The sequence below is a fragment of the Acomys minous genome (genome assembly GCF_964271855.1).
Source record: "Acomys minous genome assembly, chromosome: 18".
Taxonomy (NCBI): Eukaryota; Metazoa; Chordata; class Mammalia; order Rodentia; family Muridae; genus Acomys; species Acomys minous.
In genome coordinates this window covers 53,783,207-53,853,775 of record NC_140501.1, presented here as the reverse complement: position 1 = coordinate 53,853,775, position 70,569 = coordinate 53,783,207, and the positions used below count along the sequence as shown (strand labels likewise).

Sequence of the window (70,569 nt, the reverse complement as noted above, 5' to 3'; positions counted from 1 at the left end):
ATGCGCACATGAAAGAACTTGAATAACTGAGAAAGGCTTTGGATTAGGGTCTTGGATGCCCTCGCTGGGATGTAGTCTCTCTGTTTTTGTTTTAGATTTATTTTTTTATTATTTCTATTCATGCATATGTGTGGCGTGGTATGTGTATGTGAGTACAGTTGTCCAAAGAGGCCAGAAAATGCCCTCAGATCCCTTGGAACTGGAGTCCCAGGTGGCTTGTGGGTCACCTGACATGTGTGTTGGGTTCATACAGTGAACTGCTAAGCACCGCCCTCCAGCCCCCTCACCAGGGTTTCCAACCCAAGCCAGGTCAAGTTCTTTCCTATCTCTGAGGAGAAAAGGCCCAACTAGGATACGTTTTGGATTGTTTTTATCCCCCAAAGCTTGAGACCCACCAGGAAGTGGTGATGGGATGTGACAAAATGCAAATGGTGGCTTGTGAGCCAGAATGATCATGGATGTATATACATGACCCCTGTAGCACACAGGTGCACACGGCACCTAACAGCTGAGATGCTGGCCAGTCATTGTTGGAAACAACTCTGTAGAGGTCCCCTGAAAACAAGAGACAGTTTCCCGGTAGCTTTTTGTCCTCTGGTTGAATTTAGAACATATCATTGAAAAACAGTTCAAATTAAAACGCTAAAGATTGGCCAGGCGGTGGTGGCACACGCCTTTAATCCCAGCACTTGGGAGGCAGAGGCAGGTGCGATCTCTGTGAGTTCGATGCCAACCTGGTCTACAGAGTGAGTTCCAGGACACCCAGAGCTGTTACGCAGAGAAAACCCTGTCTCAAAAAAAACCAAAAAACCAAAAACCAAACCAAACCAAAACAAAAACATTAAAGATTTAAAGGGGAAAAAAAAAAACCCTGGTAATTATCTAGTATGAGGACAGCACACAGGAGATTAAGTACAAAAGCAGGCTGCTGTGTACGCACTTGCTGTGATATCTTTGTGTCTTCACTTTGACTCTTCTAGGTGACCTAGTGAACGCCAGAGCTTTTGCAGTTAGAGGCCTCGCTCCAAACTTCACCCTCCTTAACTCTGACAAAAATCCCACGAGTTGTGTAATAAACCACTGGCTTGTGACCTGTGTCCTGGAAGTGCTGGTAGATGATGTCACGGCATGCCGCAATGCCCCTGGGTAGTGAGAGGCTGCAGCCCTGCGCACTTGCAGACGTGAGCTGAGCCATCGTGCGCTTCGCGACTCTGAGCCCTAGAGTTTGTTTTACTGTTCTGTCAGGTACCTGTGGAGGTAACTGATAACAGATGTCTGCATTAAAGGCCATTAGCACATCAGGATGTGTTTGCTGAGACAGAATGGGAGCTGACCGTCTCTGGACACTGACCAAAGCACAGAAGCTATCCCTTTCCTATTGGTGACAGCATTTGGGGCTCCAGAGCCCCTTACTTATGACATTCTGAGACCTCTTTCTGAGTTTATACCCCAGCGAGGAATCCTGTGAGTGGAGAAGGGAAAGGCGGCATTTGCCTGCACGTTCAAGTCCAGTCCCTGTTACTCTACAATACGGGTTTCTTAACTTTTCTCTGCTGCTACAGAGTCACAAGGTAAACTGAGCGGTGTCTGGTGCAGGAACCATTATTAGCTCTCAGGGCAGCATCCAGGGGAAGTGGATCAAGGCAAAGGTAGGGGAAGGAGGCAGTGGGAGGCATGTGCGCACACTAGGAGGAAGGGTGGGGTCCTCCACGCCAAGTGGCCAGCTTTCACCACGGGAGTATGTGTGACCTGGCCCCTCTACCCACCTTCCTGGCCAGCTTCTGTTATTAGTGCCTCATTACTTCTGAATCCTGGAAGCATATAATGTGTGTTTTTGAGTGGATTTTGGGAGAAAGTAGTCAGCCTGTGGAAGCAGACCAGAAGCAGGCGATTTGCCTGTTTGTGTGGCTCTTGCTGGCTTCTGGAAGGTACAGGCTTACCAACCAACAGAAGACCATTCTTTAAAAAGAAGACAGGCTTCCAAAAACATCGGCAGAGTTTGTTGCCCAAACATCTCAGCTTCTTCCTGAAGACTGGGAACCAAGGAGGGTTGGAAACACCTCGGTCTTCTTTTTCAGTACTAGAAACCCCAAACTTCCGCCTCAGGGAAGTGGGGGTGGCTCCTGGGCTTTTTTTTTTTTTTTTATTTTGGCCAAAGGCTGGTGGTTTTTCTCTGTGTTAGTGCTGCCACCTGTTGTCAGTAAGTGGTATTGTACTCTAGCTTCGCTTGGCTCTGTGCTCCTTTCTTTCCTGTGCCTGGGATTGAACCCAGAGCCTCTCCTACACCAGGCACACACTCTACACTGAGCCACAGATCCAGTCCAGTGGCTGCAGCTTAAAAGCCATTTATCTGGGGCACATTTTTTTTTAAATGGTAGTCATAAAGCTCGATGAGAGTATGAAGGCCCCAGCCACCTAACTTGGGGACTCTGCATGCCACATCTTTGCTTTGTTTCTTGGGGCTCCTGGCCAAGCGATAGCCAGTATATGAGATTACAGCTTTTGAGCAAAGGCTGTGGAGAACCAGCCATTCCACTTTGCTCAGCGTTTGCCTCTTTTGTGTTTGTTGTGTTTTTGCTTTGTTTAGTTTTTGTTTTGAGACAGGGTTTCTCTCTGCAGCCCTCGCTGTCCTTGGTTCACTCTGTAGACCAGGCTGGCGGCCACCTGCCTCTGCCTCTGGAACTAAAGGCGTGTGCCACCACCCACTGGCTGCCACTTTTTAAAAAATTATCCTTTTGTTGTTATTGTTTTGCTTTTTCTCTTATTATATTTTTTACTATTTGAGACAATTTTAAATTTTAGATAGGTTTTAGCCGTGCTCTTCTTTCCTCCAGGTCCTTCCAGGTCTCCTTCTCTACCCACCCAATTTTAAGTTCTTTCTCCAAAACAAAACATAAAAACCCAATACAACAACAACCCCCCTGTCAAACCTAGAAAACAACACCCCAGAAGATAAAGAAAACACAAAACTGCAACCAAATAAAAGCACACAAACAACCCTGTGGAGTCTACTGTATGTTGGTCAACTACTCCTGAGCCACGAGGCCTGCCCTGGGGCTGGTCGGTATACCTGATGTCACTCCTTTGGGGAGAACAGGTTTCCCCCCTCCCAACAGTTATAAGTGACAGTTCAGTTGTAAACCTTTGCCCTATAGTAGCTAGGTTTTTATTCATTCCTTTGTTCACTCATTAAAACAAAATATAACAAAGGCAGGTGTGGTAGGGCACCCAGAAGGCAAAGAGCCCAAGCGAAGACACAAGAATCAAAGACTCCCTAGTTTGTATACTCAGGAATCCCATAAGAACACTAAATTGGAATACACACACACACCACACACACACACACACACACACACACACACACCACACACACACACACACACACACACACACACACACACACACACACCACACACACACACACACACACACACACACACACACACACACACACACTGAGGACCTGGCACAGACCAGTGCAGCCTGTGCATGCTGCCTCAGTCTCTGAGTTTCTGTGAGCTTTGATCCTGTTGATTTGGAGGGTCTTGCTCTCCTGGTGTCCTCCATCCCCCTGGCTCTTGCACTGTCTCCGCCCCCTCTTTTATAGTTTTTCCCCCCCTGTCTTGTTGGTTGTTGTAGACATGGTTGCTGGTAGAACTTGTCTGACTAGTTGGGAAAAGAAGCCAGGATTGGGGGTGGGGATGACGTGGGACCCAGACAAACCAGCCCTGAGGTGCTTTTGGACCAGGGCAAAAAGTAGAAGCTTATAGAACAGCTCAAAGGCATTTGGTGCTAACAAGTATTTAGGGCTAGGAGATGCGACTTACTACACTTACTGATTTGCGTGTAGAGGTCAGAGGGCAACTTGAAGGTTCTACCATGTGGGGCCTCAGGGTCAAACTCCGGCTGGCCATCAGGCTTGATGGACAGTGACTTTATCCGCTGAGTTCTCTGATGGCCCTGACAGGCTTCTGGTTATGGATTAGGGAAGGAAGGAAAGGGGCGCGAGAGGAGGAGGTGTGTGTGTTTGTGTGTGTGTGTGTGTGTGTGTGTGTGTGTGTGTGTGTGTAATTAACCCTTTGGTGTTCTGGGCCAGGGAAGCAGCAATTGGAATGAAGGTCCTGAAAGCCCTGGTGTTTTAATGGCCACCCCGGCCCCGCCACACCCGGAATGTGCTTCTTGCATGTCTGCTGTCCAGCTAGACACTAGCTGAATAGAAAAATAGACTTGGAGCAGCAGAGACCAGAACTGTGCTCAGAGACCCAGTGCAGTTGAGAGGCACAGGATGGCTATGGGGAGGAGGGCAGTCTGGGCTGGCAGAGGCTCTTCTTCTGTTTAATGATTTATTGTTTTTACTTCATGCATACAAGTGCATCCCTAGTTTTTATGTCTGTGCACTGGTGCCATCGGAGGGCAGAACTAGGGCATTGGGTCCCCAGGAACTGGAGTTACAGATGGTTGTGAGCTAACCGTGCAGGTACTGGAACCATTAGGAGGAGGAGCTTAGCTTCTAGGAGGAAAGCAGCACGGTGTGTTTCCAAGGTTGTCTGCGGCCCTGAAGAGACCCCAGCTTGGGAATCTGTGTGTCTAACAGAAGCCGTCAGTACTGATCCGGCATTACCACATGACAGACCTTCACCGAGGAAGTGATGGTGACTGTGTGTGCTGGGGCTTGGCCCAGAGGAGGGCTCACACAGGCAGAGTAGTCAAGACAGCAAAACACAGGCCTTGGCCTTCCGGGCAGTACTGGGGGAGTAAACGGCAGTGTTACACCTGCCCAAGAAAGTACTGGTGGCTGTTTTTGTAGAATAATACTTAATGATGGGAAAGAGTTAGTTGGTATATTAAGTGAACACTAGCTTACCAAAAATGATTTCACTTTGATAGAAATAAAGTGTGGCCGGGCTGGGTGACGTGGCTCCCACTTGCGGTCTCAGCACTTAGGAGGCTTAGGCAGGAAGATTGCCACAAGTAAGGCCAAAGTGACCTGCATAGTGAGTTCCAGGCCATCCATGGCTACCTAACAAGACCCAGTCTCAAAAGCAAACAAACAAAATCCCAAACAGCAACAAAGTATGTGAATACAGTGATAGAAGAAGGAGCCGGATGTTTTTAGAATTAAAAAAAAAAGGGAGTGGGGTGGGGGCAGTCAGGCCTGCTGCTGCGGCAGCTCACTTGGTAAAGTGCTCGCCTAGCATGCATGGAGCCCCCAGTTTGGCCTGCAGCGCCACATACATTGGGGAGGGTTGTGAATACTTGGAAGATGGAGAAGGGGGACCAGAGATTCAAGCTCATCCTCAGGTGCCTAGGAAATTTCAGCCTGAGCTGCCTGAAACGGAAGTCTTAACAAACTCAAGGAAACTGCAGTGGAGAGGGGTGCGCATCTCTGGGAGGCAGGGTCACAAGGGATTTTATTTTCTTTGAGTTTATCAATATTTTTTTTTTTACATGTCCTCCTAGGAATAGTTTGGTGTTTTTCGTTGTTGTTGTTTATTTGTTTTTGGTATGAGGACAAGGTAGAGCCAGCAGGACGCCTCCTTATCGCCTTTGGGTAAAGCAGCTTGCCACCAAGCCTGATGTCCTGAGTTTGACCCTTGCAACTTATGCGTTGAAAGAGAGAAGGGACTCCTGCAAGTTGTTCTCTGACTTTGACATATGAGTGGGTGGTACGCACAAAAATGTGTGTGTGTTTGAGAGGGAGGGAGGGAGGGAGGGAGGAAGAGAGAGAGAGAGAGAGAGAGAGAGAGAGAGAGAGAGAGAGAGAGAGAGAGAAAGAGAGAGAGAGAGAGAGCGCGTATGAGCAAGCACCCATTCACTTACTGCCACTTTTGTCCCCTCAGCAGACAGAGCTGATATCCAGCATGCTGTCCCGACGCCTTGGTAAGCGCTCCCTCTTGGGAGCCCGGGTGTTGGGACCTAGCGCCTCTGAGGTGCCATCAGGGGGCAGCGTGCCCTTGGAACCACAGATAGAAGTGCCCGAAGGAGCCACGCCCCAGTCCTCACTCACCTCTAAGGACCCTGTGTGCCAGGATCAGCCCAAGGAAGTCATCAAGGCTCTGGGTACCTCAGGCCACCCACAGGTGGCCTTTCAGCCTGGACAGAAGGTAGGTTGATCCTGACAAACACACACACACATACACACACACATACACACACAATCACACACACACACACACACACACACACACACACGTACCCTATCTCTTGAGCATTGGGACTGGCTGTCTGAGTGACAGGCTGAAGTCCTGTGACCTGGGGCTGTAGGCCGAGAATATACTGTCTTTTCCGACCAGGCCATCTCTACGATTGTTGTATGGAGGAGAAAGTAGCCAGGCATTCTGGGATGCTCAGAACCTCAGGTCAAAACATGGCTTTAGTTCAGTGGCGTTTCGTCTGCCTCACTTCACACATGTAGGCAGCAAGGACAAGAACCTTAGACTCTAGGAGCCAGAGAAGTAGTTTTCAGAAGCTGCATGTGTAGGTGTAGTCCAGATCTGAGGAGAAGTTGTTTTTTTTTTTTTTTTTCTTCCCTTGTATCCCTTTGTCATGGCTGGGCCCGTGGTCACCTAGGCCTGATTTATCACTAGATCCTGATTTTTGGGCCCCTGCCATTGCCTTCTCTGGGTTCCACCCACAGAAGCTTGGCCTTTGTCTTCCCAGAGGCTTGGTGCCCCCTAAACCTGTGTCCTCAGGAGATAGGATGGCCTTCCTTCTCCGGGGCACTCCGATGCTTTCTAGATGCCTGCCTTTCTCCCTGTTCAGTGCATGCTGGGGCTTAGAACTCTCCAGAAGAAAAGCCTTGAGTAAGGCATGTTTAAGAATTCAGAGGCAAGGAGTGGCGGTGGGGGCGGGGCGGAACTGAAGGATGAGCATAAGTTTGAGATTCAGAGAAACCCCATTTGTTGTCCGGCTCTCTAGCCTCTAGGGCGCAAAGCATGTAGGGAGCTGTAGGAGAAGATTTGATCCCTTGTGGCCAGCCTGAGTGCTTGGGTGCGACCACCTGCTTTCTCCAGGCCCCTTTAGGTTGCTATAATGGAGTGCCTAAGGTGGCTTAATAGGTAGACAATAGTTAATTTGGCTCAACCTTCTGGAAACTGGGAAGTCAAAGAGGAGACTAAAGACAGGAAATGCAGGGAGGGTCTGCATTCCCTTTAATAACAGTTCACACTGTCCCTACCTCCCCACTCTCTGGATAGCTCTCCTGTTGTGACAGGCCACTTGAGAGAGTGGCAGTTCTCATGATCTATCTGCTCAGCCTTAGACCCCACTTCCCAACATGGATCTTAGGCATCAAGTGTCAAACATGTGACACTTGGGGGCTGCCTGCCAGGTCTTAGGAACACAAAGGTTAAAGGTGAGTGTATTAAAGCACAAACTGCAGGCAGCACACAGATCTCTGGGGGCTTTGGTGCGGGAACTCCTGAGTGCTGACCGCTGGCCATCATTTCCTCTGCAGGTTTGTGTATGGTATGGAGGTCAGGAGTGCAAGGGCCTGGTGGAGCAGCACAGCTGGCCTGAGGACAAGGTGACAGTCCGGCTGCTGGATCAGAAGTTGCAAATTTGCTGTAAAGTGGAAGAGGTGTGGCTGGCGGAGCTGCAGGGTACCACGTCCCAGGTGCCAGCTTTGGAGCCCAGAGCCCAGGTGCCAGCCTACAGACCTGTGTCCAGGAACATCGATGTCCCGAAGAGGTCTGTAGGCGTGGTGAGGGATATAGACATGGTCTGGGACATGGTGGGGAGAGGTGGGGTCTTGGGTACCTATTTGCTGGGAAAGAAGCATCCTCTTAGGAAGCTTAGGTAATACCCTTTCTTCTCCATAACTCTTTTGGGGTGGCATGTATTTGGTTTGGTGAAAGTTTAAACTCTGCTCATAATTTTTCAGAAGAGACAGGAGCAGATGGCTTAAATCAGTGCCCGCACTGGTTCCATACAAGGTGGAGAAAAATGATTTCAGCCTTGTGGGCTGAGCCGACTGTGCCATAAGCACTTGCTGCAGCAGCCATAGACCCAGAAGCGTTTAGGCACAGATGTGCTTCCTCCAGTGAAAACTAATCAAGGCCCCCAAACTTTATTGTGGCTCAGTGTCATTTGTATATATTGTTTGTCAAGAAGTAAAAATGCTTTTGATTCTTAAATAGCGTTTAAAAAGGCAAAGCCATCCTTTCTTAGCTCAAAACTGGACAGGCAGACAGCGGGCCGTGTCTGGAGCATGGCTAAAATCTATTGTGTGAAGAATGGATTTTCTGTTTAGAGCTTAATAATATGATGTCACCCTGGGACCCTAAATCCCTACATACACCCTATAGTCTATCTATACTGGCCTTTTAAGATTTAAAAGGAGGAATCTGGGGCTGGGAGATGCCTCAGTGACTCTAAAGTACTTGCTGTGCAAGCCCAACCACTTGAGTTCAACGCCTGGAGCCATGGACTGGCTGAAGAAGCAGGAGCCTCCTCCACAGAGCTGCTCTCTGACCTCCACACGTGCTGTGGCGCAAGCGCGCGCACTCGCATAATCATAATAAATAGAAATGAAAAGCAAGAAACATTGGCAGCTGAACTGTTTTGCGTGCAGGATGTGCAAACAGCTAAACTCTGTCCCACCCCCGTCTCTGGGTATGGGGGCTGTTGGCAGATCAGCGGGCTTAAGAATGTTTCTTCTTCTCTTTATTACGTATGGGAGTGTGTGCGGTGCACACATGGAGGCCAGAGGAATAACTTTCAGGAGTCCGTGCTCTTCTACTGTGGGTAGCGTGCACTGCACTCAGCCAGGCAGGCTTGGCAGCAAGCGCTTTGTGTCACCCGCCCAGCAGACCCACGGTTTTAAGGCCAGAGGAGCAGCACTTCTGACTGTATCCTGTGGAAGGCCAGCAAAGAACTTGTTTTTCTATTCTGAGGAGGCGAGAACACGAAGATCGTGTAAAAGTAATGTTTACTATGTGGATGGCTCTGGTCCATCCGCTGCAGCCCAGTTGCACAGTTTAGTAGACCCGGGGCATAAAGAATGAGCGACTGCAGTCCTTTGAAACAGGCAAGCCGCTGGCGGCTTCTTACATTCCGATTTCCCCCAAATACTTTAGATTTCAGATAGTGCCTGTTTTACTTCTGAATCGTATAACTGTATGGATTCAGAGGGAAAAAAGAAAAGCACACATAAAATCCTAAGCAGCCTGTTTAAAGCATGGAGCTTAGCAGCGGGAGCCGGTTTCATCTGGTTATTTATTTTATCCTGGTTTGTTTGCCCATTGGCTTATGTAATAGGTTCCGTTGACACTCAGAAGCTAGCAGAATGCCTTGTTTATTTTGGCAGAGGAGAGAGAGAGAAAAATCCATTAGTGTAATTGTTTCCTCTTAAATTTGAATATAAGGCAGGGAAGGAGGTAATTTCGGGGTTTAGATAGATTCCAGGGGGGCCTCATGTATTCCCCAGCGTCACCTTACCATCTTGATTCTTCTCTCTGCCTCCCCCCTAGCTCCCCGAAATAAAGCGCTCCCTTTTAAGTTGCGGGGGAGAAAGGAGAGTTTCAGGAGAGTTGGTGCTGTCTCAGGTGTCAGCGCAGTTTAAGCAGGGGACGCACCTGCTCATCCCGGGCTCACCTGGAGCGGGGCACCTTCCCGTGGGGCTCGTGGTGGCTGATTGGGTGGGGGCTCTGAGGGGGCAGCGCGAGAAGGCGGTCCTGAGAGGTAAGCGGATGTGGTAGCTTAGTCTGCGGGCTTTGCGGACCAGTCAGGCAGAGGAAGTAAAGCACACTCTCTGCCCCTTTGAATCCAGGAAGTCGGATGCGGTGGAGATGGATGAGATGATGGCGGCCATGGTGCTGACGTCTCTGTCCTGCAGCCCCGTGGTGCAGAGTCCTCCGGGGGCTGAGCCCATCTTCTCTGGTGAGCAAGCGGGGTTGGAGTGGTCCCAGGCATGGCAGAGGCCCGCAGCTGATGCTCTCTCTTTCCAGCTTCTGTTTGGCAGTGTGAGCTTGGCAGTAGGGTTCTGTAGGCTCTTAAGACTTGACCCAGAAGCACAGTTTCCTCATCCGAGCAGAAACTTCTTGGTGCTTTGTGACAGTGACTGAACTCAGCACCAAGCCAAGCTGCCCGGCCACTCCAGGAAGCTCTATGGGAGCCCGGGCAAGGCCTCCAGGAACATTTATTTAGTTCACAAAAGCGGAGCTTTGCTTGGTGGTTCTCTGGTGGCTTCTGATGGTCAGTACTCAGTTCTCAGTGCCCAAGTCAGCCTCACAAATTAGAGTGGGCTTACAGGCTAAGTGCCTGAGCTGGAGTCTCAAATTTGATTGCTTTGAGCTGGGCATAGTAGCACACGCCTTTGATTCCAGCTCTCGGGAGGCAGAGGCAGAGGCAGAGGCAGGCCAATCGCTGTGAGTTCGAGGCCAGCCTGGTCTACAAAGCGAGTGCAGGACAGTCAAGGCTACACAGAGAAACTCTTGTCTTGAAAAACCAAAAACAAACAAACAAAAAAAATCCAAAAAAAAAAAAAAATTTGATTGCCTTGTACAAACCAGTAGATAGTGTGGGCCAGTGAAGTGTCTCTGAGTAAAGGTACTCGCAGCCAAACCTGATGACCTGTATTTGGTGCTGAGACCCACATGGAGGAAGAAAAGAGCTAAGTTGCCTTCTGATCCCCACTTATGCTCCTCCCCAGCCCCCACGGCTCTGTCTCTCTCTCTCTGTCTCTGTTTCTTAACCCACCCCCCTCCCCACAGTAATTTTTAAAAAAGTCTCAGGGCCTGGAGAGATGGCTCAGAGATTAAGAGCACTGGCTGCCTTTCTACAGGTCCTGAGTTCAATTCCCAGCAGCCACTTGGTGGCTCACAACCATCTATAATGAGATCTGGTGTCCTCTTCTGGTGTACAGGCACATGTGTAGATGGAACATTGTATACATAATGAATAAATAAATCTTTTTTAAAAGCCCCCAATAGTATGACTTCTGATTTATAGATAAAAGCAGAATTCTCTGGTTATAACCCTCACATACTTTACCAGTCCCTGGGGTGAGGAGCAGCCTAAACAAGGATTACAAAGTAAGGCTTGTGACAAGACTGCTAGTGACTTAAGTTATTTTAATGTAAATTCCTCATTTGCCAGTCTTAAAGCCTGTTTAAACACTTTTAGGAGAACATGGAGTTAGTTCTAGCTCATACTGAGAGGATACTGACCTTTACAAGTGTCCCTCACAAGTAAACATGTAATTATTCTACCCAGAGGCTGTCACTGCACCTGGGGACATCTAGTGGCGAATCCGAGCAGTGCAGCCTGCTTTAATGAACACAAGAAGACACAGAGGAGGGGGTGCCAAATTCTCAAGAAGTTTAAGAAGTCCAAGAAGCTGAGTCAGCAGATTCAGGAAAGGCGCTGAAGGGAAAAAATATGGCTGGAGTTCCCTCTCCACGGGGCCATGATCAGTTGCCTTGGCTGTTTCTTGACTTCTGCCCTAAACGTCTACTGTTCTAAATTCTGTTTGTAGCCATGGTGCGCTCTCAGTTTTTAGGAAGAGCGAGGGATGAGCGCTTTGAGACTGGGCAGGGGTGTCTGGGGAGGGAGGGGTTCTTTACCCAGCGTCCTGTGTGGGCAAGTGTCCCGTAGGAGTAAAGAGAGTCTGGCTTGGAAATATGGGGCCTCGGCGTCGGCCCCCGCCTTCAGGTCTGTCCTGCTCACCTAGCGGGTGGCGGTGTCTCTTTAAGCCCAGGATCAGGAGACGCTGTTTACAGTTTGGGTAGGAGCTGGGACTGCTAGGAGATAAGTTTTCCCCATTTTTCTTGCTATTGCCACGTATTAGACTTCCAGGTTGTCTTATGCTACAAAGAACAAAGTAAAACACACACACACAAACACACACACACCCCCCACACCATCCCCCCCCCCCACAATTTAAAAAAAACTAAGCAGGAGAATCCCACTTGTTATATTTTTCCTTCTTAGGCCTCTGAGTTTGAGGGGGCAGTGACAGGTGTGACAGGGCCTCCTGTCACCTGGGAGGTCACCTGGTTGTATTCTCTGAGAGTCCTGGGAAGTTTCTTTTCCCTCACAGGTGTTCACACTGAAAGGCAGTTTTCAGGCCGTTCATCAAGAAGGCATCCCAGGGTTGCTTCCACCATGTGGATGTTCTCAGCCAGGCTGGAACCAGAACAAGTCCTTCCTTTTAGCATGTACATCATGAACTAGGTTTTAATTGCATTCTTTTTATTAATCCCCAATGAACTGTAGTTACTGTGTGCATGTGGTGGTCGGTGAGGACCCATGTGGCCGTGGCAGAAAATACCCAGCAGGCAGAGTGGTTGTAGCACCAAAAATTGCCGTAGAATTTGCACCTGCCCTCACCTTATAGCTCAGGAAGAAATTTCAATAGTAATTAAAATTTTAATAATATTTTAGTTTTTATCATTTACTTTTTTTTTTTTTTCCTTTGACCCTGGGGATAAGCCTGAGTATTCTTCCCTCCTCTCTCTGTCTGGCCAGTTTCCCGCGCAGCTTGCGGTGACCCGTGGAAGGAGAGCGGTGACGTGTCAGACAGTGGGAGCAGCACTACCAGTGGGCACTGGAGTGGGGGCAGTGGAATCTCCACCCCCTCGCCCCCCCACCCTCAGGCCAGCCCCAAGTACCTGGGGGATGCCTTTGGGTCTCCTCAAACTGATCATGGCTTTGAGACTGACCCCGACCCTTTCCTGTTGGATGAACCAGCCCCACGCAAGAGGAAGGTATGTGTCTGGTGGGCATGTGAGTGGGGGTGAGCGCGTGGGTGGGTGGGGGCAGCCGTCCCTAGCCAAGCAGAGTTGCCATAGGTCCCAGCAAGTGCTAGTTTCCCTTTGTTGCACTTGTGAAACTCCAGACGGAGGCGGCTGGTTCCTCTTCTCTTTCAATTTTTTTTGGGTGTGTGTGTGTGTGTGTTTGTGGGTATGCATGCACGTGGAGGCCAGAGGTCAACCTCAGTCAGGTATTATCTTGAGGTGCTGTTCATCTCTCCCACCTCACCCCATCTTAGTTGTTGAGACAGGTTCCCCCAGTGAGCCATGCCTTTTGTTATTCTAAGCATGGGCCTTTCTTTTTAATGTGACCACTAGGTCGCTTCTCAAGTTCTCTTGTGCATGTTTCCATGCCCTCTGGGAGTCTCTTTCCTGGAGTTGGTTTTTTTTTTCTCTTTTGGGTCTGGTTGAGGATAGCCGGCAGCTGAATCCCTCATCGGGCGATGAGCGAGGCTGGGAAGAGGATTGCCATACAGCAGTTACTAAGACTTCTTTTCCCCCTAGAACTCTGTGAAGGTGATGTATAAGTGCCTGTGGCCCAGCTGCGGCAAGGTCCTGCGCTCAATTGTGGGCATCAAACGGCACGTCAAAGCCCTCCACCTGGGGTAGGTATTGTCGTGTCGGCGCGCTTCTACCCCGCCAATTCCCAGAATGCTTCAGGTGGCTTGCTACCGGCACTACCCAGTGCCTCCCCTGACCACTGTTAAGGCAATGCCTTTGCGGCCAGGGAGACTCTGCGCCATGGTCAGTGTGGATGCTATTGCCAGAGTCTTTCTGTGTGTCTTGTGGTTGTATCTCCATACCTGGTATAGGAAGCAAAGTGTTTCAGTTTGGTTTAATTGCTGGTGAGATCCCGAGGCTTAGACATAGCGGCCAAGCTACACCTCTGCTGCTGTGTTGCGGGAGTTTGGTCTGTATCAGCTGTGGTGCTCGTGTGAGGGTCTCATCTCTGTACAGTGGCTCTGGCATGAACTGCCACCCAGGCCTTGAGAGCATGCTGTCATTGGGCTCGTGCCAGGGCTGGGTCTGTGTTCACACATTTGCTGTTGTGTGAGCGCTCGTGCTGGGAGGACTGTCTCCTATGGTCGGCCATGTTCTAGTCCCTCATGACCTCCTCTGAGAGCAGGGGCTCCTGGATGCTCTCATGGATGTCTCCCCTGACTTCCTGGGTGGGCACACTCAGTTCCTCCTTGTAACTTTCTTTCCTCTGGCTTCGAAGCAAGGCAGCATATCCTTAGTGACGCCCGGATGTCTGTTCCACACAGGGACACTGTGGACCCTGATCAATTCAAGCGGGAGGAAGACTTTTACTACACGGAGATGCAGATGAAGGAAGAGTCTGCTCTGGCTGTGGCTGCCCCCCCTGCCCCTGGGACACCCACCGGCGAGCCAGCGCCCACCTCCCGTGTGACCAGCCCGTCCCTTGCTGCTCTTTCATTGCCTCCACCTAAAGTCCAGTCCTCTGGTCCAGAACACCCTGGCCTGGAATCTTCCCTGCCCTCAGTTGCACTCAGCAAGTCAGCTCCTGGCTCTTTCTGGCACATTCAGGCTGACCATGCATACCAGGTATGGAGCAGGCATGTGTGGAGGCTTAGCCTGGGACCGCGGTGGTGACTGGCTTGATTGATGTCTTGAGTCTTTTGGCCAAGTTGCTAATGTTACTTCCACAGAGAAGGAAAAGGGAAGACTGGGGGGTGTAGGCCAGCTGGTAGAGTGCTTGCTTAACATGCACAGGGCCCTGGGTCGACCCTCAGCACATCATAAACCAGGTGTGGAGGCCTCACCTGCCGTCCTGGCACTTAGGGGTGGAGACAGGAGGAACAGAAGTCCAGGGTCACCCCAGGCACGTCGGGAGTATAAAGCCAGCTTGGGCTGCATATAAACACTGTCTCAACGACAGTGAACAAAACAGGAAGGAAGAGAGAGGATCCCCCTGTAACGCTGTAGAGGTGAGAAGTCCAACCACAGGTCAGTGTGTGGATGTGAACTGAGAGCTGTCTTGTTGCTGTGGAGACGGTTAGAAGCCCCGGGGACTGTGTTACAATAGCCCATCCGCTTTGAGTACTTACTAGGTGTCAATATCCAGTTAGGAGAGCCTTTCAGTTAGACTAGGACATGGTCCCTGCTCTCACGAGGTACACGGTGGAGCTAATATTAGCAATGAGGATTTGTCAAAGTGTTATTTCCTCAGGTCATGGGAAGATGTGCCATTAGGCCCAAGGAAGATGCTCCATTATGTTTATGGGCCTGGGAAAGTTGTCACAGTGAGGAGAGGAGGGCAGTGTCACTTAGAGTGAACTCCAGCCTGCAGGCTAACTAAGCTCACATGTCCATATGCTGGTATGCTGACTTGAAACCCTTTCTGTGGTTATAGCTTGGCTTTAGCAGTTTGCAAGTTAGTAAATAAAAAGCTTTGCTTCCAGCTAGGTGTGCTTGTACATGCTCCTAATACTGGTACCCAGGTGGTCAAGGTCATTGTGGGCTACGCAGTAAGGCCCAGTCTCCACCCCCAAACCAGTGGTGCTTTCAATGAAAAAAAAAACTTTACTAAATTAGTGGGCTGTCCTCCTTAGAATTAGTAGCTACTTAGTTTGTATGTGGCTAAGGCTCAGCCTTCACTGACCCTGAGGCATCTGGGTCATGTGCCCAGCACTGTCACAGATAGATCTAAGCCAGACATCCCTGCCTGCCTGGTGTCCCCCCCCTCCGGAGTAGTTGCCTGTCAGGTTGCTGTCCTTTTCCAGGAATACAGCTCAGACTCAGAAGGCTTTGGACTTTTTTTTTACCCAAAGCATGTTCTCAATAGGCCTCTGGGGGGTAACACCTGTAAGGACTGAGTCAGGAGGCTGGCCTATCTAAACAGCACGAAGGGGAGGGTTACAAAGTAGGATTGGAGCGTTCCAGGAACGAGGCGGCGGCTGAGTTGAAGGGTTAGAAGCTTTGAGGCCACTCAGGGGAAAACTTACCTAGCTGCCTCAGTGTTTTCCAGGCTCCCGACCAGGCAGAGATGCACCTTCTGTTGCCAATGGGAAATGGCTGGGCCCTGAGGCAGATAGATGTTTACGCAGTTGAGCCCAGGCTGATGCCCTCTTGTCTCTGCAGGCTCTCCCATCCTTCCAGATCCCTGTCTCCCCCCACATCTACACCAGCATCAGCTGGGCTGCTGCCCCTACCACCACCACCCCCCTCTCTCCGGTGAGTGTGCACCCCAAAGCTCTTACACACATGCCCGGGGGCTGGCTCGGGGACTGTGCCGTTGGTACATAGCACATGGCTGGTGTTGCCTGCCTCTGCCCCCATACTTTGTGAAGATCACTGTGTGCCCCTCTGACTACAGCTCCTCTCAGCAGCCAGCAGGACACTTCCAGGGGGGTCAGGAGGGAGCAGTTTCTTGCTCAGAAAAGTGCTGGACAAGGCTAGATTCGGTCCCTCGTTACTGTGAATGTCTATGAGTGCTTGTCAGAGTTCTAACGCCTGGACGAAAAGGAAGGGAGAGCATATGAGGCTGTCAGAAGGGAGGACACCAAGGAAGATCATAAGGGCACTCCCAGGAGTCAGGCCGCCATGGCCCTGTAGCCTTGGCTCTGAACGGAATTAAACTGGAAATCCTTAGACCCACACATGGGTGACTCTAGATTCAGGTGTCTGTTACGGAGAGGTATCACACACTGCAGAACCTAGTTGATAGAAGGTGTCACTAAGGCAATACGGTGCCTCTGTTTGTCCCTTGTATGGTAACTCCATCTAAGTCCCCTTAACCCCTCAGGGTGGCTCTTGTCTCTGTCCCTGACCCAACTCTATCTGCTGAGAATGTCCTTCTAGGGGAGGCTGCATGGTCCCCTGCACTAGCACCTGCTCTGGGGCTCAGGGAGGCATGGCAGGGCCCAGGGAGTTGCCTCTCTGTCCTAAGGGGGGGTCTTAGGGTCACAGCCCGTGCTTATAATTCTCATACCCAGGTCCGGAGCCGCTCACTCAGCTTCAGCGAGCCCCAGCAGCCGCCACCCACAGTGAAGTCTCACCTGATCGTCACCTCCCCACCCCGGGCTCAGAGCAGCACCAGGTGAGCCATCTCATCCGCAGCCTTCTGGGTTCTGTCCTCCGTTGGCACTGGTGATGTAGACTTTGAGTCTACCCAGCCATGGTCCCCCAGGGTCAGTCCCCAGACGCAGGCCACACTGGTGGAGCTGCCTTCTCTTCCCTGCATCTCTGACTACCCCTTCCAGCTCCTGCTCATGCTCTGCTGTGATCTGGGTCTAACCTCCACTGAATGACGCCACCCTCATTTCATTCCCCGTCAGGAAAGCCCGAGGAGAGGCCAAGAAGTGCCGTAAGGTGTACGGCATCGAACACCGGGACCAGTGGTGCACGGCCTGCCGGTGGAAGAAGGCCTGCCAGCGCTTCCTGGACTGAGCCTGCTCCCACCACTCCTCACCCCGCCAGGCAGCCAGGAGGCCTCCTCCAGGCCTGCAACCATCAGCAGAACACAGAGAGATGTGGAGTGGATGCGGGCAGCTGGGGCTCCGTTGGCTAAGATATATAACACTTAAAAACACTTTCTCCCCCCTTGTGGGAGTGTTTTATTTTTTAAGAAAACTAAATGAAACTATTTTCCCCCCCATAAAATAGGAGAGAGCCAAAATTGACCAAGGGTATTCTGCAGCGAACCAGAGACCAAAGAGTCACCCCACATCCCACCCCCACCCCATCCTGCCCTCCCTGGGACTAGTTTGTACGCATCAGAAGTAGGACAGGAAGCCTTGTCCACTTGTACGCTGAGCTGCCGAGGCCTTTACTCTTTCAGCTATTCCAGAATGGACTGTGAGCAAAACAATTTTTTTTTTTTTTTTTTTTTTTTTTTTTTTTTTTTTTTTTAGTGAGCTCTTTCTGGCAGGTGGATGGCCTGGGAAGCAGTGGCGGGGCCCTGGGAAGAGCAGGCAGCCATGCTTGAGAGGCAGCCTCGCTTCTGTTGGAGCACCTCCTGCAGATGGAAAAGGGACACCTTCTTATGTGGCAACTTTTGGATCTGGGTGCCCTCAGATGTTGGGTTGCATGCCAACAAACATTATGTGGCGTCTTCTCCAAGCCTGTCCCCCCTGCACACCTCCCCCCAAAAAAGCTGAGCTGAAAAGGCTAGTATGAATTCAGTTTGACAATGTGGCCTTGAAACACTACCCCGAGCACCCTTCCAGCTCTGAGAGGACGCGAGGAGGGTCTCCACAGAAAGTCTGTTCCCGCTGAGTCAAGTCCTTCCCAGGCCCCTTCCCTCCAGAGTGTCACAGAGGTGCTAGGATGCCGGGTCTTCTAGTCTGACGTGGAAGTCCTGGATGAGGAAGCCCTTCTTTCCCTAGGAGTCTCGGGGAGATCTTAGCAGACTCTGCCTCTGGGCCTGCTCAACATGACTTCCAGGACCCAGCTGTCTTGGACTGACACATCCCAGGTGTCCTCCCAGGCCTAGGGACTGAGCACCATTGGGTCATTTTAGTGGTCATGGAGACCATCCTCCTCACCACTGTGGCTCCATTGGTGGCAATCCCATGGGAAACGCACATCTACTTTACAGTCTAAGACACTGTGACCCCGAGGAACTGTGTGTGTTAGTCTGGGCTGCTGGTGGAGTCGGGGCACTAGTGTTTGTGTGTCTTTGGCGGGGTTGTATTTTTATAACAAGCCAGGCCAGCCAGAGGTGGCCCTGGACTCTTCTGCCCCTTCAACTTCATGGATAATTAAGAGCTGGCAGCCGAAGTTTCTTTTCTCTCCTTAATTCCCATGATGCTTAGCTTCCGATCTTACTGGATTCAGGAGGGTAATGTAGAGAGAGTTTCTGAACATGGAGGGACCCCACCAAGAGGCTCTCCTCTCCCCTTATCAATCCCAGCGTGGACCGAATGTCCACTTCAGCAGAGGGATTTTAACCCCAGCCTTGGTTTAGAGCATGTAGACATGCCTGACTGGAATGATTTTCTCCAGCCGAAGCAGGCTTCCTACGCCATTGGCATGCCAGGCAGAGACAGAAAAGGGAACCGCTGGGATGGTTAAAAACTGAAGGAGTCTCGATTTTGTTTGGTTCTTTATTTCATTTCTGTGCAGCCTGCCACGCCTGCATTTGTTCCCTCTCTTTTCTGGTGGCGATGGCCTCCTACCCACTGTCCCCACTCAGCCCGGCCCCTGCGCTCCCCCACCCCCACCCTCCATCTTGACGCTTTCATGTTGGTTCCTGAAACATGGTCTGGCTTTGAGTTTGAAGGGCAAGGGTGGCTTGTGAACACAGCCAGCCATCCAGGCCCACTTTTTTCATGTCTGTTTCTCCCTGCTTCCCGGCCCCACGGTTTGGAACCTGACTGGGTGAAGGTGCCACAGGTGTGTTTTTGAAAGCATCAGGACCTAGCTTGCAAGCAGTTATCTCGGGGAACTGTCCAGCCATGTTGCCGCTCGCTACTCAGAGCTCTCAGAGTTACCTTCAGAGGTGGTGCCATGTTGGGAGCAGCCCCAGTGCGCCGGCACTGTACTCACTCTGTGCCACCAGTCCAGGGATACTGTCTGTGGCCAGCTGAAGTCTCAGCTACAAAGCCAAAGGGCTGTCTGGTAGCATAGGCTTGGATGGATGATAAGGCTTTTAACCTGGCCCTGAAACAATGTTGCCTCTCAGACAGTGCTGAGAGCAATGGCTGCCTTGTCAGAGTGAGCACCCAGCTTGATGCCTTAGACAGGACCCTATGAAACTGAGTATGGAATCTGATCTCGTGAAAAAATAATCTGTTACTTTCTGGTCACCCCAGGTTCTGACTTTACCAGGGGCAAAAAAAAAAAAAAAAAAAGAAAAAGAAAAAGAAAAACAAAAACAAAAAACACACACAAAAAAACCAAACAAACAGGGAGAAGAATCCCATCTGTGAATTTGTCTTATTGATGCTTTCCCCCTCCTCCACCCCATCCCCGCTGTCTTCCAAGTATTATTTTTACTGTTAAGATTTTTTTTAAATGTGAAATGAAATGTAATGTTTTTACAGCAATGATATGAAATATATTTTATAAGGAATAAAATGGTACATTGTCTGACTTAGTGTGTGCCTGATTACTTTCCTGTTCCTACAGTAAGTGACAAATGATAGCATGTGACACTGTAGGTAGGGGGACTCATTTGCTTTGGTTGATTGGGGATGTGGCTCAGTTGGAGGAGCGTATGTCTGGCTCTGGGTTCAGTGTCCTAAAACAAATTCAAGTAGGCTGAGTGCTTATAGTAACTATCTTATAGGAAGTTGTTTTTTTATTTTTTCTTTTCCTTCCTTCCTTCCTTCCTTCCTTCCTTCCTTCCTTCCTTTCTCTCCTCTTCATCCTCGTCTTTTCTTTTTGAGACAAGGTTTTTCTGTGTAGTCCTGGCTGTCCTGAACTCACTTTGTAGACCAGGCTGGCCTCAAACTCACAGTGATCCGCCTGCCCCTGCCTCCCGAGTGCTGGGGTTAAAGGCGTGCGCCACCGCCTGGCTGGGGAAGCTACCTTAACAGACTGAGGCTGGTGAATCACAAAGGCTGAATGTCTTGCCAAGGCTGTGACCTGGGGGTGATGATACTGTAATCTGGGAAGTAACTTTTCTGTGGCTTACATTTGTTTTCAAAGGAAGGCATATTTCTGGGCCTGGTGGGGAGTAAATAGGTTGGGAACTTAGGAGAAAATAAATCATATTCTATATACTCACCAGCTTCTCATAGCTATAATAAATTACTCGAAGCAGGCTAACTTTAAAAGAAACAAGTTTAGAGGCTGAAAGACCAAAGGACATGGTACAAGGCTCTTGCAAGGTATTTCCTGAACACGTCACCTCCCAGCAGGTGGCAGTGTTGGGAACTAATGCCAAGAGAGATTACAGTATGAAATAGGTAGCCAGAGAGGCTAGGGTCCCTAGGTCCCTTACTCAGGCATCACCTCTCACTGCCACCCTGAACATCATGCCTCCAGCACATGAAAGTTGGGGACTTCCCAAACATCTGAGTATAGTCTGCCCCTGAGGATATTGATGTCACAAGTTGTGGACAGAAAGCATCTCCTGCCCCCACTGACTTGACTCATTCCAAGAAAAGCCTGCCACATTAACCAGGCTGAAGGAAGTGTGTGTGTGTGTGTGTGTGTGTGTGTGTGTGTGTGTGTAGGGGGTGGTTGTTGCCCTATCTTAGAATTAGTGCACTCCTCCCAGTTTCTCTACACAGTCCGGGATAGCCTCCGCCTTCCTCTGAGTGCTGAGATGACAGGCGTGCACCACCCTGTTTGGTCCTGAGAGGACTTTAAAGGGGTGGCTGGGGCGCCGGAAGGAGACGTGCTGGCACCCTGTGCAGGAAAGGCAGGAGCTGGAATGCATGGCTGCTGAAAGGGAGTGGTGAGCCGCTTCTGGGGCTAGAAGCCATCTCGGGGGCTGGGCTCTAAGGCTCCCCAACACTGCTGGACAGTGAAGGCCCCTTGATCTTGGACTTTTTTTGACCTCAGGAAGTGTAAGCAGAATAAATTAACCTTTGCTCAGAATTTACCTGCTAACGTGGTAAATTCTGTTTGTTCCACACAGGCAGATTCAACCAGTTGCAGAGATTCTTAAAAAAACAAATTGGGTTTGCCCCAACCAAATACAGATCTTTCTTAGCACTCCCTAAGCAGCACAACTAAACAACTGTGTGCATTGTATTTATGTTGTATTAGGTAGTAGAGAAAGAAACAGTTTCAACACACAGAAGCTTTTGTATAGGCTATATACAAACTCGCTTTCTGTGCGGGTGGATGATTTTGCTACCCACAGGGGGTTCTGGAACCATTTCCTCTAGGAGATAGAAAAACAGTTGTGTGCTGCTGTTTCAGCAGCAGCTAACGGGCTGTGGCAGCCATCTACCGTGTAAACATTGAGCTGGTCACTTACTCCAATTGTGTTCTCCCTATGTTTCCTGGCTGGACTTTTGGCGGTCACACACCTTCCCACGTTTAGTGTTACATGGAGAAAAAAAAGTAGGTGGGCAGGCTTGCCGTTCCTTTACTGTCACAACCCACCAGCCCCAACCCAACAGGCTCTTTGCATCACTTGGAAACTGTTAACCATCTAAGTTTCTGCTGGGTCTGAGGCGTCCAGTGGGAATCTAACAGCAGCTGGATGTACTCAAAGGTTGAGAACCGCTGTGTGCCCTCCAGCCCCTGCTCATACATTTTTACAGCCACTTGCATCTGGCTTCACAGGGCCTGTTGCCCTCAGTGTGTTTGTGTCCCAGCATCTTCCTATAGTACGCATAGCCCTCTGAGTTTTCAAGCCCCGTGCCTCCGGGAGAGGTGGCTCTCTCTCTCTCGCGCGGTGTGTGTTTGCAGAGCCCTTGCTTCTTCCTCGCGTCGCTTAGAGGACCGCCAACAAGTTTATGAACCATTTGCTCAGTAGAAGTTTAATGGAGAAAGTTGTTTCAAACGATCGGTCAAAAAAGAACAGCTCTTTTACAAACAAGTTATGGCAGTGATGAGGCAAAACCCCAGGTTTGATTTTTTTAATACTCCTCTCACCAGGCCCTAGAAGAGGGCAGGAAGTGAGTGAGAAGATTGGGGCCATTAAAATGTTAGCTGGAGGAATTACAAAAATACACTCTGATGTAGCAACAGGGTTGTGGTGAAACATGCCATGGGGGGGGGGGGAGAAGAACTGGGCAGGGAGGTGCTGTGGGTGCTCAGTGCCTCAGGGAAGAAGGAATCCTGACTCTAGGCCGGCAGGTCTGGGTGTGGACACATGCTGTTCGGGGGATCACCTGGATGCCTGCAGAGACACAAAAGATTAAAATGTCAAACCCTGTCGGTCTTCTGAGCTGTCCATCCTGGTAGCCCAGCTGACTAAAGCAACCCAAAGCAGGCCACCATGGCAAACGGTTCCCAGGTGACCAGAAGGGGTCCTTACTCGCTGCCCTAGCTTACCCGCCGCTTTTGTGTACCACTGGCAGGAGTGCTGCATTGGATAAAAGGGAGGGTGTTGACCTAGAAGAAGGCAGGGCGACAAACCTCTTCCCAGTTCTCAGTGTCTATGTTAAACACTGTCCTGAAAGCTCTCTTATATGGCCCAGGCGCCCTCAGCTAAATGTGGAGAATGTGGGATTGTGAGTGTGCCGCCGATGTCCAGAAGGTCAAGGCCAGATGTGGCAGAAAGTATTAGCGGTATAGGTCAGAGGAGAGGCTGCCCCCTAAGACCTGCTGTTTCCTCCTCACAGCCTGTCCGGGGCAGTTCTGCATTGCAGGTTCTTCCACTCCAGTGTTGGCTGGACCCCTCCCCGGATTCCAGTCTTCTGAGTATAGGATTGGCATTGGCACCTTCCACGCCAAGAACAACTTTGGCAATGGGGAGGGGGCCAGAGTGGAAGGATTTCTATCACGCACACGGCACGTCGGGCTGTGTGTATGCAGATAAGCAGGAGAGTATCCTCTGGCTGTGACAGGCTCATTAACACACAGCCGGTCTGGAACTCAGCACACAATGCGCGTGCAGGAGAGAGAGAGAGAAAGCTGGTTACATGGTGACAGGACAGTCATTAATAATACCCAAATGAGCTGGCTAATGCGTCCAATCAAGAACTTTGCATGTCGAGCAAAGCAGCAGACAGAAGCCGCTTATTAGCCCTGTTACAGCACTTCTCAGCTGGAAGTATAATAGAAAATCAGAAAAACCAATTGTCCGGCTCAAATAGTATTTAAAAAAAAATAAATTGATTCTTGCTAATGGGACTGATCTTAAACTGTTTTTAGGTAAAGAATATTGTTGTGGTTTAGATATGAGCTTTGGTGTCCCTTAAGAGCCACTTTGAAAGAATGCTGTTAAGATTTTGAAGAATTCGTGCTACTTCTGAAAGATTTATTACTAGATATCAGACTAGAACGCTTGTCAAGAACTGAGCGGAGGTGCACACCTGTAACCCCAGTACTCTGGGAGGCAGAGGCAGGCGGATCTCTGTGAGTTCGAGGCCAGCCTGGTCTACAAAGCGAGTCCAGGACAGCCAAGGCTACACAGAGAAACCCTGTCTCAAAAACAAAACGAAACAAGAACGGAGCTTGTGACTTCAGAGTGTGCAAGTCCCCTCGGGATCTTTGGAGATGAATCATTCTGTTAAGATACGTACAGTGGCCGGCTCCCCACAACCCGATACACGTGTCCATCTTGGAGGGTAAGCTTGGGGTGAACAAGTGGCCCTACCAGCGTGGGCCTTGTGAGCTGGCCCTGTGCCAGTGTGAGCACCAAAGATTAGCATGTGGATGGATCTGCCTTGAAAGAGGACTACGAAGGACATGACTACCTTGGCTGTGTGGGAAGCAAAAAGAGAGACCTGCATGCGTTTCCCTTCCGTGCCTCAGAGGTGGGCAACACCATATTGTCTCTGTTGGGACAGTATCACATTGTCAAACTAACTAGCTTTTTTTTTTGTATGAGGCCGTGTTTCCAAGCTGTCTCGTGCTATGTGGGAGGCTGCCCATGTTCATACTAGCGTATGTGGAGGAAGGGACATGGACTTACGGTTGGACTTTTTCTTAAATCCACTGTGCTAATTCCTAGTGCCGTTCCATAGTCATTCACTGATAGAGTTTGGGCTTAAAATCAGTCGGCAATAACTGGGTCTCCGCTGTGTGTTTTCTCATAGGCTTTATATGAGTGTGTAAGTGTGTACCCCAGGGTATGAATGACGCAGGGGAAAAGAACACAAATGCCATCCTGGGAAGAGGCAAAGCAAAACAAAACAAACAAAAACCAAACAAAAGCAAAAAACTGCAGGAAAAAAAAAAAGACTCACTCTTTCTTAGGGCATATTTTAAAACCCACTAGATCCATTGGGCCAAATTCTGGAATCCTGGTTCAGCAAGGATTGCCATTAATGATAAAGAACTGGTCTTTCCCCGGCAAAGTGCCAGGATGACCAAATTGTTAGAGGAAGAAATAGGCATAACCCTGGGTCTCAACGTAAAACCTTTGACAAGGCGAGATAGGAAATATTAATGGTTTCCATGGAGTTTAGCCAGCTTGTATGTGGGGTACAGTGGGTAAGCTGTCTTTGAAGTAGAGCAGTAATCGGCCTTTTTGCAAATGGCTAAGAGGAGGGTTGGGCTATTGGTTTTTTTGCAGATAAAGTCTCTGAGGAAAGGTGAGCTGAATGGTTGCTATGGTAACTGGCTGTTAGAATTGGTCCACTTAACTGTCCCCATAGTAACTAAGCTCCTGGAGAGCTATAGAGGAATTAGTTATCTTAACATACTACTATTATCCCCATGGTAACCAGTCCCTGAATGGGAGTGGTCAGCCACAAGGAAAATGGTGGGAAAAACTTTGCTCCTGGGAGAAATGGGGCAGGAAGGAGGTAGCAATGTGAATTTCTTCACTAACCAAACCTCTCAAGAGCTGGAGTCCTTGAGATGTGTGTGGAGAGAGGGAAGAGGAAGTGTGTGTGTGTGTGTGTGTGTGTGTGTGTGTGTGTTTGGGGCTAAATTGTTTCTAGGCTTGGGAAGAAGCCTGAGACAGTTGGGTGAATGAGGTCACTTCTTGCCCCCTGCTAGTTGGCGCCCAACTCACTCATGGGTTGCAGTGGCCGGTGCAGCTGGGAGGGGCTTCTTCTGGCTACACATTACCATTCTGGTGGAGAGTGCGCCGGCGCTGGCTTGACTGCATGCTCAGAACCAGGTACTGTCTCATAAATTCACTGAAGCGCTTCTGGTTGGCCAACTTCCGGGCCGACTTCCGGGCCCCAGTGAAGCCCCCAAACCTCTTCTGCAGCTGCTTTTGCTCCACCTCGTCAGCGTCATCTGCGCCAGGCGCCGTATCTCGAGCTTGCGCCACACTCCTGACACGTGGCATTCGCTTCAGATGCTGCATCTCCGAGGCTTTTGGCTGGTAAAGAGCAGCTGACACAAGCTCTGGGTCAGCAGGGCTGAGCTGCCCAGAGCCACTGGCCATGACTTTGGTGCACGCAGTCCAGAGTGGGCGGGGGAAGACCTTCTCTTCACACTGCAGGATGCACACCTGCAGAGACACAGGCAGGAGGAAGAGAAAAGGGTCAAAGCCAGGGAAGAGCTAAGCCACAGAATCATTTATATCTGTTCCAAGTCATGTTTCTGAGGGACCATTTCTCAAGTACCATGCAGAAGTTTATGCACGCGTGCGCGAGTGTACATGTATGTATGTGCACGTGTGTGTGTGTGTAGACCAGAGGTACACATTAATTATCTTCCTCTATCGTCACTCTTCATTTAATTTTAATACCATTTTCTTTACAATAATAATAATAATAATTAACTTTATTACTTATGTTTTATTTTAACTAATTTATTTATATTTATAATAATTTTAATTATATAGATTATTATTATTGTTGTTGTTGTTGTTGTTGTAAAGAAAATGGTATTAAACACTGTGTGGAGTCTCCTTCTACCTTTATGTGCCTTTCAGGAAGCAAACTCAGGAAACTGGCTTGAATAGAGGCACCATTACCCACTGAGCCATCTCCCTGGCCCTTCCACTCTCTTTTTTAATGCAGGGTCTCTTATTGACCTGGAATGACCTGGTCCAGTTGGGCTAGACTGGCTGGTCAGCAAGCCCCAGGGGGCTTCCTGTCTCTGCTTCCCTACTGCTGGGATCCCAGGTATGTGCTTCCGTGCTTGGCTTTCATGTGGCTGCTGGGAGTGGAATACAGATCCTCATGTCTTAGGGTGTGGTGTGATGTGAGGCAACGCCACGAGTGAAGGGACTTGGAGAGGAAAGGCTTTATTGGGCTTATATGTCCGCATCATGGTCCATCACTGAAGGAAGTCAGGACAGGAACCTGGAGGCAGGAACGGATGCGAAGCCATGGGAAAAAATGCTGTTTCCTGGCTTACTCAGCATGCTCTCTAATAGAACGCAGGGTCACCAGCCCAGGGATGACACTACCCACCATGGGCTGGACCCTCCCCTGCCTTCCCCATCAATCACTAGTTAAGAAAACACCTTACACCTGATCTCTGGAAGTCATTTCCTCAACTGACACTCTTTCCTCTCTGACGACTCCAGCTTCTGTCAAGTTGACGCAAAGCCATGCAGCACAACTGATGAGCCGTCTCCCCAAACCATGTTGCGGGAATTTTACATATAGCAGCACCACCCCACGCCCCCAAATCTGTGGAATTTCAGAGTTGGAAACAGAACCCGTTGACTATGCTGCATTATTTTACTAATAAAGAAACTAGGGTGCTCGCTTCGGCGGCGCATATACTAAAATTGGAACAATACAGAGAAGATTAGCATGGCCCCTGCGCAAGGATGACACGCAAATTTGTGAAGCGTTCCATATTGTTCAGTGAATTAATAAAATATCATATTAAAATGCTCAAAAAAAAAAAAAAAAGAAACTAGGGTTCAGAGCTGTGATTCATTTATCTCCAGGTGACCCAGCGAGTTCACACAGAATGAAAGCATTCCAAATTATGCCCCGCTAAAGCCGTGGCCTTTTGGAGTGTAGCAAAGTTCATGAGTGTCACTCAGGTAGAAGAATTCTACCTCTACCATTGAGCCAGGGAAGGGCAGACTGGTTACAGAAACAGGGGAGGAATGAGGTTATATCTGCATGTGTATTTTAAGGTCGCCCTTTAGCTGGGGAATGGCTTGCTTGGGCCAGCATGAGGACCTGAGTTCAGATCCCATGACGAGCACTGGCCGCCCTGAGAGAGACTGTCTCAAAAAAGCAAGGCGGGGGAGCGCTAGAGGAAGACACACATGCACACAGGTGCACAGTCACGCACACTACACATGTGTATGCACAAGCACCTGGGAAGTAAACTAAAGCCACCATCTAAAGATCAACCCTAGTGTCACTCGTTTCCATTCTACTTATAAGTAGCCACTCCTATTCGTGCATCATTTATAGAAAGCTATGTCCAAACGACTCTGGATGCAGGCAGGTTGGGCACGTGGAGCTAAACCCTACAGTCTACTGGACTTGTGTCTACTTAGATACAAGCTAGGCAGTGCCCCAGGCACTCTCTGCTGCTGGCCTGCTCCTCCAAGCGCCAAGTCCGCTAAGTGGAGAGCAGCGACAGGACCATGCCATCTTTCCATCACCCTCTGGCTGATTGTGACCTTGGCTTCATTCTCCTGCTCTCCTATCTCCATCTGGGATTCCTGGAAGCCTCCCTGCCAGCTTTTCTTACCATGTGCATTTTGGCTTCACCCTTGACTCTCGCTCTGATGCTCCTGGCCTTGCTCAGATGAAGTCTTCTTTCTCCTTGACCTTTCCAGAGCCCCTCATCAAACTGTTGCGCTCCTGCCCAGCTCCCCAAGTTCCTTGTGGTATGGAGATGGTCTCTTTTTCTCTAGCACATAACCCTGGTCCTTCCTGAAGACAACAGTGCATTTCCCCCACCTCCTTGTAGTCAGATGTAGCAGGCAGCAAGAATAAAAATGACCACTTGAGGCTTCCACTGAGTGAGGGGCTGACTTAGCAGGGAAGAGCACCCTTTCTCCTCCTCGTCTGGTTGGGGATGTGGGCATTTGGGGCTGTTTTTCTGTTGCCATCCTGAAACTACAAGGTGACTTGGAGGGTGGCCTCCTGTGCTGGAAGCCAAATGATCATGGGAGCAGTACTGTGGCAGAATAAAAAGACTTGAGACCTTAGGGCTGTGACACCAGCCCTGAATTCACTTTGTGGATTGTCACATCTGTCTTACTGGGTCCCTGTTATATTGGTCTTTTGATACCAGCAGGTAAATTCAATCCCCATGTGATATATTCTCTCCATCTGCTCTACCTTTATTTCTATTGCTGTGATAAAATATCCTGATGAAAACCAACTTAGGGGAGAAAGGGTTTATGTATTACTCCAGGTTACAGCCCAATATTGCAGGGAAGTCACAGCATCAGGAGCTTGAGACAACTGGTCACATTACGTCTGCAGTCAAAAGCGAAGAGACAGGAACACATGTAGGGCTTATGTACTTGCTTGCGTGTGCTCAACTCTTATATAGCTCAGGAGGCTCTGCCTAGGGAATGGTGCTGCCCACAGGGGGCTAGGTCTTCTCAAGTCAATTAACTTTATTAGGACAGTTCCCTCACAGAAATGCTCACAGGCCAACTCAATGTAGATCATCCAGCATTGAGATTCTTGTACTATGTGGTTCCAGCTTGTGGTAAGCTGGCAAATGAAGTTAATATCACACCACTTTATTTTGCCTTTTTGCTTGCCCTTTCTCGTTCTCTTTGGGTGGTTTGTTATTCTATAGCTGACTTTTAAAAAAAGATTTACTTTACTCTGTGTGTATGTGTGTGTGTGTGTGTGTGTGTGTGTGTGTGTGTGTGTGTGTGTGTACGTGCACACATATGCCTGTGGGTACCTGTGGAGGCCAGCAGAGGACCCCTGAAGCTGGAGTCACAGTAATTTGTAAGCTGTTGGATGTAGGTGCTGGGACCTGAACTCTGGTTCACTGAAAGAGTAGGAAGTGCTCTTAAACAATGAGCTATCTCTCCAGGACTAAGTGAGATGTTAACCTCTGGATACATTTTTGCTTTTCTTCTTCCTGCCTTCCCCCTATCCAAGCAGTCTGTGCACCTGCCTCTCTTTTCCATTCCTTCTGCAGTGCCTGAGTGCTTCTCAGAAGACAGAAGCCTCCCACTGATCCTCCCATCTCTCTCTTTGCCACTCAAATCCATGTGAGGTTTCTGGATTGCTCTAATCACATCATGCCCTGCCCACAACTGCCTGGTATCTTGTCTTGTGTTCAAAACATCTCCGGACTCCTGAACAGGGCATATTTAATATGTGGCCCAGCCCATGTTTATGGCTCATTTCTAACTCCTTGTTCTTTTCAGTCTCCCAGGCACGCAGGGCTTCTATACCTCACACAGTCCCTGCCTTTTGTCACTCTGTGCCCTCTGATGGAATAACCCTTGTACCATCCTTGTAGACATGGCTGCATTCTAATTTTACCTCTTTATCTGTTATCTTCTTTTGGTTCCTTGTAAAGAATTGCTCTGTCTTATCTCTGTGTTCCCACACAACTTGTGGGGATTTTAATGATAGATATGATATTTGTAATACTGTATAAAGCATAATCTAAAAAGTTGAGCACTTTATATGAGTCCTGGGTAAATGCTTCTCCTTATAGTGATTAATCGGCAGTCAACTATATCTCTTAAGTTCTGGAAATACTAGTGCATGGACACATTTGGTTGTCATGTGTCTTTTTAGAAAATATATGCGCTTGGTGCACGTGTGCATGTGTGTGCATGTACATGTGTGTGTGCATGTGTGTGTGCATGCATGTGTGCATGCGTGTGTGTGTGTGTGTGTGTGTGTGTGTGTGTGTGTGTAAAACCCAGAGGACAATCTGGGGTGTCGCCATCAGGAATGTTGTTCATTTGCTTTTAGGCAGGGTCTCTCATTGGCTTGGAGCTTACCAACTAGGCTAGACTGGCTGGTCATGAACTCCCAGGGACCCGCCTGTCTCCACATTCTCAGTGCTAGGAGTACAAGCACATGCCATCATGCCCTGCTTTTCTTTTTCATTCCAGAGTAAGTTTAATTACAAGGACATATTGCAACTATTATATCAAAAGTATTATTATTATTATTATTATTATTATTATTATTATTATTATTATTATTATTTTGGTTTTTGAAGAAAGGATTTCTCTGTGTAGCCTTGGCTGTCCTTGGACTCCCTTTGCAGACTAGGCTGGCTTCAAACTCACAGAGATCCACCCATCTCTGCCTCGCTGAGTGCTGGAATTGCAGGTGTGTGCTACCACATCCAGCTCGAAAGCATTTACTAATGAACGTTAAACAAAACACTATAACTTTTCTTTCTGATAAATAATTTCTGTAGCCTGTGCATGTGCATTAGTTCTGACCCAGATTCTGGAGTGTGAACTCAGGTCATCATTTGGGCAAAGTGATCCCTTAATGAACCGAGTCCTCACGTGTCTTCTAGTGCCACGTAGAGGCTGAGGGTGTTAGCAAACGCCTTCAGTACACCAAACAGATGCCAGCAACCAATAGTTGCCCAGCTCCTCCGGTCCATGGTGGCAGATTTGCTAAAATGGTATTTTCCAGAGTCTGGCAGGAGCACAGGGAGGTGTGGGCAGCACTGACAAGACTAATAGAGATGTGGGCTTGGGAGCAGCTCAGCCTTTGGGTACAACTGGTTCAACTTCACAGAGAAGGAACCCTCACTGCTTGCTGGATTTTCTGTGAACTGAGTATTCCTGGGCTCCTTATGCCAGATGGTAATTAGATCTTGTGTCAATGAGAGGAAATGAAATTTTGTGATCAAACCAGATGCCTTGCTCTTTACTGAGACTCAATACAACACCAAATAAAGCAGATACTGACCAAATCATCACAACCGTTGCTTTAGGATAAGGTTTGAGGCAAATCTGGGGTATCTAAATGTACAACAGCATTTTTAGTGCCAGATGGGCATATTGAGCCTCATGCTTAACCCTCTGGTCTGGGGTCCTCATCAGCCATTTCAGAGGGCTGGGCTAGTGGCTTATTAAGTGAGCTGGACATGTTTTCTCAGCCATGATGATGATGACATTGCTATATTAAGCCAGAGCATCTGGAGTCCTAGACTGGTGCCAAATTGATTTGTAAAGCTGGACTTTTGGAGAGACTGAGCAAAGAGCCGTTTGACTGTCTGGATCAGAGATTAGGGTACAGGCTGAGGGTGTACAGCAGCTAGGCCTGGGTTCTAGCCTTGTACCGCACATCAGACACAGGAGTCCTCTGAGGGGAATGAAGACAGTCGCTGCAAAGCTTTGGTTCCTGTTTCTGGCTGAGTGATGCTTAGGAGCTATTTGTTCTAGGAGGTCCTGCATGGCTAGGCTTGTAGCTCAGCCATAGCACACCTGCCTGGTCATTCACAGGGCCCTAGGTTCAATCCTAACTATTGCAGAATTTATAAAAATAAGTCGAGAGGCTGAAGAGATGGTTCAGTGGTTAAGAGCACATACTGATCCTGTAGAGGATCCAACTTCAGCTCCTAACACGTAGGGATGGCACGCAGTCACCTATAACTCCAGCTCCAAGGGCTCTGACACCATCTTTGGCCTCCATGAGCAACTGCACTCATGTGCACAAAGCCCCCCCCCAATATACATACATGAATGTGTGTGTGTGTGTGTGTGTGTGTGTGTGTGTGTGTGTGTGTGTGTATTCAAAGGCAGACACTAACCAGGGCAGCAGATAAATATCATGGAAAAATCCACTAGGCGAGTGTTTGCTGCAAATCATCTGCTAAAAACCTTCACTCACTGCAGGCAGAGGCGCCAGGAGGGAGTTTCTGTTGCCATAGTTTTAGGACTTTTCAGTGCATCTCCCTAAACTGTTTTTGAGAGTGTGTTGTTTTAGTCTTGAACTCTAAAATAACTCTTGTGAGACTGGTTTCTTCTACTTGAACCGATGGACTAAGAGCCACTGACAATTAGGTGAGAAACCAGAGGGCACTGCAGTGGGTTTGGATGTGAGTCATGTGCTGACCAAAATTATAGTCTATCAAAAAACCAACCGTGCTTGGGCCACCTACCAGGAGTAGAAATAGAAAAATTTCAGATGAAGCCAAGTGTCCTGAAGATCCTGGGAACAAGTCAGGGTTACATAATCGGGTAGAAAAGACTGGGGAGGTGACCCTGGCTGAGACGAGAGTCCCCTCCCCCCCTTCCCCTCATCACAGCAGACATAGGCAAGATTTGCAGATTCAGAAAACGAGACATAATTGCCTATGTTCTTGGCATTTCATTCTACTTTAAAATGGGTTAAAAGGGAATATGAACTAGAAACAAAAAACAAGCAGGTAATAGCGTCCTCAGGGGCCAGCAGGCACCGCGAAGCATTTATCTCCGACTGTGAGGCTTTTTACCAATCCATTTTCTGACTTGTTTCTAGGAAGTAAAGGGGGTGTTGTCTGGACCCCGAAGATCTGAGATGCTAATGTAGAGATAGAAGCATGCTTCCAATTCTTCACCACCCCAGCAAGACCTGAATGTACGACATTACGGCAACTGCCCAAGATGTGCCCAGCGAGGAGCCTAATATTCTGAGAATCATACAGTTTCCACAAGCCAGGCTGCCTGAGCCCTGCTATGGGCCACATGCTGAGACCCATGCTGGGAGGCCTAGAAAGGTAAAGAAAAGAACTCATACCTGACAGAGAGAGAGAGAGAGAGAGAGAGAGAGAGAGAGAGAGAGAGAGAGAGGGAGGGAGGGAGGGAGGGAGCGCAAAGGCAGGCATGGGCCTCAACAGCCAGAAAAAGTATAGCCCATGAGTATCCTCAACCAGGAAGAAGAATTTTATTTCAATTCCTCATCAAGCTCAAGATCAGACTGGTGAAAAAAAAAAACCAAACCAAAAACCCTGGGGGTGTGAGAGTAGGTGGTAAAGCCAGCATGTATATTGAAAATAAAGGTCACAGTGGAGAAAACAAGGCTGGCGGTGCTAATTTTCATCCAACGTACACTGGCCATTCTCATCTGTACGTGATCTACAGCAGTGGCTTGGGATACAGGCAGGTTGGGCACGTGGGGCGTGGCATGCAGTCTACTCCATCGGGGCTCCTCCCCATCCCCAAGCCAGGCCCCAGAGCTCCAGGAACTCGCTGCTGCTGCTGTACCTCAGTTTCTGGTGGAGACCATCAGCCTGACCATGCCATCTCTCCAGTTCTTTCTGGCTGCTCCTGGCCTTGGCCCCACCCTCCTGAACTTTCTGTCTTGGTTTGGGTCACCCAGAAGCCTCCGTTTCCTTCTTCCTATATGCTGGTTTAGCTCTACCTCTGCTTCTCCTCTGCATTTTTGGATCAAAACTCCACCTGAACTTTACCTTTGTGTGTGAACAAAGTGTTAACAGGGCGAAGCTTACTCTTGGCCTTGAAGTATATGTGGAGTTTTGTGGATGAGGTAAGGGAGAGGCAGGTGCAAGGTGACAGGAGAGCAAGGAAAGTCAGGGTTCCCTAGGAGCTGCCAGGAGTGGCTGGACCTGGCCTTAAGCCCAAGAGAGAGAGGGTCAGGGGTATAGCTTCACTGTTACCTGCAGCCTGGGGAGAAAAGCCAGGGCGTGTGGTGGCAACTCAGAAGGAGAGGGACAGAGGGGCAAGAAGCCATCTTGCCATCTCTATGTTTAGCGGTTGGGCAGAGGAATAGAGGCCAATACAGAAGGCTGGGAAATAGTAGACAGAGAGGGAAGAGACCCATAAAAGCACCAGATGTTTCTGGAAGGACGAGTTATTGGACAGATAGTTGCCTAGAGGAAAAGATGATGGATGTGCATCAGAAACACATTTGTCCGAGGGGTCAGAGGCTGCCCTTCCTTTCCGCGTGACTGTGGAGTGCCTGGGGCTGGGCGACTGCAGTGCCTGTCTGTAGGGGCTGAGGTCATATTTCTACCTGGAGCTGGGAGGTAGCAAGGTGTATTGGGCACCAGCTACACTGGATTTTGTGTCTGCACATCTGCCTTAAGGAACAGCAATGATTTGCTTGTTTTGAAAGGCTAGGCGGGGGGCGGGGGGGGGGGGAGAGTTTGAAACACAGCGCCTTGAAAGCAGCTTTATTGACTTCAAAGGGAAAACATAATTGAATCATACTGGATTTCATAGGCGAGAGTAGCTATCTAAACTGAAATTAAAGGAGTGAGAAGGCAGTTCATTTAATGAATAAAAATTTAATGTTTTGTACACCAAGTTGGAAATTTAAAACACAAGAGAGCATTTTGGATGCTCATTATAGAATTATCTGCAATATAAAAAAAAATGGATGACAATATGCACATCCAACAGATGGAGAATGGAGAGTAAGTTATATACTCATAGAAAGAAATCACTTGGAATAATGTATAATAACATAAGACTATTGATCCTGAGATACTACAGAAAGTAAGAAAAAGTAAGGTTCTCTCGGATAGATGCAGTATAATAGTTGATCTTCATTGTCAACCTGAGGGGTTTAGAATTGTTTAGGAGACAGTTGATAAGGGTATTTCTTTGTTTGTTTGTTTGTTTATTTATTTATTTATTTATTTATACATGAGTGTTCTATTTGCATGTATGCCTGTATGACAGAAGAGGGCATCAAATCCTATTATAGATGGTCATGAGCCACCATGTGGTTGCTGGGAATTGAACTCAGGACCTCTGGAAGAGCAGCCAGTGCTCTTAACCACTGAGCCACTGTTCCAGCCCTGATGAGGGTATTTTAAGACAGGGCTTATTGAGGATGAAAATCCCAACCTGAGTGTGGGTAATGTTATCCCAAGAGCCGGAGTCTAAGACTGAACAACGAATCGAGCTGTGAGCATTGCTAGTCACCTCTCTCTGCTTCCCGACCATAACCCAATGAGACCAGCTGGCTCGATTTCTTGCTTCCACGCTGTCTTCTTCATGATAAACTGTGCTCTTAGACTGTGAGCCAAAATAAGCCCTTCCTTAAACTTCAAGGGTTTTTGTCACAGCAAAGAGAAAAGTAACTAGTATGTGGGTTGAAGAAGATTTGAAATTTCTTTATATATATGTGTGTGTGTGTGTGTGTGTGTGTGTGTGTGTGTGTGTGTGTGTATTATGCATTGACACTGGGACAAGGACATCATGAACAGATATTTATTAGAAGATAAAGATGGAAGATCAGAGGGGTCTGGTGGTAGAGAGGACTACAGGGGTGTGGTTATAAAGAGGGAGGATCACAGGGGTCTGGTGATAAAGAGGGAGGACCACAGGGGTCTGATGATAGGGAGGACCACAGGGGTCTGGTGGTAGAGAGGGAGGACCACAGGGGTCTAGTGATAGAGAGGGAGGACCACAGGGGTCTGTTGGTAAAGAAGGAGGACCACAGGGGTCTGGTTGTAAAGAGGGAGGACCACAGGGGTCTGGTGGTAAAGAGGGAGGACCACAGGGGTCTGGTTGTAAAGAGGGAGGACCACAGGGGTCTGGTGGTAAAGAGGGAGGACCACAGGGGTCTGGTGGTAAAGAGGAAGGACCACAGGGGTCTGGTGGTAAAGAGGGAGGACCACAGGGGTCTGGTGGTAAAGAGGAAGGACCACAGGGGTCTGGTGGTAAAGAGGGAGGACCACAGGGGTCTGGTGGTGAAGAGGGAGGACCACAGGGGTCTGGTGGTGAAGATGGAGGACCACAGGGGTCTGGTGGTAAAGAAGGAAGACCATAGGGGTCTGGTTATAAAGATGGAGGGCCACAGGGGTCTGATGGTAGAGAAGGAGGACCATGGAGGTCTGGTGATAGAGAGGGAGGATCTCGGGGGTCTGAAGGTAAAGAGAGGACCACAGGGGTCTGGTGATAAAGACGAAGGACCACAGGGGTCTGGTGGTAAAGATGGAGGACCACAGGGGTCTGGTGGTAAAGATGAAGGACCACAGGGGTCTGGTGGTAAAGATGGAGGACCACAGGGGTCTGGTGGTAAAGATGGAGGACCACAGGGGTCTGGTGGTAAAGATGGAGGACCACAGGGGTCTGGTGGTAAAGGGGGAGAATCACAGGGATCTGGTGGTGAAGAGGGAGGACCACAGGGGTGATAGTAGGAAGATGCAGCTCAGGTCAACCTGTGTCCTCTTGGTCACATGACAATGCTCAAGTCCTATGACCTCTGGAGAGACTTGAGTGTCTCACTTAGGGTTTGCTTTGGAGTCAGAGGGAGGGGGTGGCGGGGAAGAGGGCTGCCCCTCAACCTCCCGGACCTACCTTCAAGTTGAAGCTGTCTGGGGCTGGGTGGAGCTTCTCCTGGCAGCTGAGGCAGTCCCTAGGACAGCTGCTGAACGCACTGGAGAGCAGGCTGAGCAGCAGGATGTCACCAAACAGGATTCTCATGGTGTAGCTGCAGGGAGCAAGAGGCTGAAACACAGAGGACACGTGTTAGTCAGTACAGTTTGGGGAGAGGGTTAGTTAGCTGTGGGGCATGACCTGGGCAGGCAAGCATCATTCCTCTGGGAGGAGACTCCTCAGGTCTGAGAGTCAACCTGGGAAAGAATAGATTGTCAGGAGTACTGGTGGCCTGGTCCCTGCCATCCTGACCTGCTTTCATTCACAGGCTATGTGTAGTCTGGATCCTGGGAGAGCACTTGTGATTCCTGCCACTTGGCTGGCCTCTGTCACTACAGGAATTGCTGTGGGGTGGGCAACAGTCTTCCTGGAGGACAGAGGTATCACATCCCAGCTGACGAATGCATGCCTTTAGGTCAACCTCTTCAAACCTCAGTTTTCATAGCTGTAAAAGAGGAAGCACGGGGGGGGGGGGGGGGGGGGCGGGGGCTGGAGAGATGGCTCAGTGGTTAAGAGCACTGCCTGCTCTTCCAAAGGTCCTGAGTTCAATTCCCAGCAACCACATGGTGGCTCACAACCATCTGTAATGTGACCTAATGCCCTCTTCTGGCCTACAGGTGTACATGCAGGCAGAACACTGTATACATAATTAATAAATCTTTAAAAAAAAAAAAAAAGGAGGAAGCATGGCACATGCCTCATAGCAATGTTTGGAAGATGAGATAGGGGCCAGGTCTGCAAAGTGACCAGAAATGCTTGTCCCTCAAGTCTCTCTTTCAGGAAGCTTCCATGTGTCCCTGTATGTCACCAATGTTCTGAGCTACTGCTATGGTCTGAGTGTCTTCTCAGAATACGTATGTCATATTCTATGATGCTTAAACTCAGCAGACAGCTTGAGCAGATTATAAACAAATAGGAGGAGGTGGGAGAAATGGTTCAGTGGGTGAAGTGCTCGCTATGCAAGTGAGCGCTGGAGTTCGGATCCCTGGCACCAGCAAAGGCTGAGTGGACATGGTGGGCCACCTGTAATCCCAGTGCAGTGGGAGGTAGAGGCGGGGAATCACCAGAGCAGGGTGGACAAATAATTGGTGAACCAGTGGCTTCCAGGCCTGTGTGAAAGAATCTGCTTGTCTGTGTATAGTCTAGTTAGTGATGAGGAATATATCTGAAGTCAACTTTGGGCCACCATACACACGATCAGCACATACTCCCACATACTATGCACACCCGCCTACACACACCATACACATACACACACACTATGCACATATACCCACACACTATGTACATACACTCACATGCAATTTACACACACATACTATGCATATATCACACACACTATGCACACATTATGCAATATACCCACACACAATGTACACCCACATTGTGCACAAACACCTATGTACTATGTACACACACTAGGCACATAAACACACGCTATGCACATACACCCACACAGTATGTACACACACCAACACACTATGCACACATACACTATGCACACACACACACACACACTATTTACAGACACTCACATACTATGTACACATACTGTATACACATACACACACTCACACACTATGTACACATACTGTATACACATACACACACTCACACACTATGTACACATACTGTACACACATACACACACACACACACACACACACACACACACACACACACCATAAAAAATATTAGTAAATTACTCCTGGTTCATCTGTAATGGCATCTCTAGAAACCATGAGATCCTGAGGGTGCTGGCATAACGAATAGGTTAATCCCTTGGTAAGTACATAAGATGATAGCTTTGTTGGGAGGCAGTGAAAGGCAGAAGGCAGAAAAGTAGAAGTCTACTTGGAAAGAGTAGGTCACATGACTCCTGTGGCTACTCAGCATGCCTTCTTTTTTCTGCTTTCTGTCTGCCAGGAAGAAGCTCCCCTGCCTTGAGAGTCTCCAGACTGAAACTCTCTGAAGCCATAAACAGAATAAACAATTCTTCACAGAAGTTGTTTCTGTCTGCTGTTGTGTCTGTGATGAAGAAAGAAAGGAACCTAAAACCCTAGCCCCCCAGGATGATGACAGTAGAAGGTAGGATTTGGTGGGGGGATCATTAGCTCCTGGGGTACTGTCTGTGACTTAGGGAATGGGGCTCACTTGGCAATAAAGATGCTTGTATCTTGGCATTGGATTTCCTGTTCTAGAACCGTGAGGAATGATCTCCTGTTGTTTATAAACCTTCCGGTCTAGGGTCTTTTTGTTACAGCAGCCAACATTTAAGATGAAAGCTGGCTTCCTGAATACAGGGTTATGATGCTCACCTTGGTGTTCCATGCATGGGAACGCTGTAGGAAAACGGATGAGGAAACTACTCTAGTAGAAGAGTTAATGGTTAGCTAGTTGGGTTGGTAGTTTGTCACGTTTACGCAGAGTTGCATAAAAATATTGTGATTTTTCTAATTCTTCAACATCTGTGATGGCTATTCTAACTGTGCTATCAACGTGACTACATCAGAAAGTAACTAAACCCAAGCAGTTGGGCACACCTGTGAGGGATCTCTCTTAATTCAATAATTTTTTTAAAAAAGATTTATTTATTTATTTATTTATTTATTTTGTATATGAGTACAACTGTCTTCTTGCACACCAGAAGAGGGCATCAGATCACATTATAGATGGTAGTGAGCCACCATGTGGTTGCTGGGAGTTGAACTCAGGACCTCTGGAAAACCACCTAGTGCTCTTAACCTCTGAGCCATCTCTCCAGCTCATAATTAAATAATTTGAAGTGTGAAGACCCATCATTAATCTGGATCCTTTGTTTCTTTGTTTGGTTTTTGAGACAAGGTTTCTCTGTGCTGTCCTGGAATTCACTCTGTAGGCCAGGCTGGCCTCAAACTCACAGAAATGTGCCTGCTTCCGCCTCCCAAGAGCTGGGGTTGGAGGCGAGGGCCACCACTGCCAGGCTAATCTGGATTCCTTGAGGTATGAAGAGCCACCTTTAATCTGGGCCACATCCTCTGGGGACAGCCTATACAATGGACAAGGAAGAAGGAAACGTTCTCTTTACTCGCTTTCCCTCACTCTTGCTGGCCAGTTCACTCCGTCACTGGCATCACAGCCTACCTTTTTGGGATTCCAGTGTCTACTGAAGACCAGCTGAGACATCCAGCTTCATGGCCTGAACGACTACTGATTCTTGGAGTTTCCATTAGTAGACAGCCATTATTGGACTAGCTGGGCCATGGCCTGAAAGCCATGTTAATAAATCCCACATATATGTATATATATATGTATTAATATATACATGTATAACTATAAACATATATACTCTATCAGTTTGTTCCTCTACAGAATCCTGACTAGAAAAATCCTTAGACTCTGAAACCTACTTCCTTGGATTATGGTAGTTTGGGTTGAACCATCTTTACTTGGAGGATTGAATGGAGGGAGGAGGCATAGGAAACTAGTTTTAGCTGTTAACTTGACACCTAAGGTCACTTAGGAAGAGTCTTAACAAGGGCTTGTCTAGGTCAGGTTTGTCTAGGGCATGACTGTGAGATTGCCTTGACTGTTAATTGATGTAGAAACACCCAGCCCACTGTGAGCAGCACCATTCCCTAGGCAACAGGTCTTGAACAGTATAAGGGAGGAGAGATGCAACTGAGAGCAAGCAAGTAAGCAAGGTCGCATTCGTCTCCCTCTGCTCTACATGTGAATGTGATGTAATAAAGCACTGCGAGTCCTTGTCACTGTGGCTTCTCTGCTTTGATAGACTCTAGCCTGGAACTGTAAGCTTAAAGAAGTTGCTTTTAAAGTAAAATTTATTTTTGTTGATGTATCTCTCCTCTCTCTCTCTGTCTCTCTCTCTGTCTCTCTCTCTGTCTCTGTCTCTGTCTCTGTCTCTGTCTCTCTCTGTCTCTGTCTCTCTCTCTCTCTCTCTCTCTCTCTCTCTCTCTCTCTCTCTTTGTGGTGCCTCCAGAGGCCAGAAGAGGGTAATGGAGCTCTTGGAGCTGGAATTACAGGCAGCTGGGAGCTCTCCAACGTGGGTGCTGAGAACCAAAGAGTAGCAAGTGATCTTAACCACTGAGCTAACTTGCCAGTCTTCTAGCGTCAGGGTATTTTTTTCATGGCAAGAGAAATGAAGGTTGAGAAGAAACTTTCTAGAAATATTGATGTTCTCTACTGGGGCTGTAGGGGTGTGTATATATTCTCCAATATCCATCAGATTATAGATTTAGAGTGTTTATTTTACTCTATGCAACTTTTCTACATGGACAACAACAACAACAAAACAACTGTTTTCACTGCTTTTTTGCCAGATGATTCTGAGAAATCTATCAGGTTTTGCCTTTTAAATGATGTCTGCTGGGGTCTTCTAAGAAGTGTATAGTCTTGGGCCCTACCCACAGCCATCACATCAGGATCTGTGTCCCTAACAATATTCTTGGGTGACTTATCTGTTTGACATAGCTGTAGAGGTGAATGGAGCCAGTCAACAGGATTAAGAAGGGAACATGCAACAGATGCTACCAAGGAGTCATATTGGGAGATCACTAGGCTCTTGTGTACCAAGAAGTGTTTTGCACCTGAAGGATGGTGTTCAGTAGATTTTTGTTTGTTTGCTTGTTTGAAATAGTCTCACACAGTCCAGGGTGTCCTTCGACTCCCTATGTAGTTGGAAATAACCTTGAACTTTGAACCCTGGTCCTTCTGTTTTTACCTCCCAAGGTCTGGGCTTACAGTGTACAGCATTAAGCCCAGTTTATAGTGTTGAGTATTCAACCCGGGGCTTCATTTACACTGGGCAAGCATTCTACCAATTGAGTTACATCCCCAGCCCTCAGTAGGTGTTTAAGTCAGTGAGTTACCATTTGAAGTGGGTATCAAAAATGAACATTTGGTAACGGGGAGCCCAGGAGCTCTGGATCAAAGCCTGTGCGAGTGGAGGGTAGACCAGTAGCCTGCCCACACTCTTTAAGGTTAGCACCTGCTGAAGAGGCTGGTCCAAAGGGAGCAGGTCTTGTCTGCTCTTCTAGGACACTTGTGCTTTATCCTTCAGATGGTGACATGCCTTGAGCTAATAAATAAAAGACTCACACATCTGTATCAGTGAGTGTCTCTCCAACACAAATTTTTTTTTCTTTCTCTAACCCAACAGCCAGTGTCTAGTTGAGATTTATTGCCTTATTATTGTAATACTCTCCTAATTAGTCCACCTAATCATCTGGCCTCCCTCCAAGCCATTGAATGATACCATTTCATTCTTAAAATAATTCTATAATATCCATGGCCATCAGATGTTCCAAGGACTTGGCTGGGCACTGGCTGCTGCCTCATCCCTCGTCATTCATTCTGGCATCACTTCCTGACTCAGTGAGAACAGCTCCCACCCATCTCAGGTTCCTAACCTTGTCACTAACTGTTTCCTCTGTCAGAATACCGTATCCCCATGGCAGCAATGTCCCTCTTCCAGAAAGCCATCGCTAGACTGGGCTTGAGCTAGACCAGTCTTTGCTAGTGCTGTGGAGTCCCAAGGCAACATATTACCATAGGAAACAAGTGGGGCTCAGCAATCCCATCTGTCACATGGGCTAACCAGAGTGGTCCTGCAGAGTTGTGTAATGTGAGTTTTTCTTTCTTTCTTTTTTTCTTCTTTTTTTCATCTGATCATCTTGGGAGAAGAGCCCTGGATTCAGACCATTGATTCTGTAATGTACCGGCTGCATTCAATCTCACCGTAAAAATAAGGAGCATCTGAGGAACTTCTGTGTTGCTTCCACTGGCCTATGATTTCCTGGAGGACTGAGGTCTTGTTCTGTTTGTCTGCCCGGTACCCAAGCTGGGACACAAACTTTAGGATCTGCTCAATGAACAGTTGACAAAGGACAGTGGGGGAATCTCAGGAGTCCACTTCCTTTTTCTCTGCAAATTCCAGGAATGTTCTGGAATGTTCTGGAGCCTCACTGGGAGTCCAGTGTGCTGCCTCAAGAACCTGCACCACCCACAAATGCTCTATTAGCGGATGGTCCTGTGTGATCAAGGAGAAGAGGATGCTATGTCATCCCAGTAAGGGACGATGATGTCATCTTATGCAGACATTCTGATGCCTGTCTGCTGGAGAACTGGTCACACAGGATCGTAGCTGGGGCTGTGTCCCGTACAAGGTCTGTGAGGGTTAATGGGAATGCTTCTTCGAGGTGAAAACAAAAATGCAACTCAAATAGCTATTATACAAAATACACGTTCCAGAACACAAAGCACTCTCAAACAGGCTTTCTGACTCTCCTGTCAGCTGATAATTGCTTCCAAGTTTCATATGCAGCTCAGATTTTGTACTTCTAGTTAGGAAAACATTTTTTTTTCCCCTTGTAGGATCTATTCAGAACAGCACAGCTGTTCCCTGTATCGCCACACGATGGCAGTGGCCATATGTCACAGAAGAAAGGGTATGGGCCATTTCCTCTATTTCCTGCCTAGAATGTTTAAGGCAAGTCTTAGGGCGAGCTGACAAACTGTGACAGATGTTAATGAGACTCCCCCACTGAGGGTACTCAACGACTCCATCAGCAACTTGATGTGCCTGAAGTGTTGGCGTTTTGACTGATAGTTGTCATTTACAATTTGGGGTAAGCGGAATGTAGGGGTGCCATCCTGGAACAATTAGCCTCTGCTGCCGGCTGCATGTAAAAACGTGTAACTCACTAGCCCTCTGGGGTTGGTTTTCGTTAGACTCCCCTCCTGTCTGCTCTTTATGTCCTTCCTTCCACTCTCACTATCCTCTTCTTCCTCCGCCCCTGCCTTCCTCTCTAATTCTTTCTCTCCAATCTTCTTCTTCTTGACTTCCTTTCTCTTCCTTCACTTTTTTTTTTTTTTTTTGAGACAGGGTCTTACTATGTAGCTTTGGCTAGCCTGGAGCTCACATTGTAGACCAGGCTGGCCTCAGACTCATAGAGATCCTCCTGCCTCTGCCTCCCGAGTGTGGGGATTTTCCAGCTCACGTTCTTCTCGCCTCAGTCTCATCTGCCTGAGGTCACATATAGGGTGCCATCTTGCCACTACACTCTCCCCTTTAACAAGCAGTTCCAGCTGCTACATAAAGTCCTTCCACACTGGACAGCCTCCGTTCCTTTCTGCAAGCCCACGAAGCCACAAGGTAGGAGTGACAATAGGGTCCCATCTCACGGAGGATGGTTTGATCGACATAAGCAAGCGTGCAAAAACCAACGGAAATACATCACAATGTAGACTCTTTTTTTTTTTTGTAGTTTTATGATACCCAGGCCAATTGTGTGATATATAAAATTACATTAAATATAGAGAGCCTAGTAGAAGTTTTAATTTTTAAAGATGATTTATTTATTCATTATGTATACAATGTTCTGACTGCATGTGTGTCTGTCCACCAGAAGAGGGCACCAGATCACATTATAGATGGCTGTGAGCCACCATTTGGTTGCTGGGAATTGAACTCAGGACCTCTGGAAGAGCAGACTGTGCTCTTAACCTCTGAGCCATCTCTCCAGCCAGAATTTTTAATTTTTAAAAAAGTTTTGTTTTGTTTTGTTTTTTTAGACAGGGTTTCTCTGTGTAGCCCTGGCTGCCCTGGATTCATTCTGTAAATCTGGCTGGCCTTGAACTGACAGATCTGCCTGCCTTTGCCTCCAGAGTGCTGGGATTACAGGTGTGCACCACTACTGCTATTTTGTTTTGTTTTTTGAGACAGGGTTTCTCTGGGTAGCCCTGGCTGTCCTGGAACTCTCTTTGTAGACCAAGTTGGACTCAAACTCACAGAGATCTGCCTGCCTCTGCCTCCTGAGTGCTGGAATTAAAGGCATGCATCCGGCTTTGTTTTACATTTTTTAAAGTAAAGATTTATTTTATTTTTTGAGGCAGTGTGCCATGTAGCTTAGATTGGCCTTGAACTCACTATGAGGATGACCTTGAACTTTTGACCCTCTTACCCCCACCTCCCAAGTGCTGGATTACAGGCATTCACTACTATACCCAGTTTAGACAGTACTGGGGATTGAACCAAGGGCTTTGTGCACGCTAGGCAAGCACCCCACCAACCAAAGCTTCATCCCCAACTCCAAAAGTTTTTTAATTTTTAATAAGTCTGAACATGTCTGGCATGGTGGTACACACCTATGATCCTAGCACTTGGGAGGCTTAAGTAGGATGAGTGCTGCAAGTATGAGGTATGTACACACACACACACACACACACACACACACACACACACACATACACTCTTGTTCCCGACTCACATACCATACACACATACTCACACACTTGCCCCCCACACTTACACACACTCACGTACCACACACACACTCACACACACTTGCCCACCACTCTCACACATACTTGTCCCCCATTCACACACTCACATACACACTCACACATACACTTGCCTCCCACTCACACACACACTCACACATCACAAACACTTGCCCCCTCACTCACACACTGCATACACTCACACATGTACCATACACTCATGCACATACAAACACATGTCTCACACGCACACTCACCCCCCACTCACACACACACTCACATACACCATATACACACTTACACACACACTTGCCCTCAGCACTCACACAGACTCATATACCACATATACTCACATACCACACACACTCACATACAAACTTGCACATACTCACATACCACACACACACACACTCTTGCCCTCCACTCACACACACACTTGCCTCCCCCACTCACACACACTTGCTCCCCAACTCTCATACATACTTGTCCCCAATTCACACACCACACACATTCACACATACAGTTACACACACACACACACACACACACACACACACACACACACACACACACACCAGCAACAAGTAAAAGAAGCCTAAACTCCATCTGTGTGCTGGTTTGGAGCTGTGCACATATGCTGGGGTCGAGGAGAAGGGATTGGAGTCATATTTGTGCCTCTACCTTGTCCACTTTGTAACTGTCTGACTTTGGGCAAATTATTCCTCTTCTCAGAACCTTGGTCTTCTCAGCTGCCAGGTGAAGGTGGTGGACGCCCCCGTTCGCTTACTCTCCAGCCATGGTGGCTGACCATCAGTGAGCACCGTGCACCTGAGGATGTTTGAGTTTTTAATGGCTTCCATTTTTATAAACAAGCCCAGGGCAATTAGCCATTCACTGTGGCAATCCTATAATCAGGCCATTTTGTATTGAATAAAGAAAGGCTTAATTACCTTTTATTTAGGTAATGGCACCTTATAAATTTGATTGTATCTTGCTGTTTATAAAGCTAAGAGACCACTGTGATTTAGTCCTAATCTACTTTCGTTTACTCTTGCCTCCAAGGGCAACGTAATTAGCTGCTTTCTGCTGGATGAAGACACGTGTAACGAGAGGTGAATCGAGACTCTGAGGCCCGTTTCCTGGCCAAGGAGAAAGTCTGTGACTTGGGTGCTTTCGGTGAAGAAGGGAAGAGGGATCACTCTTCATCAGTGACACATAGGGAATATTATTATTTACTTAATAACAATAAAACAATGATATTTATTGTCCTCTACAACCCTATCACTTGAGGGCTATTTTTTACCCTCCTTTCTGGGATTAAACATCAACTAACAAAGGTTAAGCAATTTGCCTAAGATGATGCACAGCAGAGTTAGGACTTGAACTCGGGTATTTTAACCCATGTTCTGATTTCTCACAAACCCTATACAAGGTTTATGCTTTGAAAAGGGCAGTGAGGGCTGGAGAGATGGCTCAGAGGTTAAGAGAACTGACTGTTCTTCCAAAGGTCCTGAGTTCAATTCCCAGAAAACAACATGGTGGCTCACAACCATTTATAATGTGATCTGATGCCTTCTTCTGGTCTGCAGGTGTACATGCAGGAAGAGCACTGCATACATAATAATAAACAAATAAATCTTTAAAAAGAAAACAAAGAAAAGGGGAGTGAACTGTGATTCTCTGTTGGGAAGGAATCCCCGTGACTGACAGCTTTTGAGAGCCAATGGCTTTATGAGATTCCATCCTATGGGCTAAGTGCTGTCAACTCCATTTTACGGTTGAGGAGACTGAGGATGGGAGAAATGCACTCTGAGAGGACAGAGCTGGGGTTGCACCCCCACACTTAGGTTTTGAGGGTACCTCTCTGATGATCTTTCTTCATGTGAATTCATTTGGAGGACTGGCTCAGTCCCTCCCCCACACCCCCATTCACCAAGAGACACTCACAGTCTACCAGCTATGCATCATGGGTAGGATACAGGGTCTTCCTCATACCCTGGTTCTCTGATCCATCACAGGCAGGACGGTGCTATTTATTAATTAGGCAAGCTACTTAGCCCTATAAACTTGTATTTACCCCAGAAAGCTAGATTAAGTTGCCTCCAGATTACAGAATATAAACGTCATCTATAACTTGTAAAGAACACTATCCATACATGTCATTGATGAAAAGGAAGTGGCCACACTTGCATCTAGAAGGAAAAGGCTCCACCCACATTCTCCAATAGAAGCACCGAAGAGTCACAGGCTTTCTCATAGCCCAGGGCAGCGCAAATGTCCGTATTAGAGCGCTTTCTTTCTTTCCTTTAATAGATATGATTTCTCTCTCCCTGCCCCCCTTCCCCCTGGCTTTTCTGAAATTCACTTTGCAGACCAGGCTGGCCTCATATTCAGAGATCCACCTGCGTCTGCCTCCGAGTGCTGCGATTAAAGATTGTGCCTAACTGATGCATTTACTCTGAAAAGGTTTCTCTCCTGCTGTCACTTTCTACCCAGAGAGAAGGGGATGGGATCAGGGTGTGTGTGTGTGTGTGTGTGTGTGTGTGTGTGTGTGTGTGTGTGTGTTAGTGCACAAAGCACCTGCACACCCTATGTGGACCAAGGGTGCCCAGGTAGAGCTCTGAATGAGACAGGACTCTGCTTGGAGACAGGGTCCCGGCTTCCAGATCTGGTTCTGTTGTTACTTGTGTAATCTTGAGGATGACAATTTCTTCTCCTGGGCCTGGATTTCTCTTCCTACAAAAACAGGCAGCTGCATGAGATGGTTAATATCCTTTGATTTTATGAATGGCCAGGGTTGCCCTCTACCAGTTAGAGAAGCAAGAAAAAGGGAGGGGAGGAGACGACAGACAGGGCAGTGGCTTCAGACAGCCCCACATGAAGGTCATGAAGACGTGCTGGCTTCCCAGGAGGGAGGCCAGACACATGTCCTTTTAGCTGTCACACATAGGAAGGGAATGCTCTTAATGTTCACCTTCCTGATTCTGGTAAATGCTGCCACATACACTGTCGAGAGAGTTTAAATGGATTTTTAAAAGCTTTTATTTACATTTATAAAATCACTCTATGTTCTTTTAAAAATGATCAGAAAACCCATAAAGGAAGAGAATGACAAATCTAGATTCAGATAATCTTCTGACTTCTTTAATTTTGTATCTCTAGCAACCAGATTTTTTTTTTTGCTTTGTTTTGTTTTTTTTTTTTTTGTTTTTTTTTTTTTTTTTTTGAGATAGAGTTTTTCTGTGTAGCCTTGGCTGTCCTGGACTTGCTTTGTAGACCAGGCTGGCCTCGAACTCACAGTGATCCACCTGTCTCTGCCTCTCAAGTGCTGGGATTAAAGGCGTGCGCCCCCATGCCCGGTTTAGCAACCAGTTTTAAAGAAAGTTTTAATTGACAAGGTTATACATGTTTATGGAGGTACGGTGTGCTAGTTCCACACATGTGTGCAATGTATAGCGATTAGATTGGGGTAGTGGACACATCTGCTGCCTTGGACATTTATCATTCTCTGGTTTAGCAAATGCTCTAAATCCTGTACACTAGCTATTTTGAAATAAAGAATTAAATTAGTTGTCATTAACCCCAGTTACTCTAGCAATCAGTTTTGAATATCCATTCCCAACCTCTTTGTTCATATTATGTATATTATAAAATCCACTAGTGTACAAATTAAGAAAGATAAGATCTAGGGGATGTGGACGTGGCTCAGTATGTAAAAACGCTTGTTGCCCAACACGAAGACCTGAGCTTGGGTCCCCAGAACCCATATAAAAACCCAGGAGTGGGATTGCGTGCCCACAACCCCACCAGTGCTCAGGCTGGGTGCTGAGACGAGTGGATTCTGCTGGCTTCCTTGTCAGTCAGCCTGGCTAAAGCCTGAAATGCAGGTTTGGTTAGTGGTTCTGCTCAAGTGAATAAAGTGAGGAACAGTAGAGGAGGAAGATACTTGACGTTGACCTCTGCGTTCCACATGTGCCTGCAGGGGAAACTCTGTGTGTGTGTGTGTGTGTGTGTGTGTGTGTGTGTGTGTGTGTGTGTGCACGTCCGCTAAAGTAAAAATAATTTAACATCTCAATTTCTAATAACCTAGGAGGTTTCTGGGTTGGTAAGCCCCTTTGGGGACTATTGGTCTGGGCTCATTCACATCTTGTGATGGTGAGTCGAGAGAAAGCGGATAGCTGACGGCTCTGCACTACTGGTACACACACTGTCTGGCTCCTATCAGGAACACCACGCACATCCTCGGTTGGATGAATGAAAGGATGAATGGGGTGACAGGAGCAGGGAAGATCAGAGGACCAGCACTAGGAGAAAGGAGGCTGGCTGTGACACTGCAAGCTGCAGAGCCTTGTCTGCTTAGCCGGGAGGCAAGCCCAGCTTTCCCCCCACCTAGCTAGCCTTTGCGGCTGCAATGCCTAAGCAGCTGCCAGGAATTTAGGACTATGGAAAGCTGAGGTTTAAGTGGTTGTAAACCCACTGAGGATTGTGATGCTCAGAAAAGTCAACTTGTGTTCCCTTGCCCCCTCAAATTGGTGTGCCCCAAATCTCACGGCTAGAGCCTGTGGTTAGAATGCAAGGTCTACAGGAGATGGTGGGAGCAGCTGTGGGTTTCAGAGATCCCATTTGTCTAATAAGTCCCCAGGAACTCAAGCCCCCAAAAGCAGACGTTAAGGTGACTCTCATTTTCTGAGATGTGTTCATTCTTTCTGAAAATACCTGATGACCCAGAGCAGTGAGTAAACTTAAAAATGTCCTTATGGTCAGTGTGAGTGGAAGAGTTGGGGGAAGGAAGGGTCTTTGAATCATGTCATTGCAGGTAAACAATGCAAGAGCAAACCTCATATTATCACTGTGTGTGTGTGTGTGTGTGTGTGTGTGTGTGTGTGTGTGTGTGTTTATGAAATAAGTAGATAGCCAAGTTTAGATTGCTGCCTGTCATTCGTGGTTTTAAGAAATATTAGTTCCTTTGCCTTTCCTTTGTGCTTTTGTCCTTGGCTGCCTTCAAACCCCGGATCCACGTGAATTTTACCCCTCTTTCCACTGGCCTCAGTCTCTGGAGGAAGTGCCTTCCCCAAATTCCTCCAGCATTACTATCTGGACCACAAGTGTAGGGCTGATCAGACCCAGCCCTGTCTTACCCCATTCTCTCGAGTTGCTTCCTGCTCTGTCTGTGCTGTGTGCCTGCTACTAGTTTACAAGCACCGCAGACCTGAAGGGGAGAGAGCACCAGACCTGGCACAGCTGCACTGGGCTGCGCTTGGTGGCCTGGGTCCTGTTCCTGTAACTCGGAGATAAAGATTTTTTGCCTTCCAGGGTTGCTGCTGGAGATAATGGGTGCGAAGTGTGTAAATCATTGCACAAACGAAGTGCTGTTATTAGCGCCTCCACTGAATCTACAGAGCCCTCCTGTGCCTCCCGTGCCTGGTGGGGTGTAGTTGATAAATACCTGATTGATTGAAGATGAAATTGCTTGGTGACAGCTCCATTCTCAGGCTCCGCTAATGTCTAATCCTGCAATTACTCCCTTCACCGGCAATGCAAAACCTGCTGAGTTTTCTAAGTGCCCTCGGACTTCAGCTGATAAGGCAGCAGCAGCTGCTGCGGCTGCACCTGAAGAGACCGTCAGCTGCACCAGAGCCCCTCTTCCACAGACAGCGCCGTGGGGGTCACCTGGAAAAGCAGGTGATTGTCTGGGGCAGTTGCCCCGGCAGGAGAGTCAGCCAGCCCAAGAGAGACGACTCCTTTCTGTTAAGGTATCATGGCACTGATGAAAACTTGCCCTGCTAGGCTTCATAAACGAGAAAAAGGAGGGTGTGTGAGGCATCCACCCACTGGCAGTGAGAGACCACAGCATTCTCTTTGGGAGGTTTGGATACGAAGCCGGGTAGTTACTTTTCTCCCTCTGTGATGAGAACTCTCGTTTGGGCTTGCTGGCAAATGCCGTGTGGAGCTCAGCTTTTGTTAGGCTGCCGAACAATGTTATTGGTTATAATTGGGGCAATTATGAGCTGCTGGAGGAAGCTAACCACAGATGTTTAAGCCCAGGCTTGGGGTATTCAAGTCCAAAGCGGCATGCTTTAAATAGCCCCCTTTCCAAATCATCCTGCCTTACTTGAAATCCCACCCCCCCCCCAACTTGCCCATTTTCAAAGAGGGGAGAGGAGAGATGGGGGAGAGGAGAGGATGGCAGATAGGGGGGTGGGGGTAAGAGACGCACAAAGAGAAGAGGAGGAGAAAGAGAAGAGCTGAGAGAGGGCAGAGAGGGTTCAGATGTTCTGACGTGTGAGAGAGTTCCATGCGATCTGGGCAGAGACCCTTGAGGTGGGACAGACGGGCAGTGGGGAGAAAGATGTCAAGAAAGAAAGGATACCTCGAAACAACCCAGGATCCAGAGGACCAAGGTCATGCCTTCAGAAATGCCCATGAGATTCACCCAGCCAGAGACTGACTGCGTTCAGCCATGCACACAGGTGAAGCTCAGTCCTCGGGTCGGTCTTTTCCCCCTCATTACCAACAATTTGCGTGTAAGAGAACTCAGACCAGAATGACATCAGATTCAATGACACCAGACAGCAGCTTGCACAAAGAGCAGGAAGCCGCAGAACAAAAATCTTCCATAAGGTGTGCCAGGGGCTTCCTAGGGCTACTCTGAAAGGCAAACCCCTTCCCAATGTCTGCCCGCTCTCCCGCAGCCACCTCTTCCGTGTGTATCCATCACCCATAGGGGCCACAACTGGGAAGACAAAACTTTTCATTTCCAAGTTTCAGCTTTCTTTCCCATTTCTCTTTGAGATTAGCTAGCCCTCAGCCCTCCCCCTTTTCTCTACCATCGGAACACCGGGAGTAAGATGAATGAAGCCATAATCCCACAAGAGGCCAGCAAGCAGCCACAGTGGACAAAAGACCGGAGCTGGAAGAGCCAGCCAGGCTGTCCTGCTCTCCCGAGAGGGTTCCGGGCAGATAGTGCCAGCCAGCTGGTGCTGGGGCCACATGCATTGCCTACCTGACGCTGTCTGTCACAGGGCTCTCTCAGAAGTGAGGCTTGTTCCTCTGTGTCAGCCACGCCAGCATATATATATATCCTCGCCCCCCCCCCCTTGCACAGCCCTCCCCTTCCCTGCCTACCTCGATGATGACACATGCCTACGCTGACCCCCTTCATCAACCAAATGGCCCAACTACAATCTTGCCTGGCCGGCCCCCTCCCCTGCGCTACGTTCAGACTTGTGACATGCCAACCTCCCCATCATCGCAGCCTCTAGCCTGCTTCACCTGGACTCCGGATCAGTCAGGATCCCTCAGCTGCCTCTCCGTTGCTTTCAGAGTCACTGTGAGGATGGCTTAGCCAGGGAAAGCTGGCAAGTCACTCAGAAAAAAAAAAAAAACAGACTCCTGGTGATAAGGGCTAAGGCAGACCCCAAAACCTGGAGTCTTCTTCAGTAACCTCTGTGCCTGAGGAGTGAGGATCAGGCAGCACACAGGAGGGAGGGGGAGCTCTTTGCCAGCTCCCACCGGCTCAGCCGAGCCCCCTCCTAATGTGCTGGCCCCACTGGGGTGGTGAGCGCTAGGCCGCACCAGGGTTGGTCCAGAGGCGTTCTCCACAGGTGCCCAGAGCACAGAGCAGTGTACATAACAGAGCACAAGCTCAGCAGGGACGCTAAGATCTCAGCTTTCCCCCTTGGAACACGTGCAGCTCCTGTGGGCCTTGGGCTCCCTTCTGTAGAATGGGTGCAGCAGCTCCCAAGATCGGAGTCGGGTGGTGAGATTCTGTGTGTATCTGGGACCCGGAGGCCCTCATTAAGTGCTAGTGCTGTGTTCTCTCCCACCTCGTTGTCTCTTCGCTCTCATTGGTGCTACCTGAAGTCTCCCATCTGCATCCAGGGCGGTTTCCAAGCTGCTGCTGCTGCTGCCGCACCTTAGGGCATTGCAGCCTGTGGAACACACCTCAGCCCTTGTTGCAAATGTTCTTAGCTCAGGCAAGGAGTGATCTGCCCACAGGTGGTTCACAGGCAGTGGGGAGTCTCCCATGTCCATGTGGACCCCCTTTCCTTGCCCTGGGGGGGTGGGGGGGCACTGCACCAGGATGCTGTTTTTTTAATTTTCCTACGAAGATTTAAAACATTCCAGAATGCAAGGCTTTCACCATCCAAGGAGAGCAGGCTACCCGTTCAAGTGGCAAGTCTGGCTTTTGGTGTGTGTTGACAGGGCAGAGGAGGCTTGAGAGAATCTCCTGCCCTGACCACTGCCGGGCACAGGGTTTCTTTTGAGTGTGACGGAAGAGAGCTTTAGAATGCTGAGTTTTGTTCCTATAGAAATTATAGCTCAATGAAAAGCAAACAGAGGGCACTTGCCCAGGTTAAGAGCAAACCCTGAGAATGAAGTTCCCACTCATGTGTGTTCCCAGTGAAAAGGCCCAGGGAACTGGCTTGCCCACTCGGCACCGAGATCTCTGAGGCCCACTTGGTCATGGTCGGTCAAAGCAGCCACCATGAACTCTTTTGAATTCTCCGTATGACATGGGGTGTGGGGAGACTGTGGTAGATCTTGCTGGCTGTCTGCCCAGTGTTTTCCCATCCCTCTTGTTATGCCTTATTGATTGGTGGCTTTGATTTTACTTAAAGTGACGGCATGCTCAGCTAAAACCGTGCATCCTCCCAGCCCTCGGCGCAGCTGAGGTAGCCAGTGAAAGTCAAGCTACTCTTTTGTTTGTTTTTGTTTTTTGAGACAGGGTTTTTCTGTGTAACAGAGCCCTGGCTGTTCTGGACTTGTTTTTTGTAGACCAGGGTGGCCTCCAACTCACAGAGATCCACCTGCCTCTGCCTCCTGAGTGCTGGGATTAAAGGTGTGCGCCATCACACCTGACTTCAAACCACTAGTTTTTAGGTGGGATTTCAACCAAGTTATTTTTTAAGGGGTCAACTCATCCAGCAGAGGCTTTCCATCTTCCATGCTCCCCCTTTTCTGGAACGCTAGAACACAAAATATGTGAGCTGGAGTTTTAACAGCTATCTTGTTTGTTTGTTTTTTAAGACAGGGTTTCTCTGTGTAGCCCTGGCTATCTGGCTGTCTGGCTGTCCTGGACTCACTTTGTAGACCTGGCTGGCCTCAAACTCACGAAGATCCGCCTGCCCCTGCCTCCCAAGTGCTGGGATTAAAGGCGTGCGCCACCATACTTGTGTGGTATCCTGGAGAAACTTTGAGGTTGAAAGCTGTATAATGGCTACTTTTCTTTTTCTTTCTTTCTTTCTTTCTTTCTTTCTTTCTTTCTTTCTTTCTTTCTTTTTTTTTCTGGAAAGCAAAAAATCTAAGGGTGGAAGGGAATATCTCAACTCACAGTTTCAGGGTACAGTCCTTCACAGTGGAATGTGATGGGGCGGAGTTTGAAGCAGAGCGTGTGTGTGTGTGCGTGTATGTGTGTGTGTGTGTGTATGATGTTGTAGCTACAGCCCGGAAGTGGAGCAGGATGGATGATAATACTCAGCTCAGTTTCCCTTTTGTATTCAGCTTAGGATCCAAGGCAAAGGAATGGTGTTGCCCACACTTAAGATACGTCTTTCTGCGGCAGTCAACCTAGTTGAGAAGCTCTGTCCCCCAACCCCCAGAGGCTTGTTTCTATAGTGATTTTAAATCCCACCAAGTTGACAGTGTTACCCACCACAACATTCATTGGCTAAAGGTGATTCAAAAGAGATACAGAAGGTTCTGCCTTTCCTGTGGCTGTGGACCTGCCATATTGATATTCCAATGATCACTGTTTTTTAAAGGAGGAAAAAAAAACCACCTCCTTTATTTCCACTGTCATTAAGTGCTCAGTTATAGGTTGCTGTGTTACATTTAATGCCAAAGGCAGAGCCTTAACATGACAGAACCTTGCTTGTCTCCTGATTCTGCGGCCTCATGGTATTTGAATGGCTGTGAAGCTTTAGGGAGGCGGGGCTGGCTGTGGACCACCATGTGAAGAATGCACGCTATGTGCTACAGGTGCCATGAATTCCACCTTGATGGATGCTTAACCCGCCCCCCTTCCCGCTCTACCCTTCCTCCCCTCTACCCCTGGAACAGCTAACCCTGCTTTTGCAGCTGGTTTTCCTCTTACATGGGGAGGGCTCAGGCCGAGGGCTATAGGAGATGGTAACTAAGGGAGCACAGCCCAGCAGTTCCCACTGGAAAGTCTTGAGGCAGATGCTGCAAACTCTTCCATCAGGCGTCAGATCCTCCCTGGAGAGGAGCTGCCGTGAAGAAAATGCTCAGAACCTCCATGGCCTCTTCTGGAGAACTCCACTCACCTCCACCCACCCAGCTATTTTCCTCCCTCAGGAGGCCAAAGAAGAGCGCCTTCCTCACAGGTATGTGGCCGCCTGCCCAGGATTTACTGATGGATTAAGGCACCTACAGCCAACTGGTCTCCTTAGTAACCACAGCAGCAGGGTCCCGGCTGGAAATGCTGCCTCTGTTTTTCCAAAGAGGGCACCTGGCTTCATATTTTAAGACTCTTTCAAGTTGCAACATAAGAGGACATTAAAAATAGACACATTTCCCCAAAACTTCGTGTCAAAGTGAGGATGGGCTTTTGAAGTATTGAGGGCAAGGTGAACGTCAGTGATGTCTAAGAAATAGGTTTGCCCCCACTGGAGTGATTTATTTGTTTATTTATTAGCACAGTGCTAAGGATGGGAACCCAGAGCCTTGCACAAGCAAGGAAAGTGCTGTACTACGGAACCACATCTCTAACCCAAAATGTTTTTTTTTCAATTGATGCATAAGAATTGTTCATATTTAAGGTTTTTGAGTGATACAGAGCCGTGTCTACAGCATGGAATAACAAAGCCTAGGCATTTAGCGGCTTCGTTACAGTATTGTGTGACTGCGGATTCATGGCTACAGTGTGGAGTGAAGTTATTATCTTTGCTATTTTAAATATTTATCGTTTCTCTGTTACAGACACCCCAATCCTCTGCTCTAGCTATGAAAAAAAAATCATCACAAATGGTGCTGAGAACACTAGAACACAGTCCTCTTATCTAACTGTGTTCTTGAAGCTCTTAACTAACTCCCATATGTTCCCTTCTCTTCCAGATGTGCCCAGTCTCTGGCCATCGCTATCCTCCTTTCTACTTCTGTGACATCAATAGTGTTGTTAAGATGTGGTCTTGCTCCGACAGCCCTTAAGTTTAACTCATAAAGCTCTTTTTTTTTTTTTTTTTAATGAAGGAGAACATTTGGTGTTTGTCTCGCTGAGGCTGGTCTCAAACTCCGAGGCTTAAGTGATCCTCCTGAGTCAGGTTTCCAGGTGTCAGGGAGCATAGGCCTACCTCACCACAGCAGGCTAAGTTCAACTTAAGAGTTCTTTAAAAGATTGTTCTCATTAGCATGTGTGCGCACGTGGAGGTCATGGGACTGCTTTGGGAGATGGTTCTCTCCTTCGACCATGGAACCAGGGACCGAGCTTAGGTGCTTAAGTTTGTGTGGCAAGTGCTTTTATCGACTGAGCCTCTGACAGCTCTTAAGTTTAACTCGTAAAGCTCATTTTTTATGAAAGAGAGAACATTTGGTGTTTGTCTTTCTGGGTTTAGATTGTATCACTTAACATAATGCCTTGTAGTCCTATACATATTGGCGTATGCAACAGGATTCTGTTGCTTTCTTATAGAGATAAACCACTTTAAAAAACATATTCCTGGGTCCATCAACATGTACAGATGTTCCATATCTTGGCTATGGTGAAGGTGGAAGTCCCCTTACCTCTTTGCCACTCCAGTTCTGGTTTCATTAGGTGTATTTCTGGTAATGGATAGCTGGTTCATGTGTTCATTCTGCTTTTACCTTTTTCTTTCTTGAGGAAACTTAATACTGTTTTCTTTCATGGACTTTACTAATTTACACCCCCACCAATAGCGTCAGGTGAATGCTCCTTTATCTGCACACCGACCCCCTTCCCTTGCCACCTTTGGTGACATTTTAACTGCCATAAGAGGACAAAAATGCTAGATCTTAAGTGAGTAGACATTTCATGCAAAGCACGGGTGATGGCCTTTGGAGGTGTGGAATTGACAGATGGAGTGGGTACTGTGCTCGGTGCTGTGAGAGCAGAAGGGGGCGCTAACGCTGGAGAGGCAGTGCTGATCAACACGGCCTGCGCCACAGCGGCTCAGTCCATCAGAGTTAGGAGGCCCACAATAGGCGCTGATTGTAGTTCAAGATGGGAGTGAAATAAGTTCAAGTGAGGAGAGAGATGACATGGTGTTTATCACTTCTGAACAAAACGTTAAGAGTCTAAAGACACATCGCAGGTTCCGAGTGGGCTGAGAAGTGTCAGCTTGCCTTCAACACAGCCAAGGCTGAGGAGCGGGGAGTGTGGTAGTTTGTTTGGGCTGCTGTAGCCGAGTCCTGCTCGCCGAGCCGGTTCAACCATTGGCGTTTATTGTCTTTCTGTTCTGGAGGCCAGGTTGGTTTGCACTCGAGGCTCTCGAGTGGGTTGGCCCCTCCTTTTCCCTGAGTCTTCCCATGATTGTTCGTTCTTTGTCTTCATCATAATTTCTTCACAAGGACACCCGGCTGCGTTGAACTAGAGTCCATTTAAGAGACTGCATTTGCCTTTAATTACACCTTCAAAGGCCCTGACTTTAAAGGTGTTCTGAATACTGGGACTAGATCTTCAACAGAGGAATTTGCGGGGAGGGTATGAAATGGGGGGAAGAAATGAAGCCATGCTCACTGGGGGGGGGGCGGGGGGCACCACCCCTGAGAGGGAATGGAAGCTCACTGTGGGACATTGGTGAATAATGGTCTCTCATACTGCTATCCACAGGGGTCGGGGGCTGTTGGCCCTGAGGTGACAATAATCCTCTGGTGGGGTGTATCCGATGGCTGTGCCTGGAGCTCTTCATTCAGCTCCCGTGGCTCCATATTAGTGGTCTGGTCACTATAAAAGCTGTACCCTGAACTTTGAAAGCTACGTCTCCAGCCACGCCCCTACCCTGTACTCTGAGCCTTCAAATGCTAAGACCATAAAAACATCAGGAAAAAAAAAAAGCATGTGTTGGTATTTAGAATAAGATGGCGTCTGATCACGTTAGAGCTTGACCATGGACCCTGGAAAACTCTGTAAAAATGTGGATTGGTCAGGACGCCGGGAGGTAGCTCTGATATTCTCATGTTTTAGATCTCTCCAGACATGTTCCTCATTGTTTGCATGAGCCCCGCATCTTCCCGGTCCCTTGTTAAAGTAGAAAGTTTTGTACAGTAGCTCACGTTTGCGTTCTCGGTGGTGTCCTATGTGTTTTCTTTCTCCACACAAATCTCCCAGTGCCTTCGGGATGCTCTCCTTCCATGTTTAAAAAAAAAAAAACTTTTATTTTATTACACATGTATAAAATAAACTACACACAGCAGGGAGAATCATGTGACAATCATGAGAGTAATGAGTTCTATATATGCTCTCCTTCAATGTTGATGCTCACAATGATGTCCTACCCCTATTTGTGCACCGTGTGCGAGTCTTGGACCTGAACTCAGAAGAGGGTATCAGATCCCCTGGAACTGGAGTCGTGGACAATTATGGCCTGCCGTGTGGGTGCTGGGCGTTGAATCCAAGTCCTTTGTGAGAGTAGCAAATGCTCTTAACCATGGAGCAAACTCTCTAACTCCATATGACATTTTTAAAAAAAGTCACTTTGTTTTTTCTTCCTTCCTCATCCTTGTTTCCAGACATTGTCTGATTCAACTAACTCATCTCCGTCGCCATTTGTCAGAGACTCTAGTCTCCCGTTCTCTCCTGTTGTGTGATGAAGGATGGCCTGGTCTGTCCATCCTCACTGCCGGGGTTATGAGCCTGCATCAGCATACCTGGTTGGTGTGGGATTGGAGATTCTGAATATGGCTTCAGGAATGCTGGGCAAGGGCTCTCTCTCTCCCAGCTGAGTTTCATCCCCAGTCCCACCAAATATTTCTTGATACCCAAAAGGTTGATAGGTAGGGTGCTTGGTAAAATGTGGTGTAGAGCACACTGTCTGGTTTGGAAGCTGGGCTAAAAGTCGCAGAGGAATGTAAGGTAGTTAGAGTGTCTGCAAAGATCGTTAGGCCCTGAAAGGATGTAGACTCCCTCTTGTAGGGACAATGGGAAGGGAGTGAGTGGGGTTTCAAAGAGCAAGTGACATCTGGGTGGGCAGAAAGAGTGAGCAGGAGGTGGCTGGGGCCCGGGGCTCAGATCCATGGGCAGTGAGTGTTGAATAAGGTGGCAGAAGCCTGGAGGGGTGGCTTTGGGAACTGTGGCTTCTCTGGGCCATAGGAGAAAAACAAGGCAAGTATTTACTCAGTATTTTAGCGCATTCAGTTAGGCCCACAGTACTTACTGACTGGAAAGAGCAGGAGAGTGTTTCTGTGTTAGTGGCTGGCTCGGAGGGACTGTCTACAGCCTTAGAGGCTCACCAAAACAGACAATGGAATAGTTAAGCAATAATATGGAAAGCGTCCTCTGCATCCTGACAATAGCGCTACGTGTGTGTGTGTGTGTGTGTGTGTGTGTGTGTGAACCTCTTAATCGCTTGACATTTCCTATTTCTAGATTAGGAAATCCCTGCTCTCCAATCTCCCCCTAGCCCCTCCCTTCCCCTCCCCCCAAGCCCCCAGCCCCCCATCCCGTGCCTTCAGAGGCTTGAATGGCTACCGTGCCCACCCGCGCTTCCGTGAAGAGCCCTCGCCCTCTCCTTCCCTGACTCATATCAGACAAGTTGGCTTAAAGCTGGGATACTGCCGTTTCACAAAATTGTGTTTTTCATGTGAGATGCCTATCTTCCTGAAGCTATTTCGTGGTTCTGAAGAGGAAAATATAAAATACAGTTTCGGGGGGGGGGGAGGACAAAGTAGTTTCAGTCCTCTGTACTATAAAATAACACATTTCAAAGTCCATTTTTCCCCTCCCAGCCCCCCATCCATGAAAAGTCAATGACGCAAGCATTTTATTGCCACCTTCTTGGTCCTCCACGATCTCTTCTCAATGTGGGTTACTGCAAGCTTTATGTAGACTTGAACACATGGACACGTGGCCCCATAGTCATTCCAGGGCATTTACCAGACCCCGACACGAGCTGACATCCTTGGAATTTACTTGTGGAAACACACAAGCACAGCACCAAAGATCCACGCAGAGACAAATGGTTTGTTCAGGCAAGGGGGCTGTTTCTCAAAGCAAACGAAGGGGATCACTCTTTTGTGTTGAACGTCATACAGTCTCGCAGCTGTTCCAGGACAAGAACTTTCCTAGAGGCCCTTGGCTCTGCCTCTTATCTATCGCCCGTGGAAGAAGAGGTCAGAGTTCCCTAGGCCTGGCTCTTTCGAGGCCAAAGTCATACCCTAACGCGCAGAGGACTGACTGAGAACTGGCTCCCTACTGAGGAAACACATCTGTATTCCAGGCTGTCACGCGGCCTCCACGGGGCTGCATCTGGGACCTGAATGTTTTATGGAACCATTAATAGTGAATTTTCTGCTTGAATTCCCTGCTGCCTGGAGACAAAAGGCACGAGAGGGCTCTGTGTGGGGCTCAGAGGTGGGGCTGGGAACATTCTGATTTGTATTCCATAGCTTCGTGCATGTGTATACTTTCAACAAGACAGCAAGCAAGCCCCCCATTGGCAGCAAAATTCTGTGTATTCTTATTTATTCGTCGGCATATATGCAACAAAGCTTCCTGGTCCAGGCACTGCGCCCAGGGCTGTGCACACAAACGAGACACTGGCCACTTTGGACCCTTCTGGGCTTGTCAAATGCAGTTCATAGGGACATAAAAGCAGGACACATCCCAATGTGAGCAGCGTCCAGATGGTTTGAAATCAGTGACGCATAGATTCAGAGGCGGCCTGGAGAAGGACTTACAGATGTGAACTGGAGGGAGCCGCACATGCAAGCCTGGGAGTGGACGTCTTTCTTCGCAAAATTTTGTTTCACATGATTAGAGCAACACTTAGGCAGTGGAATTGGAACATGCTCAGGGGAAGTGGGGACTTTAAAAAAACACAGCCAGTCTTTGTAAGCTGAAATCCTTGCTGAGCGAAGAGGCATCCCACCAGAGAACAGCTGCCCCAGGAGCATCCTCAACTGGAAAGATCACTTGTGGAACAGGAAATGGTATTTTCTTCCCAAATGAGAACCTTACCCACCCCCAACTCCACAGCCAATACATACTTACTGTGAGAAAAAGTTCAAAGTCTACACAAATTATAAAAGGAAAATTTAAAAAAACCAGCCGGGCAGTGGTGGCGCATGCCTTTAATCCTAGCACTTGGGAGGCAGAGGCAGGCGGATCACTGTGAGTTCGAGGCCAGCCTGGTCTACAAAGTGAGTCCAGGATAGTCAAGGCTACACAGAAAAACCCTGTCTTGAAAAACCAAAACCAAACCAAACCAAAACAAACCTCAACCAACCAACCAACCAACCAACCAAACAAACAAAAAAAACCATTTGAACTTCATCAGAGGCCACTGATATTACTATTTGGTAGTATCCTTTTAAACTTTAAAAAGGCATATATCTTTAAATCCCATGGTCACAGCATAAGTATTATTATTAATATTTAGAAATTCATACACCTATGCAATGTAACTTGATCAAAGCTGCTCCAGACTACTCCTCCTCTTCTGCTCACTGCTAGTAAAACCAGGAGTTACACATTATCACACTGCTTACGGGCTTTTCCTTGTTGGATACCAATTAAAGTTAATATACCCTCCTTCCTGTCTCCTCATCCTCATCAATCACAATTCAACATCCTCTAAGATCCAATATATATATATATTCAAATCTTTCTAAGTGTCTCCAATATTTCTTTTATGACTTAAAAAATGCAGGAACCAATTGTTATATATTGTATTTTGAGGCCACTTTTTTTTTTTTTGGTTTTTTGAGACAGGGTTTCTCTGTGTAGCCTTGCCTGTCCTGGACTCGCTTTGTAGACCAGGCTGGCCTCGAACTCACAGCGATCCAGCTGCCTCTGCCTCCCGAGTGCTGGGATTAAAGGCGTGAGCCACCACGCCCGGCTGAGGCCACTTTTTAAATCATCAAAATCTAGAACAGTCCTTGTGTCTTACTTCGTGCCTGACAGGGACCTTGTGACGTTCCCTGCTCGGTGGCCTTGCTGAACTATGGATTCTACTGGTGTTTCTTCATTTGGGTTTGATTCATTTTAAACTTCTTCTTTGTAAGACAGTTATGACACCGTGCATTTCTTGCATTAGCATACAGCAAGCAACTGCTGTTTGGATTTCTTATTTGAGAGAGCAGCTGACAGACCAGTGTGAGGGAACTTGATCCCTTTCTAGTCATCTAGAGACCTGTGAGGTGATAGCTTGGAGATTGTGTGTGTCTTTTGTGTCTGTATTACTGACTAAGTGCCCCCTTTCCAGAAAAAGGACTCAGGTCTGGTGGAGCTGGAGTTATAGGCAGGTGTGCCTCACCTGACATGGGCAGGTGCTGGGAACTGAACAGAGCCCTTTTCAAGGGCAGTGTGTGGCCTTAGTTGCAGAGCCATCTCTCATTATATAACATTTTATTCAGCATTTAAAAAAAAGGCGGAGGGGATCTTTATCTTTACCTGAATCAAAGGTTTTCTTAAGAGTTGCAAAGAGATGATTTTTTTTTCTGATTTCTTTCTTGTTTTCCCTTCTGTTCATTCATTTCTTCTTTTTCTTCTCACTTTGTAAGCATATTTATTTGCTTATTTTAATTAACTTGACACAATGCTATGTATCTAGGCCAGGATTATGTGCATGATAGACAAACTGTGATCTCCAGACCTTTATGGGCACCGTAAATGCATAGATCTTACAACAGTGGCCTGGGAGTGTAGTTCTGTAAAGAGTGCATGAGACCCTCCCTGGGCTTGATTTCTAGTGATGAACCCAACCCTGGATGCTCAATGGGTCATACACACTTAGTGTGATATTATTTTTTGATATTCAAATTGGCCCAAATTTGACAGTCCCTCCTGTGCCTCAGATTGACCCTATTAGTTTTAGAGGGAATGTTATGTTTTTTCTGGCACAAGAAATCCCCAAATTGCCATGGCCTTTGGTGCTGCAGATCAGAAAGCAACCACAAGAAAGAATCCAAATGGTTCAACATGAATCTATTCCTCCCTCGCCCCCTTTATTCCAATGGATGTGATGACTGACAGACAGGTCAGGAAAATGGCCTCACAGACTAAATATGCCTAGTCCCACCAACGCGTGTTTATGTGTGTGTGCTCCGTGGGTGCTAGAAAAATCTGGAGGGTTGGTTTAGTACCAGGGATACCAAGACGAGGACCAAGTGTCTAGTCCAAACTTCTCACATATTACTCCTTTTTTAAAAGATTTATTTATTATGTATACAGTATGATCAGATCACGTTATAGATGGGTGTACGCCACCATGTGGTTGCTGGGAATTGAACTCAGGACCTCTGGAAGAGCAGTTGGTGCTCTTAACCACTGAGCCATCTCTCCAGCCCCCATATTGCTCCTTTAGGACACCTCATCTTTCCATTTCAAATGTGTATCTGCTGCTCACTTTAATCCAGTTGGATCACAGCGCAGTGTTATTCATTTTGGCCTTTCTCTTCCTGAACAATGCGTATTTGGATAAACCCTATACAATTAGCCAAAACTGATCTACTTGGTGACAGAATAGTGGATTTCACAGATGGAGGCTTCAAAACAACTGTGCTAAACAGGTGCTGTTATTTTACCACGAGGTTGGAGAAAGGCGGTTTAGACAGGGTGACTGGCTTACAGCTACAAGCAGGTGAGTATCAGCGTTCTTACTTGGATTCAACTTGCCAGACCCCAAATCAGGCAATTTCTCTCCTACTCTTTGTAAGCCTGCATGCTAAAAAAAAAATTTTTTTTTCTGGTAGAATCTATCATTAGACAAGCCTAAGTACCTACTACGTTATGTATTCACAACTATGTGAGGAATTCCAGGATACAGTTGCCAAGCACTGACTGTGCGCCAATAATGATAGATTTGCTAGTCTAGCCAATGACTGAAAGACAAGATTCCCATTGTGTCAGAACTTCATGATTTCACTTGTGAGTGAAGGGTAAGAGGAAGAGACATAAGTGAAGAAATGGCTGCAGCTAGCTTGGAGAATGGCAGAAGGTTTCACAAGCAGGGCCTCTGAATTCACTCTGTCTTTTTCATTTGTTCATTTTGCAAAAAGATGTTAACTTGGACACCAACGCAAGTGATGGACACTTTCAAATTGAGCATCTGTGCTGTACTAAGTACATATACATACATACATACATACATACATATGCACACACATACATACATACACATACATATATGTATATACTATAATCTTTGTAGAGGTCTATTGTGCACTTGAGTTTAGCCTCCTTCCCGCTCTGTGTGCCAATTCACACACACTGAAGTCTTAGCCCCTGATAGCACTATAGTCAGGGACAGTCCATTTTGAAAAGTGATTTAGGCTGGAGGAAGTCATATAAGTGTGCCCTAGTGCATGCAGTACAACTGGCGTGTTTATACAAAGATGACGGGACACGCTGAGCAATGGCCATGGAGGCACACCAGGAGTGTCTGTGAGCCCAGAAGACTGATGCTAAGCTCTGCTGACACTTTGATCTTGGACTTCCAGACCCTGGAACTGTGAGAACAAAGGTCTGCTTTTTAAAAAAATATTTAATTTAATTTTAATTTATCTGTGTTGGTGTTGGTGTGAGAGTGTCAGATCTTGGAGTTACAGACAATTGTGAGCTGCCATGTGGGTGCTGGGAATTGAACCTGGATCCTTTAGAAGAGCAGGCTGTATTGTTAACCACTGAGCCGTCTTTCCAGCCCCAGGTCTGTTGTTTCACTCCCTGAGTTTGTAGTGTTTTGCTATGGCAGACCTTGCTAATTAGTATATATCCTTTAAAAACAACAACAACAACAAAAAGCAAAACAAAAAAACCCTACCACTGTTCAGAGAAGAGAGCACAGCTCAGAGAGCTGAAGAAAATTTCTCAAGATCTTGCAGACAGGAAGTGGGAATGTCAGAGTATAGAAATAAATCTGTCACACTGAAGGGCTGAGGTGTGTGTGTGTGTGTGTGTTTACTTTGAAAGAGGTTCAAGGGTGGAGATAATATTTAATTTTCTGACATTATGTCCCATGGGTAGTCACAGTTCTAGACACAGTACTTAAATGTTTGTTTTAAATCTTTGCCCTAAAGAGCCTTACAATTTGCCTTAGGTAAGGAACCAAGATAATAATGTCTGGTAAGATGGCTCAGCGGGTAAGAACACTTACTCTACAAGGATGAGGACTTGTGTTCAAATCTTCGGAACCCATGTCATGGACAGGGTTCCACACAGGCCTTTGAGCCCTGTGCTGGAGCAGGATGGAGATAATCCAAGAGCTGCCAGTTAGAGGCCCTGTCCAGGGAATACAGTAGAGAAAGACAGAAAGGAAACCCAATAGCTTCCTGTAGCCTCTGCACGTGCAACACACTCATGCATACACACACACACACACACACACACACACACACACACACACACACACCAAGGAGAAGGAGCAAGAGAGAAAGGGGGCAGGGAGGGAGAATATAGTTTACCTCAAGGCTTTGTTTCGTGGAAGTTCTTGGGACAGCAAAATTTCTAGGTGGAACAGCAACAGAAAGTTCCAGAAGGTAGACAGCACCTCATCGGGACTTCAAATCTCAGAGCACTGCCATTCTATTATCAGATAATTTACTTATTTTTTTTTATATTTCAAGTCAGAAGGCATTGAACACAACTGCCCTAGAAACTTCAGTAGGAATTCAACTAATCTTGTCCCAAATTATAACATGATGAAGTCCTTCCTGTAGTCTAGCAGGGTAAAAAAAATCCTATATTCACTCTTTGTCCACAAATATGTATTATTCATGCACTAATTCTTTTGTTTGAGAAAATTCACTCAGGGTAGAGCCACCTGAGGACTCATAGTCTGAGATTTCACTTATAAAGTACATTTTACCCCCATTATTAGAATCGAGAGTGCTGTTCCTCTTATCTTCTGGTTCATCTAATAATTTGGAAAGTCTTTCTTGGTCCATTTTCTTTTTTTTCTGCCTTTAAAGATAGAAAATGAAAAATTCTGAATTGTTAATTGTGTTCCATGAAGGCTAAAAGTAGACCACAAAGATAGTATCTCCTGCCTTCTTTCGCAGCTCCATGAAAGATGATGTCATTCTTTTAGCAATATGAAAGAAAGCATATTGGGGATGAGCTGGGGAGACAGCTCAGTTGCTCACATTTTTACAAGGCAAGCATGGGGGATCCGAATTTGATTCCAGCACTGGAAAGGTGCAGACCTGCAGATCCCTGGTACTCTCTAGCCTGTGTACTTAGCCTATCTGGTGAATTCCAGGCCAGCGAGACTCTCTCTCAAAAGAAAAGAAGATAGATGGGACCTGAGGAAAGACATCTGAGGATGACCACTGGCCTTCACACATGTGCATACACGTGTGCCTGTCATACATGAACACACATGCGCGATACACACCCATCATAACACACACACACACACACACACACACACACACACACACACACACACAGGAAAATGCAAGGCATATTCCCCTCCCTGTGTCATCATCTTTCCAGGCAAAGCAATCATTCTTCCATTTTAAAACTTACTTTCGGCACATCTGGCCCAGTTGTAACAGTGAAAGATGAGCATCTCCAGGATGACACAGTAGTAAGATGTTTTGAGGCGTAGGAGAAGAGGCATCCGTGTGATCCTATCATCTCTTAGATATAATGTCCTTGGGTGAAATGGGCTTTAATGGAACGTTAGGGTCATAGCAAGATGAAATACGTTTGGTACAATAAAATGTGTGCAAATACTATTTTCTTTGGAATTTTCTTCCTCACAAAATGTCATAAATACCAGTCCTTATGAAGAGTTAGAATTCAAAGCAAGAGACACACGGGGGGACTTGGTAGAGTGAGTGGACCAAGGAGCACCCCCAACTGTGGAGGGTAGGGCTGGTGAGTGTGAGCAGCAGGGAGATGCGGTGTGGCGTGCTTGGATAGAAGTCAGCAGGGAGGTAGGGACATCAGGTCAGGGGTCTGATTATGGTCACGTGTCAATCCAACTACCATAAACTCTACTCTTAAGGTACCCTACAGCACCCCTGAAGGGTCTTAAGCAGAGGTGGCACAGTACACTGATGCATGCCAACGTTTTCCTGTATCTTTCTACTACAATTGGGACATTTGTTCCCAAGTGTGGAAAGTTAACTGTAGGCTCTGTTTCTTAACAATTAAACTTTATTATACAACCCAACTAGCTTACACAAGAGGGAAAAAAGGTTAAAGGGAAAAAAGAGTGAACCTTCCGGTATCCATTCCACGGGACGGGTCCTTAGGTGTCTCTGGCCTGCATGCTGGTCCAGCCTGTTGGCTGATCCACGTGCGCTCAAGCCCGGTCCCAACCTGCTGTTGCTCTCTCCTCTGTCTGTGTCACATGCGAAGGGCGGTCTCCTTCTCCTGTTGAGGGTCAATTAGAAAAACAATAGCCCAGGTGGAGTCTCCAGGTCTGCTTCTTGAATTCCAGGCCCAGGCTGGCTCCACCCAGTCTATCTCAGGGTATCCATGGGGTGCCCAAGGGTAAAGTCCGCCAAGATTGCTTTCACCTGTGACAAAGCTTACAGCCTTTCCCACAGTTAACTCAGAATGTGTGACAGAAATCAGGTGTAACAGGCACTTCAGCGGGTCCCGCAGTCAGGAACACAGATCAAAGCCCACACACTGCCTTCAAAGCTGATTAAAAATCTGCCCCACATTCACACATATGCGACTTGGTTAAACTATGCCATTGGTCATTAGCAGTGACTGAGCAGGGCTTGGTGATTTAGGGGACCAAGCTGATTTGCCATTAGGGGCAGGATGCCTCGGGCTGCAAAGTCGAAGCTGATGCATAAATGTGATCATAATGTCTGAACTGGTACGTGCAGGGGATCAAGAGGACACACATTTATTTTTCAAATACTGGAAGGACTTTCGTGGGAAGGAAGCTTTTAGAACCATTATCCCAAGAGGTGGCAGAGCCTGCAAAATGAATCTCACTGGTTGAGGGGCGGGTGGAGATGACAGCTAGAATTAGCAAAGAGAAGAAACTGTGTGCTGTGGGTGGCCTGCCTGCGGGGCTCTGGCCAGGGCCATTCATTTCCAGGTACTTGGGCGTAGAGGCGTACCTTCCTGCTCTCTTGGGTGGACGCTTGCTCCCAGATGAGCCAATGAATGTTTCCCATTACCTGAGCTGATATTCTCAACGACTACTCATGAGGGGCTCGATATATTACATCATTTCCATCTTTCAGGTGAAACAATAAGAGGCCACGGACATCATCCAGACGCCCCAAGCTGGTGGCTGGCTTTGAAGTCAGTCAAACTGCAGGCTGGCCTGGGACAGTGTGACTTCCTCTCATCACTAAGAGAGCCACCATCTCGCTCTTTTTTTTTTTTTTTTTTTTTAAGATTTATTTATTACATATACAGTGCTCTGCCTGCATGTACACTTGCATACCAGAAGAGGGCACCAGATCTCACGATAGATAGTTATGAGCCACCATGTGGTTGCTGGGAATTGAACTCAGGACCTCTGGAAGAGCAGACGGTGCTCTTAACTGCTGAACCATCTCTCCAGCCCCACACCATCTCACTCTTAATGTATGTAAGTGGAGGAGGATAAACAGACCGGCAGACATGGCAAAAGGCAACCCTGTTACTCTTGACCAGGGGGTGACAGGAAGCAGTCAAGACTGTTCTAGGAGCTCTCCACTATGGCCACTCTCTCCACATGTAGCCAGACTTGCCCTGAACCCAAATATCATGTATCTTTCCAGCACACCAGGCTCTTAATCTTTAAGCTTATCCTCTCTCTAGTTTGTAGTGTGTATGTGTATGGTTTGCTGGGATGGGGATAAAACAAGTGCTCCATCTCGAGATACATATATAGCTACTTCCTGTCGCTTCAATGAAAGCCAGGAAGTGTTCATAGCATCATAGGGTAGGAGCAGACCACTGCTTCCCAGTGTTCTTATAAGCAACTGCCTGGTGACTCCTGGAGCTCAGAGCATTGTTTGGGGACTATGTACAGCTGTGGCACATGAGTAGAAGACCATGAGAAGATGTCCTATGGTCCTAGGCACCCGATTCTTCCGTAATGGGCTGCGTCATAGGTCAAGGACACAGGAAGCTGCTCCCTAAAGATGGGGCAGAGAGAAGTCCATAGCCCTTGGTGGGAAGAGCCGGATTTACCTTGTATTCCTGCGTCACTGCCTTTGCCTATGGAATGTGTAGGAAAGGTGTGGCCTTTATGGCAGACTTCTCTTGATCAGACAGAACACAAAGCAGCTGATAAATGGCAGCTAACGCCAGCCATGCTGCCCACAGATGACAACAAACCCTTCCTTGATAGAGGTGATGGAGAAGTCTTCTTCCTACTCAGGCTATAAGTCTGCAGGAAACAGGCAGAGAATATCACTTACATTAGGCGAGGTCTGAGACTTAAGGGACCCAGAGGGGCATGGGTTTTACTGGCAGTGAGTGGGTGGGAGAACCTAGGCCTTGGGACTCTCTGTGCTCATCTCGAAGTGTAGGGGAGCCGGGTTGGAGCTGGAGCAGACCTGGCTCCCCACCCCAGCCTCCCGTTGCCTAGTGAGTTCCTCAGGCTGGGCAGATTCTTCTGTCTGTCTTTTTGGCTCCTGGCTGGGAGTATTTGTTATAGTGTGCTCAAAGTAAACTAGAATACTCCCTAGGGGATAATGTTTTAAATGGAACTGCAGAAAAAAAATTTATTGTGACTGTTAAGTGGCTAAAGAACAGAGTCTGTCTAGGGAGCGATGCGATGTGAGTTATGGGAGCGAGTGTGTACGGAATTGTGGCTAATAACTGCCTTGGGCCATCCTCACCATTTGCCAAGAGTCTATTGTTGTCTTTCTCATTCTTTGAATTTGACTTTCTTCCTGAAAGCCCTTTGCCAGCTTGCTTTGTGTCTTTGTAAGCTTGGAGTGGCAGATTTGATGTGCAAAGTCTTTAAAAAAAATAATTAGACTAAGGGGTTATCTGTAGCTTTGATTCCTCTTATCTCCTATTCCCAAGGTCATTAGCAGGTGGCTGTCATTGAGGAGTTTCAAGGCTTTGCTTATCAGCAGGATTTATCTTGTTCTGTGTTCCTGGTGAAATCTTGGCTCTCACTGTTTCTGTCAATCTATAGATAACAGGAGAGCAGGTTACTCTGGGACCCCTGGGCAGCCAGGCTGGCTTCTCAGATCATTCTGCTAGCTCTTTGGTAGATGGATAGAAAGATGGAGCCAGGGACTTGGGGAAGTGGAGACCCCTGCAGTACGCAGAGTTCTGTCTTCTACCATCTGCAGGGGGAGTGATTTACAGAGCCGTGATCACACCAGCTAGAAGAGAGCCTCATGGGAAGCAGGAACGACTCTAGGGATGTTAGTTTTCAGCAGTGAGAAAGGAACTAGGGAATCCAAACTGGGAGCTTACGTGTAGGTCATGCCTGCCATCTGTGTACTAGAATTAAGGCAACACGCCCCCCCCACCAGCTGTTCCCAGAAGTGTTTCAAAATGGGCCTGTCATTTACTTTTGTGTCATTCTGATAAAATACCTGACCAGATAACAAATGAAGGAAAGATTTTTTTTTGGCTCATGTTTTCAGAGAATCGCAGTCCATCACAGCAAGGACAGAATGGTGAAGTGGCTTAGTAAGTGGCAGACGAAACCGTTA

At 47.7% G+C, this 70,569-nt stretch overlaps 2 protein-coding genes across 6 annotated transcripts in view; one reads left to right on the top strand and one right to left on the bottom strand.

Annotated features, from left to right (window-relative positions):
- The window catches only part of ZNF395 (zinc finger protein 395), a 42,206-nt gene extending 22,398 nt beyond the window's left edge, over positions 1–19,808 (top strand). The window contains exons 2-10 of one of the 3 annotated variants that reach the window (XM_084767723.1): positions 5,844–6,104; positions 7,457–7,689; positions 9,770–9,879; positions 12,469–12,707; positions 13,257–13,357; positions 14,018–14,318; positions 15,855–15,947; positions 16,709–16,812; positions 17,051–19,808. In XM_084767723.1, the coding sequence (XP_084623849.1) occupies positions 5,862–6,104; positions 7,457–7,689; positions 9,770–9,879; positions 12,469–12,707; positions 13,257–13,357; positions 14,018–14,318; positions 15,855–15,947; positions 16,709–16,812; positions 17,051–17,162 (1,536 nt within the window). In that variant the 5' untranslated portion in view covers positions 5,844–5,861 and the 3' untranslated portion in view covers positions 17,163–19,808. Of the gene's footprint in view, positions 1–5,840; positions 6,105–7,456; positions 7,690–9,769; positions 9,880–12,468; positions 12,708–13,256; positions 13,358–14,017; positions 14,319–15,854; positions 15,948–16,708; positions 16,813–16,975 lie in introns of all 3 variants that reach the window. The other 2 variants (XM_084767722.1, XM_084767724.1) reach the window with 2 other exon arrangements.
- Positions 19,809–22,129: 2,321 nt separating this feature from the next.
- Positions 22,130–52,249, bottom strand: PNOC (prepronociceptin). 3 transcript variants are annotated; one of them, XM_084767428.1, is made up of 4 exons: positions 52,066–52,249; positions 36,436–36,585; positions 25,362–25,752; positions 22,130–22,518 (listed from the first exon to the last, which is right to left on the bottom strand). In XM_084767428.1, the coding sequence occupies exons 2-4, from the start codon at positions 36,559–36,561 to the stop codon at positions 22,433–22,435; spliced, it is 603 nt and encodes a 200-aa protein (XP_084623554.1). In that variant the 5' UTR covers positions 36,562–36,585; positions 52,066–52,249; the 3' UTR covers positions 22,130–22,432. The 3 variants fall into 3 exon arrangements, with proteins under 3 accessions (XP_084623554.1, XP_084623555.1, XP_084623553.1); XM_084767429.1 differs by lacking the exon at positions 52,066–52,249 and adding an exon at positions 51,797–51,874 and having other exon boundaries at positions 25,306–25,752; XM_084767427.1 differs by lacking the exon at positions 52,066–52,249 and adding an exon at positions 51,797–51,874.
- Between the last annotated feature and the right edge of the window lie 18,320 nt (positions 52,250–70,569).

Excerpts from the sequence above, each read along its gene's own strand:
- PNOC (XM_084767428.1), bottom strand. The coding sequence starts at position 36,561 with ATGAGAATCCTGTTTGGTGACATCCTGCTGCTCAGCCTGCTCTCCAGT. Across the intron at positions 25,753-36,435 it reads CAGACAGCTTCAACTTGAAG|GTGTGCATCCTGCAGTGTGA; the intron begins GTAGGTCCGGGA and ends GTGTCTCTGCAG. Across the intron at positions 22,519-25,361 it reads GCGCACTCTCCACCAGAATG|GCATCCAGGTGATCCCCCGA; the intron begins GTAATGTGTAGC and ends GTGTCTCTGCAG.